Here is a 71,900-nt window from a genome sequence, read left to right on the forward strand (position 1 = left end):
AGAGGAGGCTGGCATTGCCATCCGGCGACCACTCACTAGTTCCCCACAGTTCTCCGGAGCTGGGTCCACTCTGCTTCTCTGGAGCCTGGTGCCTCCTGAGGAGCCGGATCTAAACTGCCACTATAACTGCCACGCACTCTGGTAAACCGTTAAACGGCGCAGTCGACCAAAATCATTGGCTTCCATGACAGCCAATTGCCAACCACCTCAGCGATCCCATGACAAGTCTCCACAGCCAATAGAATCTTTGGCCTCTGAGGCACTGCACATGGATTCCGATGGTCACGAGACAGCACTAACAGTTTCAACTGTCAAAAATGCCCTGGTACACAGTCCCCAATGAACTTAGCTGGCACAGAGGCCTTGCTGGTTGGCCAGTACAAGCACCTCCTTGATGACTGGCATGTACTGAAGCCTCTCCACTGATTGGCTGCCTCAGAACCACCTGATTGATTGGCTAGGGCACATGCATTAAGTGGAACACTGGTGTCAGACCGTGTTGCTGGCAGACAAGCCCATCTCACCTTGTTTGTGAACTACTACTAGCTTAATATACTACCTGAGTATTCTGTAATATCCAGATGGTACCATTAATATCTCATAAGGAGGCTGACATATCTATTCACCAAAAAGTTGTTACAGTAAGATTTTTTGAAAATGATTTATGCCTGTCCTGGGGCCTGAATAAAGGGCTTGGACAATGTGTTTATACTGTACTAAGCTTTTTTTGCTGAAGGTTAGTAGTGCTCTACCATTTGAACCACAACTTCACTTAAAATTTTTTAGTTGTTAATTGGAAGGAAATGTTTTGTGGACATTCTTGCCTGAGCTGATCTATCTTAGCTTCCTGAGTAGACAGAACTATGGACATGAGCCATTGGTGCTGGACGAGATAAAAACCATAACTCTGTGTGGTGGATGGGACAAGTATGGGGTTTTAATTTAAAGACTGGACACTGTCCCTTAAGTTTAGTTTTTTTTCTCAAAGCTAAGTGTGCTAGAGCTTTTTGCTCATATTATATCCCTGAACGTGACTTGTTCCTTTTTTTCATTCCCCCTTTTCTGCTTTTTGGCTCAGCTCTCATTAAGTACCCCCAGACATGCCTGGAACTCATAATTTAGTGCAGGATGGCCTCAAACCTAAGAGAATCTTTGTGTCACTTTATAACTTATGGTTATCACTGCTGTGATCTACCACACCTGGCTGAAGACCATTCTCAGATTTGAGCTAAGTTTCTTGCTTGCTAGACATGGAATCTACTACATAAGCCACATTTTAGCCCTTTTTTGTTATTTTTTGAGACAGTTTCTCAGTCTATGCCCAGGCTTACCTGTACATGGATTCTCTTATTTATTCTTCCCACCATAGCTTGAATTACAAGTACACACTAATGTACAGAACCACTAATTTAAATCAGTTTTGAGAACCTTATGTCTGGGCTGACCTAAAACTATGGTCCTCCTTATTTCTGCCTCCTTGGTTGTTAGGATTACATATGTGAGATATTAGTAACCTACTTGTAAAGGTCATCTTAAAGTAACAAAATTTCATTGATCCTAAATGCAATTGTCCTACTGTCTTATGTCAGAATTGTAGAGCACTAGCCTTAAGAAAACCCAAGGACAGTGCCCAGGCCCTAAGTTAAAGCCCCAGGACTGGGGGAAAATGTGAATTCCCTGGAGTGAAGTGTGTCCTTTGTTCCTAGACAGGTCCAAAAGGCCTAGAAGGTCAAATTTGGTGCGTTGGGCATTCCCATTCTTGGGGAGTGGGAAGTCTCTGAAGTATGCCAGTAAACTCAAAAACTCCCAGATCCCTGAGAAGGATCCCGGGTACAGAGAATCTTGAGGCTGTGATCCACTCCCAGCATTTTTCTTCAACCACCACAAGGTTTACAAATAATAGCCTCAATCCTCTCTGAGCTTCTCTTTCATCTGTAGGAGATAACAGTGATCTTCCCCTAGGTGGTTTGCAGAGAAATTAGCTCAGGTTTGCCACATAAAGGATGCTTCTCTTACATAAGCTATCTGACACACTTTGTAAGACTTTAGTAAGTCCTTCCCCTTCAGCAGGCCTCGTATCTCAAGTACATGAAATGTAAGAAGTACCCAGCCATCACTGTTTGGCCACATCCTTACCTGCTCATTATTCCTTCCATGAGCCTGCTTGTTCAAGGCATTTGGCTCAACCAGACATGAGAAGGACATGCAGCCCTTGCTGTGTCATTTGTAAGCCAGATTCCTAGTATTTCACATGTAGGAATATTTGGGTGAGAAACTTAGTACTGTAGGATTCCCTGCTAGGGTTCTGCTTGGATCAGGACAAGCAGAAGGGACTGGTCACTGAATGCAACCAAGAGGTGGCAGCCAGAGCACTGAGTGTTGCATTAATATTGCCTAGTGTTCCTGCATCTGTTTGGGGCCAGCTCCATGCTGGTTTATTGTACTAAGGGTTGGAATACCTAAGGGAAAGCTTTTCTTTCAATTATTGTAAAGGGTGAAGACTTTCCTTGATTCCCTTAGTAGGGTTCAATACTGGAAATTTGATTCCTTGAACTAAATATATTTAACAAATTGCAAAATTAGGCCTTTGAATAATGTGAAAACAAACTCTATTAAATTTTGTAGGTGCAAAGACAAATGTATGAAAAAATGTGGTCCTATTGCAGGGACTGAAGGTGAAGGATTTTTAGAAGAGCCTAAGAGAATAGATTGATACTGGATGGATTTCCTGAGGCAAGGCTTTTCTTAACATGTTGGACTTGGTCTTTTCATGTCTGCCTCATGAGTTAAGTTTCCTAGTACCTTGAATATTCCTCCATTTTCCTGGTCAATCAGATAAGGACAGAGGTTTGACAATTGTACCTGGAAAAAACAAAGACATTCTTGAATTTCCTGTCATGAAGAAATGATCAAGGAAGGAGACAGAACAAAGAGAAAAAGTGTTTTTCTAACTTTAACTGAAAGCATGCTGTTCCATAAAGGGAGTTACTTATTGAGCTTAAATCACAATCATGAGCATATATTGATGTTTGTTCCAAATATATGATTTATCACAAATTCATCCTGGAATATTTATCTTTTTTTTGCCAGTCCTGGGCTTGAGCTCAGGGCCTGAGCACTATCCTTGGACTTTCTCAAGGCTAGAGCTCTACCACTTGAGCCTCAGCACCACTTCTGGCTTTTTTCTATGTATATGGTACCGAGGAATCAAACCCGGGTCTTCATGCATGCTAGGCAAGCACTTCAACCACTAGGCCAAACTCCCGGCCTGGAATATTCATCTTATCTAGCAAAATAGACAGATCTTGCAATTGCTCTTAATTTCCTGTCCATGAGGAACTGATTTGACTCCTTCATCGAGTAGGCACAAAGGTCAAAATCAGTCTTTAAAGTCTGTGCTTTGGGTGATAATATGGGAACTGGATCATTCAACTTGGTTCACATTCTCTAGATTCCAAACTATTGAGCTTTTCTGAAGATACAATCTGACATTTCAGGCTATGCTTTCTAACTTTGCAGAGACATACTGAGACCTTACTTAAAACTTCATCATGTTTATTTCTAATAGTTCGAGGGAGAAAAAGTCCCCTTTACTATCATACAACTTTGGAATATCCGCTATCACTTTACTCTTTATTGCAATTTAATGAAAGGGGGATCTTCATATTAATAAAGGAGTAAAAAAAGATATAATCCCTACAATTGAAATCTTTGAGCCTCATAAACTCTAAACAAGGAATCTTATCACAGTATCATGTTACTTAGGTTGAGCATTTAGGGTCAAAGTTTCAAAAGAATGATGGAAATATAAAGGTTAACACACTCTCTTCTCCAGGACCCATTATATAAGAGAAGATGGTAAATATTTATTCAATTCTCTTTATTTAACTTTTTTTTGCCGATCCTGGGCTTGTGCTCAGGGCCTGAGCACTGTCCTTAGGTTTTCCTCAAGGCTAGAGCTCTACCACTTGAGCCACACTGGCACTTCTGATCGAGGAATTGAACCCAGATCTTTATGCATGCTAAGAAAGCATTCTACAAGTAGGCCAAACTCCCGGCCCCTATTTAATTCTTAAGTAAGCATAATATATAGTCTCTCATAAAATGTGAAATGCTTAAATAATTTACATTTCAGTTTCAAGCATACATTACTCATACTGCTTTCAACATTTTTTCTTGTAAGCCCAATTTTGACTAAATGAATATTTTCATCAAGTTCTTTGTATGCTGATACTTTAAGTCCTGAAGCTCCTAAAATAAAAGGCCATACTCAATAAGAATCCAGAAAATTTCTCATTACAAATGTGAAAAGAACATTTCAACAATATTTATATAATTTTAATATTCAAATGACCCTTGCCATTTATTCCAAACAAAAATATACCATTTACTATATTAAGATCAAAATAACATGAATAGTTGTCATCTAGAACAAACAACACTTAGTTCAAATAAATTAAGGAACTACTAAAGAAAAGGAGACCAACATGGCATAATTGTGAAATCCAAACTTAAAATTTCAAAACATGTGATATTTGATTGGTGGTATAGCTCAAGGATAGAAGTCTTGCTTGAAATGCAAAGTCACTGACTTTGGAAGTCCCTAGCACTGCAAAACAAACAAAACCTTTGAGCTACTAGTCCATTTATTATCACACAGTCAATTCAATGTGACTTCCCCAAAGGGAATAAAGTCAGCTAAAGGAAAACTAAGTCATGGAAAATGAAATGAGTTTGACATTATTGAGATTTGTTCTCTTGGCCTCACCCTTGCTTAGCAACTAATCTGCAACTGTGGTCATATGACCAAAACTTTCTGCTTTAGCATTTTTTAGAAAAGGGTTTATCATTTTTCCCAGGCAGATCTGGATAATAAGCATCCAACTTATGTTTCCTGTATAGCTTGAAATACAGGCATGAACAATGATACTGGATTTACTTATGGACATGAGGTCTGACTGACTTCTTATAGGTTGTTCCCCCAAAGTGAACTTCTCAAGTGTTCACTTGAGACACTGACTAGGGAAATTTGTGATTTAAATATCTGCTATTCACTCATCAACACAGACATAGCATATACTATGTAAAATTAATAATCTAAGTGCTTTGGAAGAACTATAAAGTGAATGTATGTTCTCTTCCAAATTTGGTGACAGGAGTGCATATATTAACAGAAATAACAAAAAAATGTATGACAATTAATGCCTTTTAGGATGGTTAGAGACCATTTTAAATAGTTGAGAAAAGAGAATGGAATGTAAGGAAAGAACATCACGAAAGCAAGGGGAGAGACATCAGAGGAAGCATCTGACCTGGAGAGATGGGAGGAAACAAAACCATGGTAAATAGAATCTTAAAAAGGGTGGCACTGCTGATGGTTGTCTGCATATGTAAAAACTTAGAAAATATCACTGGCCACATAGGAAGAGGGAAGGGTTACGATCAGGATTATAATATTGAATGACCTTTAAGTATATACTAAAAAAGGGGGTGAGAAGGACACTTTCAAGGCTAGGGATGAGGCTTAGTAGTAAAATGTTTACCCACCAAGCATGAAGCCCTAGGTTGCATTTATCAGTATCACATAAACAGAAAATAAAAACTGGAAGTTTGCTAGCACGATGACTCATGCCTGTAATCCTAGCTAGTAAGAAGGCTGAGATCTGAGGATCCAGGTTCAAAACCAGCCCAGGCACAAAAGGACCTGAGACTCTTATCTCCCAATTAACCTGTAGAAAAATTGGAAGTGGGGTTTGTCTCAAGGGTAGGTCGTAGCCTTGAGCTGAAGAGCTCAAGGACAATGCGCAGGCCCAGGGTAGGGCAGTAATCTTGAGCTGAAGAGCTCAGGGACAGGGCCTAATCCAAGTATAAGCCCCATGACTCACACAAAAGAAGAAAAAGAACAAACTGGAAGTGGGCTGTGGCACAAGTTGCAAAGCACTACTCAAGCAAAAGCAGCTGAGGGATAAAGCCCAGGTCCTGAGTTCAAGCACTAGGACCAGCAAAACCAGATATTTTCAGATAAATCTTAATAGTCAGGGAAGGAATATTGTATTCCTGAACTGGTACAGCACCAGATTACAGATGGCAGTGAAAGAACCACTGCAGTGAGGATAATCATAAAGCTTCATAAATGGATAGAAAAGATGATGAAATGCAGCACTTCAAGTAATACAAAAATGTTCTACCTTAGTAACATTTAGCACTTATATAGAAGAAAACTCATCTCCTCAGACTCACGTGTTAAGCAATGACTGGTTCTCCTGGAGGATTACAATAACACATCTACACACAAGTGGTTGATATTAGGTGTTTCAATACAGTATTTTATGTGTAAGATATTCTAGATATATAGAAAGCCCATTTTAAAGAAGCATTTTAACCATCTCAATTATTTTAGAAGAATAATGTTTTAATGTAAATGTGAACAAAATATTTTAAGCATACTAGCCATACTTTTTTCATAAATTTTATTGTAATTAATAGAAGGGTTACATTATATTTGCCAGATAGAAGGTGTATTAATTCACATACATTGATACCCTTTCTCATGTCTTGGTCCACATTTCCCTCCCCACCACCCTCACCCCACATCTTGTTTTCCCCCCTTCCCTATCCAATTTCAAATAACCAAATACAAATATATCTAATATATCAGATAACAAAGTGAGATACTATAACAATATGAGATAATCAAGGGACAACAAAAGAGATGAGAAATAACATAGTACATTAAAGACAACAATCACTCATTATATGGCTTTTGTTTCTATATCCTAGAGGTCCTTTCATTTAGCATCATACTATATGGCCTTATGTATCTAGGTTTTGCTCTATTGCAAATCTCTGCTAGGAGAGCCCAAGGTTTCTACTGATTATGACAAATGAGGGAAACCATTGAGCCTATGTTCCTTTGAGTCTGGCTTACTTCACTTAATATGAAAGACCTAGAAAAAATCATATTAAGGGGCTGGGAGTTTGGCCTAGTGGTTAAAGTGCTTGCCTAGCATGCATGAAGAACCGGGTTCGATTCCTCGGTACCACATACATGGAAAAAAGCCAGAAGTGGTGCTGAGGCTCAAGTGGTAGAGTTCTAGCCTTGAGAAAGTCCAAGGACAGTGCTCAGGCCCTGAGCTCAAGCCCAGGACTGGCAAAAAAAATCGTATTAAGTGAACTAGCCATACTTTTGAGCCATTTGGCTCAAGCATGCTGATTCTCTTAACCATTCCACTCCTCAAACTCCTCATTTTGTCCCATTGAGAAAAATATAAAGAGATTTAAAATAGAAGAGTAAGTTGGCTGCTGGTGGTTCATATCTGCAGTCCTAGCTACTCAGAAGTCTGAGATCTGAGCATCATGACTCAGAGACAGAGGAATAAAGCCCATGAGATGTTCCAATAAACTCCCAAAGAGCCAGAAGTGATCCAATAGAGACCTAGCCATGAGTAGATAGAGCTCAGGGACAGTGCTTAGGCTTCCAACACCAGACAGAAAAGAAATACCAAGAAATAAAACTCACAAGAGGAAGAGAGCTACAATAGAAGGAGCCCAAAAGAAGTTGAGAAACATGTAATTTCTAACTGAATCCCAAGTAAATGAACAACTATATTATACAGAGGGAAATATATCTTTGACCATTTTGATAAGATTCACATATAAATATTTATGATTCTATATGACAAACTGTCCTTGGCTTGTTTTTCACTCTGCTATACATTAGTAAGTAGCATAAAGCAATTTATTGGCTACTCAATAATATGAAAAATCAATGAAATATCAAATCTTCATGAAGCACAAAATGTGTAGAATTCTTGACTCTCTCTACAAATATACAAATTCATTATGACTTGTAAAACAAAGAACTGTGGATTAAGTGTATTAAAATATCAATTTCCTTCTGGATATCTCCATCTCTGTAAAATATGGCCAATGTACTAATGCTGATTGTGAATAATAGTGACCATGAAGAATGAATTCTAAAAGTGAATTCAAAATACTGTTTGTCAAACTAGAGCAGTTATACCATTAGCAAAAGAAGAATTTGAAATATGTAAGCACAATATTATAAACACAAGTTTGGAAGAACAATGAGTTTTTCCATTTATATGCATTTTATGAAAGTACTATGTTGACAAATACAACAGACTTTTAATTTCGGATTACAGATCTTTTCAAAGACTATCACATTTTCACTGTGAAAAGATTTCTTAGCTATAATGCCTAAGTTTTTGTTGTAATAAACCTTCCTATAAAAACAAAGAGAAAGAAACATAATAATCTATGAGAACAAATGCTTGCCAAAATTAATTCCATAACAAATTCAACCCTAGTAGTGTAAAATTAACAATGTAAATATTTTTCTTGTGGTAAATCTGTGACCAAATTTATATAATTCATCTTCTCCTATAACATGTAAAACTATAATAATCCTGTCTCTGATTCTTTAATAGTAAAGAGTGCTCTGTTCTTGAAATGAAAATACACACATCTTGATCCCACAGTATAGCTGGACTTTGGGTTCTTCTACCCATGACGTTGAAATATCCTGGAAACTCTGTCACCAGCCATTGAGTAGAATGTGTACAGCAAACATGTACATTTGATTATTGCTAGTAACTTCACAGGAACAATAAAATTTACATAAGCTGAGCATTTTATGAGAATCTTATTTCAAAGCTGGACACTGGGGGTGCAGGTCTGTAATCTTAGCTGCTCAGGAGTCTGAGATTTGAGGAGTTCAAAGCTAGCTCAGTAGAAAGTTCAGAAAACTTATCACCAAAAAGTCAGAAATGGAGCTGTGCTTCAAGTGGCAAAGTGCTATTTAAGAGCAAAAAAGCTCAGAGACAGCACCCAGACCCTTAGTTAAAGCCCTAGCTTGCACACTCACAAAAAGTATCTTGTTTCACTGTTCAGAAGACATTTAAATACATTTGCTTAATAGGAATGTATTTGCTACAAAAGGCAGTGCTATGAGGTATGGGCACTAAGTATGTCCTTTTTCAAAGAGAATGAAACAGAAGCATATAGAAGACTAAATTTCTCTGTGGCAGCACAATTAGCAAAATTCAACAGATGATGAAGAGTGGAGTTCAAAGTCAAGGTTCATGGCCAGTGTATTATACACTATTTCTCCATTTTACCCAGTCTTCCGTTGCTACTTGCAGACAATCATTGAGCAGTCTCCTCAGTGTACAACTCAGTAATTTTTAGGATATATGTTCTCAAGATACAGGACAATTTGAATGGAGCACTTGTCAATGCCTAACACCCTACTTCAAAATTCTGACTTTTTCAGTATTGGCATCAAATATATGATCATTAATCACCCACACATATGTTCAAATATGAATATAACAAATAGAATTGAATGCCTGCACAGCATGTACAAGTCCCCAAATTCGATAATTCAATTTGTATTCCCAGTATGTAAGAAAAAGAAACATTTACCAGAGCATATAAAGTCTAATTATTCAACTAACAACAGTGCTGAATATGCTCTATTTAAATTTCTGTGGTCACTGTATCGTAAACCTAGGTTAAACACTAACAGTGCTTGTCACGTATACTCCAGTACTCTAAATTGCAATCCCTGCACACCCAGAGGAATGAATACCTTGCCTCTTCCTGTGCTGTGAAGAAAGCACTCATTCTGTCCCTATACTTTACTACTAACCAAGAATGACCTTGCTATTTTACTAAAGACACAGAAGCAGCCCAAAGAATATGTTCAGTATCCTATTATATCATCTTCCTAAATGGTGATATTGAAGTAATCAAGATAAAATATAAGTGTGATATCAACAGCTATGTCTTCTCCTTTCTTGAATTTCTCTCTGTTGTCAACTTCTCCATAAAATTAGAGAATTTCTCAAAGGATGTATCATGTACCTTCTGACTGTAAAAGATAAACTGAACACTGTGAGTTCCCATAAAAATAAAGGAAATGTAAAGGACATTCAAGTACAATTGATTTGTACTAAGAGTATAGGAGGGGAATTAACCACTAAAATCTTGGGTGAGGAAATAGGAAAATAAAACTATGAAAAAAAAAGAACTTAGGCTTACACTAAAGAATGTTTGTTCCTACCTGGCTAGCAGAAAGATTATTTCATATGCCTAAGCTTTAGAAAACTCACATACAATATCACGTTATATTCTACAATATATCTTCACAACAAGAAGCGTTTATTATTAGTGATTTTCATGTTGTATTTAATGGATTTAATTTGGATATCATATCCATTTTTCATTGAAAATTTCCATGGAAAACTATCTTTTAGATTTTGTACAAAATAATTTTGGACCTCATTCAGTGAATATATCCTTAACCATAATATGCGATTTCTTATTGTCTACATAGACAATTTTGTATACTATATGTTGAAATATTTGGGGTATTAAACGTTGGAGCTGAAAGATCATTCACAGAAGCAGAACAAAATTCTTTGTCTTATGATCAATTCTTTGTCTTAAGTACAATTTAAAAGGACACAGATGGTCATCTTTCAGAAATTTTAGAAAACGCAGTTCAATTCAATTAAGATATGATGATACAGGAAGAAAGGCATTTTCTGTAGAAAAATTAATTAGGGACTGGGGGTTTGGGGCCACTACAATGATTCCATCTAGGTGAGTGGTAGAGATAAGAGGATGACTTTTAAAGGCAAGGCAGGGTAAAAGGAAGAAACTAAAACAAGAAATAGGTCATGGGAATGAATTTTTGAAATCCCACAAATGCAGAAGGCAGAATTGGGGGATCATATCCAAATACCCTACCTGCAAAATAAACATAAGTAAGTATGAGCCCAAATCCCATTATGGAGAAAAAGATAAAGAATGATAGAAACAAAGATCCAGCCAATACATTGTAATCAAGAATTCATGAATTATTAGCTACAATGTTACACAGGATATAGCTCCAAAGCCCTCAAAATCTCACCTGTTCTCTTGATGCTCTTTCAGCATATTGGTCAATTTTTCCCCACATAGATTGGAAAAAAATGTTGATGTCCATTTCCAAACTGTTTTTGTTTAAAAGAAATAAGTCCCTCATGCCATCTGAATTTCAAAACATTCTCATTAGCATTTATTGTAAAGGGAATAAAGGTAGTTTAACTATATTAGAAAGACTAAAACAGGAGCCAGGAGTTTGGCCTAGTGGTAGAGTGCTTGCCTAGCATGCATGAAGACCCAGGTTTTATTCCTCGGTACCACATACATAGAAAAAAACCTGGAAGTGGTGATGATGCTCAAGTGGTAGAGCTCTAGCCTTGAGAAAGTCCAAGGATAGTGCTCAGGCCCTGAGCTCAAGCCCAGGACTGCCAAAAAAAGACTAAAACAATTGACATCATGTTAAAAATCAAGATTTCTACCTTTTATTCAGCAAAAAAAATTGTACTGGATAACGATCTCAATTAAAATGTAATACCTTTACATCAGTATTTTGAAGGTAGCCAGAAAATCGCCATTATAAGATGGCGCCGATTTCCACTGTTTGTCTTGTTATTCTGAGTTTGTTGATCCGTGAAGTTAAGGAAATAGAGTGCCTAGTCACGCTCCTTCTGCGTGATCGGAAGTCTGCCTGCCGCCATATTAGGGTCTGCCCAAAGTGTGCTATATGCGTGCTGTTATATGATTGGCTTGTTTATAAGAGGAAGCAAAACTGATTGGTTAAGAGAGCCTTATAAGGCAGGGTTAAGAGGAAGTGGGAGGAGAAACGAAAGAGAGAGACGGGAGGAGAGAGAAACTGCGAGCTTGCTGAATAAAACGTTGCTTGAGAAGAAGTCCTGCTTGTTGCATCTTCCTTCGCCAGCCGAGGGGATCGCGACAGTATTTTACATTTCTACACTAGAACATAGCTAAGGGAAAAAACATTTTTATTTATGACACCTAACAAAAGACTCTCAAAAGCAGTGTTTAATGCTTTTATGGCAAATATTTAGAAAGGTTATCACTTAACAAAAGTAAACAATACCCTCCCATTTTGGGGGAAGATCTAACAAGATTATGAATGTATTGCTTTCTGTAAAATCTAACAGTATTCCACTTACAAAGTCCTCCGAAGGTACAAAAGTAACTGCATAGAAAGATTTTTGAAAATGTCTTGTAATATGACAAAAGGCTTCTAAATGAATTTCACTACCAGGAAAAGTCAAAAATAAGGAATTCCCTACAGGCACTTATAAGTACTAACTGCACATGATAGAACAAAGTTACATTGCCTCTGAGTCTTTGATAAAAGTTTGATCCTTAACACAGTGCAATTAATATCAAAAAAATACCACTGTCAAATTTAAATTTGATTCTGCTCCCATAAACTCGCATTTTACTAACATTGGCTTTAGCTTTCTATTACCTGCATTACTTATGCAATTTATAATGCAATATATATTATAAGGGGCATTTTTAGAGAATTTAGCCTGCTATGCCAACACTCTATGGAAAAGAAATGGGGCAAGAACCTAAATATCTGTAACAAAGACAAAATCATGTGATATAAAAAATAGAGATGACACTTGTCACTACATGGCCAAATCTGGACCAGACAGTATTCTATCCAGATTTTTCATCACATCTCACACTGCAGAAAAAAAAATCATCACTCTTACTTTACAGTCAAAAGGACCAAGTTCTTAATATCAGCCACTAGAATTGAGTAATTTAGAAAACTTCTGGGCTTGCTCAGAAAACATGGCAGCAATTCTTGAATCGTTTTCATTCTTCGGTACTATGGCTTTGCCTACCATACCTGAGGGATAACAAATTCTTGAACCTTGGAAGATTAAAGCACACTAAGAAAGCTTGGCACCAGGAGCTCACACCTGCAATCCTAGCTAGTCAGGAGGCTGAGATATAAGGTTCATGGTTTGAAGCCAACCTAGGCAGGAAAGTCTGTGAGATGCCTATCTCCAATGAAGCACCAGAAAACCGGAATTAACATAGGCCTTGAAAGTGGTAGAATACTAGCCTTGAGCACAAAAGTTCAGGGACAGCACTGAGGCCCTGAGTTTCAGCCCCATGATTGACTAAAACAAACGAAACCAAACAAAGACACTGAAAAAACAGGGAGAAGGGAAAATGGGTTCATTTGAAGGACATGATTTTTGCCAGGGTTGCAGAGGTTGGCATGAAGTGAGATCTGGAGTAGGAAGGGGTGAGGAGCAGGAGGCCAGTGGCTCCTCTCTTGTCAAGTCACATCTGGTGGCACACCCATGTGCATAGTTTTGCCTGTCCTGCACCTCTCAATCTCACTGTCCTAATGCAAGCAACTCCTATCTTCTTCTCCAGAAGGATTAGATTCAATTCCCCCATCACAGAGCAATGTTGGGGGGGGGGCGGGAATGAGACCCAATGGACATCCCATCCTTAGCACCAGTGATGAAACTTTCAACCACACACATTGGGCACTAAACACCTGTCACTCGCTGATATGTGACCCCCCCCAACTGCTGAGGAGCAGAAATCGAGGCTCCCATTCCCCCGTCCTTGAATTTGTCCTACCCAGAAATATCCTAGATGTAGAAATTCTCCACCTGGACCTGGAGTCTGGTTTCCCTCATGGACCTTGGACTTTCTGAATCCCAATGGACAATCTGAGTTACCACATATTGCCACAAGTTCCAGGCCAGTGTGGCTGTGGTGTTAAAAACTCACTAGTTTCCCAATTCTTTGGGAGCCAGGCAGATCCATCTTTCTTTGTAGCCTGGCATCTCGTGCCTAGAAGATTCCATGGAGATACACACACACACACACACACACACACACACACACACACGTTCAAAGTGCCTTGGTTCACTTCTGTCACGTTTTGCAAGCAATCAGGTTTTGTAAATACAATTTTGCTAACTGGGCGAACTTTTAAAGCAAATCTGTTTAATTGTACAAAATGTGTACCGCAGATAATACAGATTCAGGAAACTGGGAGAACAAATGCAATGCAGATTAACAACAGGTAAATGTGCACAGATACATAGAGGCAGGGTAGTACCTGCAGCATTAGAGTTTAGAAGCCAAATAAGGTCATCCTAAGGCTAAGAGTGCAGAATGACAAGTATAACACAATGAGATGGAGGTTATTATATGTCTACTACTATCAAGTTGCCAGGGCTATGTGAATGGCTGAAGACCAATGTATTGCCACCTGAAGTCATGCGTAAAGAGTCAATTTAGAACCACAAGGGACATCAAAGTTAGGTTCATCCTCTTCTAGGAAGTTGGAGGTGAAAGGAGCTAGGAGTAGGTGTCAGAGGCTGACTAGATATGCTTTGTGAATAAAGAGAAGCTTTGGTTGGCTGTCCTATGGTTGGTGTTCATGGTCAGCAGGTTGAGGAGGCATGTGGCCTGGGAGTATAGCCTAGTGGTAGAGTACTCACCTATCATGTACGAAGTCCTAGGTCGGATTTCTCGGTACCACATACTCAGAAAAAGACGGAAGTGGTGCTGTGACTCAAATGGCAGAGCACAAGCCTTGAGCAAAAAGCATGCAAGGACAGTGTCCAGGCCCTGAGTTGAAACTTCAGGACTGACAAAAAAAAGGCACATAATTTAGCACATGTGTTTTTTGTTGTTGTTCTTGTTGTTTTTGTTTTTTTTTCTTTTCTTTTTGTTGGTCATAGGGCTTGAGCCACAGTCCCACTTTCGGTTTTTCCTTTTTTTTCTTTCTTATTTTTTTAAACTTTTACATTGAGTCTTATTTATTTTAATCCTTATTGGGATTGCCAGAAACCATCAATATTAGCAACAACTCAGTATTTCATTGCTGACAAATTACGTACATTTATCTTATGCATACTTAATTGCATTAAGTTCTACATCAAATGCTCAAGGAAGGAACAAAAATAATCCTTTACAAGTTTGTATTGACAATGCAGTGACTTATGAAAGTAAATTTCCCTCTGACAAAAGGAAAATAGCAATGGAGGCATAATTGGCCTCAAACCCTGTCTAAATTTACCTAACAGAGAACTTGAAAATGATATAAAAGCTCTCTAAGAGAATGTTTCCTCTGAGAGGAAACTTGCTATTAACCTCAGAAATAAGTTAGACTGCAAGGTGCCATATTGAAACCAATTCAAACTTAAAATTTCATGATACTTTATAACTAAAACCATGAAAACTATAATAAAGTTCCTTCTTTATAATTTGAGACAAGCCAGCATGTGATATACCGATTATTTAAATGATCAAAGTAGGGCTATGTTTAAAATTTTAGAATATCTTTTTGAATAATTCCTGCTGTTAAATATAAATAATGGATATTTTTTAATGGATAATTGGACATGAGTCTCTCGGTCTTTAGTGGGCCAGCTGGCTTTGAACAACGATCCTCCGATCTCAGCCTCCTGAGGAGCAAGGATTACAGGCATGAGCCACTGGCCCGGTATACATGTGGTTTTTTAGCATGCTGATACGCATGCGCCTGGTATTAGCCAATCAGAGGACAGTTGGGCCAAGTGGGCAGTGTGCAGTGCCTCCGCCATTTTGGACTCCTTTGAGGTGCCTGCGAGGCTACCGCTTCCATCGACGCTGCTGAGGTGAGTGCCGCGGTGTGAGGAGCTGAGCAGAAATTGGACCGTGGCAGTTAGGAGGCTGCTCTACACGAGGTACAGACTCAGGGGAAGCAGGAATGGCATAGCTCCAGCAAATGGGGGATACGAGTGGGGTCATGGAACGGCAGCCCTCGCCCCTGAGAGGACGACTGGGGAACTCTCACCCGGCCTTGAAAGGCCACGGATCCTGAGGTGAAACCCGAGTCCCGGTCGACCTAGGAGGTGGGGGTCCAGGTTCTGGAAGATTCTGAGTGGGTTACGGGGCAGAAGGGGGACATGTAAGGGGACCCTCAGTTTCTGCCCCTTGTCAGGGCAAGTCCACAGCTCCGCGGTCCTGAGGTGTTTAGTGCCCCTGGGCTTGGCTGAGAGCTGCGTAGTTGGTGCAGGGTCGATTTTCCTGTGTCATGGCGCTGCCTTCCTGTGATGCAGAAGCACCAAGGCGCTGTGACTGAGGTGCAGGGCCAGTTCTTGTCCTCCGGGTGGGGAAGACATGAACCAGACAGCACAGAACAGTGAGGCTGAGCTGTGCTGAGCAGGCCACACCTAGAGGAGATGATGGTATACAGAAAGTGGACAGGATATGATCAGGGGTGCCACCCACCCCTGCTTCCTGCAGCTTTATGTCAGCTAGGACATCTCCGGTTCTAAAGATGGCCCGTGAATGAATGTGAGTCCCTTTCCCTTTTTATTGTATTTTTGTGATCTCATGGATCTCTAGCAGAGTCAATCCAAGCCATGGCACCCAAGCAAGAGAAGCATCGCAAGAAAGGTTCCAAGGCCACTGAGCCAACTCAGTATATGGCAAGCAATTCCTCTCAGAATCCAGGTAAATCATGTAATTTCTAGTTCTAGGTTTATGAGCTAACTTATCATACAAGGACACAGACCCAGAGCAGCGTCTGTTTAATATCCTTACTTGCCTGTGCGCATAATATGTTCTGTTCTGGTTTTGGACCTTGTCATTATATGTGATTCCAAGCTTTTCCAAATGCTGGATATATTTCTCTGGTACATGGTATTTAAGGAGCAAATTTTGATGTTACCATCCTGGGCTTGAGCAGAGATATAGGAATTCTAAGGCAGCTTTCTGCATCTATGCAGTCCTTACATCATGTCTCATAATTAGTAAAGGACACAAAAGGGTTCAAGCTCAATGCGCCTGTGTAAAGCTTGCTATACAAACTTCCCAAATCCTGGCCTAATTGTGTCTGACTTTCATGTAAATGATTCCATCCATATATGTGTGATTAGACAAATTTTGGTCTAAAATAATCCAGTATATTCCAAAATAAAGGCATTCCTTTAGGGGTATGATCACAGCAGGAAAATTACATTGAAATCCTTGTTTCTTTTTTCTTTTCATTGCAGCAAACTACCCAGCAATTCAAAGCAGTGGGGATATCGATTCATTCCTAGCACCAGAAGATGAAGTTAGGTAATTTGTTTGAAGCAGTTTTGGCTTACTGAGAAAATACTGCAGAGTAGTCAACTTTTGCCATCTAGTCTCTTCTATGGAAACCCTTACTATGAAACATTCCTCCAAATAAGCATGTTATTTCTTGCCAGTTGAATTAAAGTCCTCATGTGATTTCTCCTTAGGATTGAATTGAAGAAAATAATTCACAAGTTTCAAGGTATGTTTTAGGCTGTATGTATTTCAAGAAACTTGTTTTAAACCAAGTAATTTTTGTACTGAAAGTATTTAACTGAGGCCTGCAAGACTGTACATAAAGCCTGGTTATCATACATAAGATGTTGTTAAAGGAGGGTTTTTCAGTTTGCTTTATTTTTCCTGTCTGTGTATGTACATATGGAAGTGTGTGTGTGTGTGTGTGTGTGTGTGTGTGTGTGTGTGTGTGTGTGTGTAGAGAGAGAGAGAGAGAGAGATGGTGGAGAGAAGGGAACAAAGACTTTCTCAGGATTGTTCTTGCTTACTGTTGTATACAAGGATGCAATTAGACTCCTAAATCTTCCTATGTCAGCATTGCACATTTTTATTATTGCTGGAAATCATGGTTTAGAAAACCAGTGTGGGGTGACTTTTCTAATTACCCCTTCCAATATTTGATGTATAGAGTGTAATTCTTCCAGTGGTGTGTAATAGAGATACTTTTATTTTCTTCATGAGAAATATTAGGAAATAATTGAGTAATATACTCTTTTCTATGTTTTCACATGAAGAGTAAAAATGTCCTATCTACTTTTTATTTCTGGTGTTCATATTTTCAACAGTTATTTGGAAAATGATGTACATGTATTCTTGACCACAGAGCTGCACTGATGGTTTTTGTTCCTACTGTATTAACGGTAGATGCTAATGAAAATATATTTTAAATACAGAGAACATTAGGAAGAAGCTTTTCACCAAGAGAAGTTTGAAAATGAAAATCAATGCATTTTTTAAAAGCATCCAGAAAAAATGGGACCATGTGCTAAAAGGACAGCATGACCTGAGGTGAATTCCTGAGATTTTTAGAGCTATTATCCTTTGTAAGTTTGCAGCTAATTATGGGCACACCCATTGTATGAACTGCATTATTCTTTGAATCTCATGTTATGGCTTTTGGACTTAGAACATTGTTTACCTAGACCTAGGTTAATGCGCATGAGTAGCAACCCTCCAACTTTGTTGGCTTAGTTTATTTTTTAAGTAAGATACTACATTTTCCACTACCTATTTCAGACTATGAAACCCTTATTGTATTTGCTGTATATTTGGATTACTAGAATGCTTCTCCTTGACCACTTCTTTTATGAAATAGTCTATCCCTAATTTATAGCCCCTAGGCCTTTAAGTGGGATCCTGCAATCTGTGCCCCAAAATAGCTGCAATGACACTACTATACAGAAAATCCTTGTCATGACTTGATTTTTTGTACAAAAATAATTCTCTTCCTCCTGTATCCTCAGATCAGCCACATTTGCTAGAAATCCACAAAGTTTGTGTCCTTTTAGATTCTACATAGATATTCGTACCACAAAGAGATTTGTTCCAATTTCATGAATGGGCTTGTTGCACTAAATTAAATGAGTCACACTATTAGACATGTACCATATTATATTTCTATGATTTATAGATGAGAAATCACATATTGTGATAATGTGTAAATTCACTGAGTGAACAAATCATTCACTGCAGAAATCTGGTACAATGAAATTATGTAAAAATAAGTAAACATCAATAACGTGAACAAAATATGAAAAACGTAGCATATAAACACTGAATTCATAACCAGCAAATAATTTTAAAATTACTTAGTGCTGAAATGTTTTTCTGATCAGTCTCCTTGAGGTTTATAGAATTAACACACTGTTTTCTTAGCCACGCAACAACACATATTACTTGAGTCAGATGGGAGATTGTTTATGGCTACTATTTTTCAGAAGTATAAAAGGTCCAAGTAACATGACAGCTGGTATGTTCTAGTTAATATATAACATACAATAATATATTACTATAATAGTATATTAATATTATTATATATGAATATATTATATACATATTTTTGTAGCAAAATACTTGTGTCTGTCTATGAAGATAACATAAGGAAATTGACTAGAAGCTGTTGGGTTACAATAATAGTTCTTGGAATGTTAGTATATTTTCTATCAGATTTATTGAATTATAATTTATGTGCAATCAAATGCATCAGTTTTTAGTATGCAGTTTGATAATTATTAATAAACTGATGCATCTATATAACCACTCCTAAAAAATAAATCATCAGCTTTATTTTCTGACGAATTCAGTTTACTTTCTTCTTGTTACTTAATTTTACAATGTTTATTTTTATCTTCTACAGGATGACTCTTTATGGAAAAGATATTCAGGAGATGGTGACTTTGTTTCTACTGTCAGACATGCAACTGAATAGGTTAAAGGAAGGAGGAGAAAATCTAGCTGTTGGTATCCTGCTTAGATTTCTGCTTCAATATTGTGTTACGCCCATTTAATAATAGTTCACACTGACACTCAGGTGGGAAGATCAAGAGCATGACCCTTGATGGAGAATAGCATGAGGGAGATGATGTGATGGTAAACTGGACACCCCCTTCGGGTTGCTTTTGAGTAGTTAGTATGATGGCAGAATCACAGTTGTTTAGGAGTTAGAAAGATTTCAAAGCAGGAAACTAGGTGGAGGTACCAGAATTCCTCCCCCACCCTACCCGGTTGGCCTGCCAGGAAACTCCTTCCCCTTTCCTTTATCGTTAAAGCAGTGCACCAGAAGCCCACCTAGATGATAGGTCAGTTCAAAGAGCAAAGGTGTCAGTGGTTGCCCCAGTCATCGCTCAAGAAAAAAAAAAGATTTCAAAGCAAGTACTGCCTTTAGAGCACAAGAACAGGCAACAGGTAACGTGCAGTGGCAGCCATTGGAATGTGACCTAGTAGACTCTAAATCCTAAGCACAGACTTAATAACCTATGATTATGATAAGGGTACCATGAATTTAAATCGAAATCAGTCTGCATTTGTTGTGGTTAAGCCAATGAACATTTATATTTGTGAGGTTTTACGTCAAATGTCTATTTGTCTTGAACACTTGGGATGAACACTGAATTCTTTGAATTCAGGACCTCATGCTTGCAATGCAAGTACTTTGTAACTTGAAATATATTCACAACTCTTAAGAGCATGTGATTTAGAGAGAGGGGACAGGATATGTAGTGTAGTTAATGATCATGTATTTGACGCTAGAATTTAAACTTGAAGATGTGAGGATAAAATGATGAATACTAAAATGAGCTCTATAAGAAGTGTAGCCTACCACTATAATCATTAGGGGTGATTGAGGGAAACGAAGGAATATTATAGTAGAGAACCCACAGATCTTGACAACCATTTGTTATTTGCTGTCATTTAAACGTTGCTAGTGTTAGAATGATACAAATATTTGTTTATCACTATTTCTTATTTCCTTCTCATCTTATTTCCTTCCTCATCACATTGGCTTTCGCATCGAATGATTTTCTGTATATTAAATATGTACAAATGGATTCTGAATGTTGCATTACATACAATTCTTAAGGAGGCTTTGCTAATATTTTAGATGACAATGTGCATTTGTTGAGAATGAAAAAAATGCTTTATGACTATGTAAAAGACGGAGTGTACAGTGTCGAAGTTAACAGGATATTTAAAATAATGCATGGAAGATCAAAAATTTAGCATCCAGTGTGTGTGTGTGTGTGTGTGTGTGTGTGTGTGCGCGCGCGTGCATGCATGCATGCGTGCATGCCAGTTCTGGTATTACCCTGAGCTTTGTTGCTCAAGGCTACTGTTCTAACACATGACCGATAGCTACATAGCCACAGCTATGGTTCTTCAGTGCAGATAAAAGTTTTGTGGACTTTCCTTCCCAGCGTAGCTTTGTTCTGTGTTCATCAGATCTGAGACTCCAGAATTGCTAGAATTACAGGCATAAGCCACAGGTACCCTGCTTAGATGTGTGGGTTTTTATGCCTTCAAAAATTTGGAATCTGTGTTTTGAATTTTATTAAAGAGGATGTTTTGCTATTTAAGGAATCAGAGGTGGGATTATTACAGTTTCTCATGTTATAAGAGGAGGTATATAAATATTTCATAGAATATAAAAATCTTCACATTAATTTAAACTACTCCATTTGATATGGAATTGTAGTTGATTAACATTAATTTCCCCCAATTATTACGTATCTTTTTTTTCTTTCAGACATTGTATCTCAAACAAGAAAAGTTTTTACAACAATCTCTAAATGTTTACAGCCAGGAAATGGAAGCTTTGGTATATTTATATGACCAGAACTTAAAGGTCTGCTATTATATGTGTAAACTTAGCATTTTTAACAAATCTTTCCATAGATAAACTACAGAATTAAGTCTGTTTTATGAGAGTGCATTTACACGTTGTACTGACACATCAGAATTTTCTCAACAATTTATCCCACGTAATACTGATTCTGTTTAAGTAATGATAAATATATTTTCATTTTCGAATGTTTTCCCTATGGTTGGTATTATACAAAGTAAAAATTGGCAATTACCCATACTTCCTAGAGATATTGATATCCTGAATCCAATGGAAACTTCTGTAAACAAATTAGGCATAGTTCTTTCTTTTTTTTTGCTATTCCTGGGGCTTACAGTTAGGGCCTGGGTACTCACCTTGAGCTTTCTCAGGATTAGCACTTCTATCCTTGAGCCACAGCACTACCTGACATTTTTTGTGTATGTAGTGCCAAGGAATTGAACCCAGGGCTTCATGCATGCTAGGCAAGCACTCTACCACTAGGCCACACTTTGGGTCCTAGGCATAATTCTTTATTTCACTATCCATACTATGTGTATTAATAGAGGAAACCAATAATTAGACACATTGTATAATTCCTGAATCCTTTTTTTGACATATGGCTGAATATCCTACAAAGTGGTTTCTATGGACACTTACTATTAGGAGACATGTCAGAGTATAAAAGCTATTTAAGGATTAGCAGTTTGTGCGTTGAAAATTATCTATTGTATGTGAATCATAGAAAATGATCAGAGATCTCAACATGGCGATTGTTTATAGTTATCTTTCAATAAAATGTTTCAGTACAAGATAGTTTAACAAGTGCCGTTCTGTACTTCTTTAATATTTGAAACACACTAAATATTACTACTCACTTTAAACACTTCTGCATACCAGTGTATGGAAGCCATCTTCCATGAGAACTATTCATTAATTAAGCAGGTTTGACAGAGACTTTCTTCTCAATGTCAGTGCTCAATGATACTAAGTAAGCTAGATCTTCACTATTATGTATAATTCTGCATTTCATTATCTTTCCCATTCAGTTATCAGGAGACTGTAATTCTCACCATTGCAATGGTTCTTTAATTGTTGTCCTTATTATATTACTGGTGCTTTATCAGTTATCGACCAACTTGTGCCTTGCTTGAGCTATTAAGAGTTATCTGAAGTTTACTCTTCTGTAGTCTTTCCATTCAAGTACATTTAGAATGGGGCCTTTCCGCATCCTACTTATCACTTAGAGAGATGTCACATCCAAGTTTTTACATGTGCACATACTCAACTTTACTCAATCTTTTGAAAGCTCTTTTTGGTACACAATTTTCTCCCCTGAAGATTAAAAGCTTTCTCTAAGGTCATTCCACTGTCCCCTATGCTTTAGTAATGCTCTTTCCAAGGACATATTTAGCTTCTTTTTTTTTACTTATTTAATTTTTTTTCTTTGCAAGACCAGTAGGCTTTCTTCTCCATAAATTTTGTATTACATATATTGATATATTGAATTTGGTTACTATAATTTGGAAGAGATCACACAGTAATTTTCTCTTTTCTCTATAGTATTTACATCCTAAATTTTACAATGTTTATAGTATATCTCTGTTGAACCTTAGTCATGAGACTAGTGGTTCATACCAAAGAATCTAACTATGGGAAAGCACAGATGCTAAGGGTCACATTTAGAGAAAATCAAGTGAAATTTACTCATATCCCATTTTAACTGAATGAACTGGGTATGGCTTTTCTTATTTGTAGAACCATATGAAAAGCTTAAGTAGGATAATCATGTGCAGGCTTCCCTGGAATATTTATGGTGGCTCTTCTGGCAAAATACCTAAAACAAAGAGGCTTGGGCCACTGTTGCGGAGTGTTTTCTTAGTAATGATAAGGCCCAGAGATGAAAGTTCAGTTCTGCCCCCAAATGAGTTCACATGTTCAATGACTTGGACTACCCTTCCATGACTTTATTTCCTCTGAGGAAGATACGTTGCATTGAATAAGAATTGGTCAAATAGCTCATGTGTTTTGTTTATTCATTTTTCAATGTTGGAGATTGAAGCCAGACTACTTCTATTCTAGGCAAGCCCTCTAGCTCTGAGCCAGCCTACCAACCAAATAATTTATGTTTTGAAAGGTTAAAATTGTACTTCCTGGGGCCTGGAGTGCTTGCCTAGCATGCATGAAAACCTGGGTTCAATTCCTCAGTACCACATACATAGAAAAAAGTCGGAAGCAGTGCTGAGGCTCAAATGATTGAGTGCTAGCCTTGAGAAAATCTGAGGACATTACTCGGGCCCTAAGCTCAAGCCCAGGACTGGCAAAAAATGTACTTCCTAATTATGTCATTTTATCATTTTTGTTCTACTTGACATTAAAAATTCATTAATTTAACTTAGCCGATTCCAGCCAATTTCTTTGTTTCCTGTGATTACAGAATTTTGCCCAGTTTCACAAAGTTTTTCTTCTTTTTTCTTTGCCATTTTGGACTTTGAGCTCATGGCCTGGATAGTGTCTCTAAGCTTTTGTTCTCAGGACCGCTGCTCTAATATGTGAGACACAGCTTCTATTTCAGCTTTTGGTGGACAGTCAGAGATAGGTGTCTCAAAGATTTTCCAACCTGGGCACCAGTATTTTCAGACCTCAGGCTCCTGAGTAGCAAGGCCAACAGTTATGAGCCATGTGCATCTGCAGTTTGTTGCTTTAAGGAGTAATTTGATCTTCATTTAGTGTACAGGATATTTTGCTTTTGAATTAATGAATTGCGTCACTAAGCTGTAATGTATACATCTTTTGAAATGTAAACTTTTCCTATTTGTAAAATGATATGAAACCTGATAGTTTCTAACAAAGTATTCTAGAACTAGAAAAAGCTAGAGGATTATCAAGACAATGAATTTGTGCCCAATAAATATAAAAAGAAAAAATGATTCTTTCCAGGGAAACAATGTAATGAATAGTGTAATTTTCTTATGCTATAAAGAGAAAATTAAAGATTAAGTAATTCCATTCTTTTTATTTCCAGGCCTGGGGCTTGAACTCAGAACCTGAGCACTGTCCTTGGGCTTTCTCAAGGCTAGAGTTCTACCACTTGAGCCATAGCAACACTTCCGGTCTTTTCTATTTATTTGGTACCAAGGAATCAAACCTGGGTCTTTGTGCATACTAGTCAAGCACTTTACAACTAGGCCAAATCTCTGGCCCCGGGAATTCCATTGCTTATTAAATGAAAATGCTTCATAACTAAGAAATACACACATTCATCACCTCTTTCCTTGCAGTGGTGACTGGTGAAAAGCATGCTGTGTAACTGTTATGAAACCTGATAAATGTTCAGTACCATGGAGAGATGTGCTAGAAATGAGCCCTGGTGTTTATTCTGCAGTCATAACCACCAGCAGCTACCACTGTGTGAATGCTGAATGTTAATCCTTTGCCCATTCTTGACATTAGGTTGCTGCTCAGCTCAGCAAAGGAAGTGGCCTAGTGAAAATAGAGCAAGACAAGCAAGTCAGTTTTATGTATCATTACCCAAAAAGAACAGGAAAAATCAGTACTTGATTTTTTTCAGTGTACCTACAGAATGTAAGGTCCACTAATTTGTCAGTCAGAAAAAGAAGCAATAAATATATTTGTGAGATACTATACATTGGGAACAATTTACATTATTGTTGTATGCTTATAAATGTGGTTACAGTCCTGTAAATAACTCAGCATCCTGAGCAACATGCTTCCAGAAAATCAGGTTTAAAGAAGTCATTTGTTCCTTTTTTCCTCTAAGTCATTTTTCTCCTCAACCATTTTTCTGTGTGGGGGAACTCAAGAACCTCTTTTATTTTCCAGGCGGGTCCTCTCTCTGTCTTACTGACTACAGAAATGTAGGAGAACTCAAGAAAGGAGCATGTACAATCTGAAGACCAATGCCAACACATGAAATATGCAAGACCACCATCTGGACACATGCCCTGCCTCCTCATGTTCATCCAGAAACTCATTTTCCTGGATTTCTCCTCATCTTGGAGCATGGCTATACTTAGTCCATGATGTAACAATGTACACTGCTCTCTTTTCATGACAGATTTAATAAAGTTTCATTTTCTCATAAAGTATATTTCATCTGTTGTGTAGTGCCACTGAATTTAGTGAACCAGATTTCTATTGTCAAATCTGAGAACCATGGTTGGGATGAGTCCTTTTCCACAAGCATGTACAATAAGGAAAGAGCTTTTTGTATGTTGCCACTTTTAGATTGAATTCTGGAACATCCTAGGAGAGATGCAGGCATGCAAAAAGAGGCACAATACGAGATGTTGGTGGGCCAGATGCAGTCCCAAGACACTATCAATATTTCCCCACTTACCAGCAACTGTGTCCTATAGACACAGGTTTCTTTTGGTGAATACCTTCTGAGGAGAACAGAAAGGATTTAAAAGAAACCGTGTTACAGTGCCCACCCTTGGCTGAGTACTCTGGCACATACAATTTGAATCCAAGGTTCTACCTATTGTAGGAGATCCCCTTGTACAACTCCTGGACCCACAGGCATCTTTTGTGATACCATCTGAAGTTGAAGTGAAAGATTAAATAAGACAAATAAAGCTAGGTTATCTTCCCCATCTATTTTTTCTTTTTTTCTTTTTTATTGTAATTAATAAAAGGGTTACATGATATTTGCCAGATAGAAGGTGCATTAATTCACATACATTGATACCCTTTCACATGTCTTGGTACCCATTACCCTCCCCCCCACCCCACCCCTGTCTTGGTTTTCCCCCCTTCCCTATCAAATTTCAAATAACCAAATACAAATAAATTCAATATATCAGATAACAAAGTGAGATACTGTAACAATATGAGATACCCAAGGGACAGCAAAGGACATGAGAGATAACATGGTACATTAAGGACAACAGTCATTCGTTATATGGCTTTTGTTTCAATATCCTGGAGGTCCTTTCAATTAGCTTCATACTATATGGCCTTATGTATCAAGATTTTGCTCTATTGCAGATTTCTGCTAGTAGAGCCCAAGGTTTCTACTGAGTATAACAAATGAGGGAAACCATTGAACCTAAGTTCCTTTGAGTCTGGCTTACTTCACTTAATAGGATTTTTTCTAAGTCTTTCCATTTCCTAACAAATGGGTCGATGTCATTTTTTCTGACAGCAGCATAGAATTCCATTGTGTACAAATACCACAACTTGTTGATCCTTCCTGGCCACATCCCCTCCAGCATCTGTTATTATTCGTTTTCCTGATCCTGGCCATTTTAACTGGAGTGAGGTGGAATCTTAGAGTTGTTTTGATTTGCATTTCTTTTATGACCAGATGTCTCATGATGTTCCCTTTATCTGAAGTTGGAGTCCATATGGCATCTTTGATACACCCATGTGTAGCATCCTAACAATTCTCAAAAACATGGGCAAAGAGGGTGATCAAGTAGGGGCTTCAGTTCCTGTACTTGTGTTACTGAAACAAATAGCTTGGAAATGAAGGCTTAATTGTAGCACTGTAGGCAGAGGAATCGTGACCTAGCAATTTTTCTAAGTCAGCATGTTTCCTAAATTGCAAGGGATTCTACCTGCTAACACAGGCAGAGATATTTGAATGGGCAGTAGACCCCTAACAACTCCAGTCTTGCACTTCTACCTAGTTTAGTACTTTGTTCCTCATCCAAAAGGTGTGATAGTAATCACATGTAAGACAAGCTACCCAGACAAAGTCCAGACAAAGGCAGCACATGAACCAATCATTTATATTGTGTCTCCAAATATGTCATGTCTGTCTTGCCTTTATAATCGCCAGTATAAGCATATATCATTTCTGAGATACCTGTAGAATGACATTTTAAAATTCTGAGTTCTACTCATAACATTTGTGCCTAGAATTGTAATTCTTTTGTAGCGCCATAATATAAAGCACCTGATTCTTGTCCATGAGACAGGGTGAAATGGCCTCATTCACGGTCTTGTATCATACTTTGTGATACTGGAGTCTAAAATCTAAATAGTTACTCAGCTGTTATCCACATGTACATATTTAAAGTCTATGCTTGAGTTCCCTCATTTGTAAAATAATATGATACATTTATCAGTCCCTAAAAAGTGTTGCAAGGCATGATATATCAGAAATTATAGGGTATAAGGGGTATGGCCACTCAGAAGGGCCCATAATTTTCAGGCTGCCAAAGCAAAATCATTAAAAATAAAAAGAAAAGGGGGATTCTGGAAAGATTGTGGAGGTTCAGATTGAGAGTATCTAACATCTCATCAGGATATCAGTTTTAGCATTCTAGCATAAACTTCGTGCTAAACAATCATATCAAGTGACTCCTAATAGTAAAGCGATCTTGGCCAGAGAGGAAAAAGCCAGGCAGCCTACTTAAGAAGACAGCTTTGAGCCCACACTAGCAGTTGCCACTATCCAAAGCAGCTGCATCAAGACAAAGGGATCAACATCTGAGTGCTAAGCACTTCACTTACCTGAAGCAAAGACTGGGTGACTACAAGTGGAAATCTCCATCCTGCATGCTACAGATGGATGCAGATCACAAATGGCTCTGAAAATCAAAGGGAAGCATGAGTACCCCACAAAAGGCATTCTCACACTTTCTCACAGAACAGCACTGGCGAGGTAGCTCCTCCCCACCAACAAATAACAGTGCTAACTTGGCTACTGGCAAAGAAACTGCCAGCCCACTCAAACAAACTGATTGAAAAAAACCAACTAATCCAAAGGAAAACTGATCGTCACAATGATATCAGACGCTCTGACCAGAGACTGGATTATGGACACAGGGGAGACACAAATTTCTCAAAATAAATAGAAAAATATAATTGTAGTTTTCAGCATTTTACTATTTTTTATTGTTTTCATTTTTATTTTTTCAATTTTTTCTTCATTGTGGTTCTGTTCACTCTTAGAAAGATAGTGACAATAATTAATAGGCTTTCTCCTTCAATGTATACTTACTTGATTCAGAGTATATTTTGATTACTCAGTCCCCTATTTTTCAATGTTAGTGTTTTTAATTTTAGTATTACTTCTTTAAATTCACATAGTTTAAAGGTGATTTTGAATTATTGATGTTTTTATGTTCTTTCATTTCCTTTTAAATTTTTTTATTTATTTTTTTACTTTAATTGTTCTTAATTTTTAACATTTTATTCATTCTTTTTCTTTACTTTCACTTTAGGTCTGTTATCTTCACTCTATTCCTTTCCTGACCTACATTATTCTCTTATTTTCTCTTATCTTTCATTATACCTCTATTTCTGGTCCTTTGCTTCCACTTCAGTTTCCATAGTTCCTGTATATACAGTGTGTTGTTGACCCAGACTGTATCTGTATTTGTCAAATTATAATGTAGGTCCAGATTGATTTAAATGTCATAGAGATCAGGTTGGTTTTGCCTGAAAATGGTGTTCAGTGGTGATATTGGATCTGTTTTTAAATGCACAAAAGGAAGAGGAGAGTGAAAATACTTGTCTAAGATTGTGAAACTCTATAATTTGTGTAGCTATAGAGTGCTGGATTGGTTATCTTAAAATTGTAATCGTGTGTGGTATTAGACTTACTCTAATTTCCAAATGGGCAGAACAAAAAACTCAAGGAAAATGGCAATCAAGGAATCTCATTTCCCACTCAAACATGAAACAGGACAATCAATGAAAAACCTAGAGGACAGTCCTCAAAATAATCTACAAATGATACTGGTAAATATGATGAATGAAAATTTGAAAGCATGAATATCAATGTAAGTGAACATGATTAAGCTAATCACAGATTAATACAGGAGTTCATGGAATACACAAACAGGAGGCTGAATGAATTTCAACAAAAGTCCAATGAAAGAATAGCCATTGAGCTAAAGGAGCACTGAAAACCAAATTAAGGAGGCAAAGAAGTTGATGGAAGATCTAAAACAAGAGGTGAAAGGCATCAAAAATGACCAACTAGAAGGAAAGGAGATTTAAAAAAAAGTAGAAAATATTGATAGTAGGTTAGATGACGCAGAAGAGAGAATTTCCAGAATTGAAGATAGTCTAGATTTTTTTTGTGTGGATCATGGTGCTTGAACTAGGCCTGGGCACTGTCCTTGTACTCTTCAGCTCAAGGCTACAGCCCTACCCTTGAGTCAAGCCCCACTCCCCATTTTTCAAGCTGTTACTTGGAGATAAGAGTCTCAGGTCCTTTTGTGCCCTAGCAGGCTTTGAAAACTGGTCCTCAGATCTCCGCATCCTAACTAGATAGGATTATAGGCATGATCCACCACGCCTGGCTAAGCCTAGATATTTTTTTGTCGTTCATGGAAATTGAACTTTGGGCATAGGCTCTGTCTATGAGCACTTCAGCTCAAGGCTAGCACTCTACCACTTGAGCCACAGTGCCAATTCAGGTTTTTGGTGATTAATTAGAGGTAATCTTCTCAGGGACTTTGGTGTCCAGGCTGGCTTTGAACTGCGATTTTTGGATCTCAGCCTCCTGAGTAGCCAGGATTACACTTGTGAGCCACTGGCACCCGATAAGCCTAGATGTTATAGACCAGAAAATTATTCAAAACATGTCCAAGAATATAACAGTTCTTTCAGGAGCTTCAAAATGCAACCAGGAAGCCAAATTTAAAGCTAATTGATATTGAGGAGGGCCTGGAGAAGGAAGTTATGGAATTGGAAATATATTTAAGGGAATCATTGCTGAGAACTTCCCAAATGTACAAAAGAAAAGGCACATCCAGATACAAGAAGCTTTAAGAACACAAATAGACCAAACCGGAATAAGACATCCCACCACCACATTATAATATGTACAGGATATGGACCAAGGAAAGGATCCTGAGAGCTGCCAGTAAGAAGAGAAAAATCACCTATAAAAGAAAACCAATCAGAATAACAGATTTCTCAGCAGAGACCACAAGCAAGAGGAACTTGAAATGTTGTATGCCATGCCCTAAAGACAAATAACTACTAACAATGAATACTGTACCGAGCTCAGCTCTCATTCATAGCTGAGGGAACAATAAAAACATTCCACAGTAAGGAAAAATAAAAACCTTCCAAAGCAAGGAAAAATTGAAACAGCAACTATCAACCAAACCAGCATTACAGAAAATTCTCAAAGATATTCTACACATTGAAATCCAACATCAATATGATCTTGACAGAGAAATGGCACCTAAACACCCTTTTATGCTAAAAGCTCTGGAGAAACTAGGACTCCATGGAACACTCTTCAGTACAGTAAAGGCTGTGTATAACAAAACTAGAGCTAGCATTATACTTCATGGAAAAGGGTTAAAGCCATTTCCTCAAAAATCAGGAACAAGACATGGGTGTTCACTCCTCTTCAATATAATATTAGAATTGCTAGCCAGAGCAATAAGGCAAGAAAGAAACAGAAGGAGGATCCAAGTAGCGAAAGGTGAAACAAAACTTTCCCTCTTTACAGATGATATGTTTCTGTATTTAAAGAATCCTATAGACACCACTCTCAAGTTACTCTATCTGATTGGAACTTTTGGAAAAGTATCAGGGTATAAAATTAATCTTCCAAAATCAATGGCTTTCCGGTAGGCCAACAATGAGAAGAGCGAGGTAGGAATCAGAAAATTAACTTCATTTGCAATAGTCTCAAAAATAAATATGTAGGAATTAACTAACCAAAGGAGTAGGGGACATTTATGATGAAAAATTTAAGAGCCTAAAATAGTAAATTAAAGCAGAACTAAGGAAATGGAATGCCTCCCATGCTCCTGGATTTTGAGGATTAACATCATGAAAATGGCAATCTTGCAAGGGCTATCTAAAAATTTAATGAAATACTCATCAATGTTCCAATGTCATTCATTAATGAAATAGAGGAAGCAATCCAAAAATTCATATGGAATAATAAAAGACCCTGTGTAGCAGAAATAATCTTTAGCAGAATGACCAGCACTGGAGAAATAGCAATGACAAATTTCAGACTCTATTACATAGAAAAACTGAAGACCTAGAAATTTACACACAGTCCTATGGCCACCTGATCTTCAATAAGGGGGCCAGAAAAATAGGATAGAAGAAAGACAGGCCCTTCTACAAATGGAATGGGCAGAATTTGTTAAGCACCTGTAAAAAACTGAAGTTGGATCCTTCTATATCACCCTGAACCAGAATTATTTCCAAATGGATCAAAGACCTTCAGGTAAAATTATACACCCTGAAAACTTTACAGGAAGGAATCGTAGATAAACTAAGGCTTCTTGGTGCATGGCAAAGGACATAGGAAGAAAGTTATTACAAATTCCAAAGTGTGGAAGATCTTCACTAGCCATACAACAGACAAGGGCCTCATATACAAAATATACCTATATCTTAAAAAAATGGATCTCTAAAAAACAAATACTTAAACAACCATCTCATTAAAAGTTGGGCTAAAGACTTAGAGACTTCTGTGAAGAGGAAATAAGAATGGCCAATAGGCACATGAAGAAATGCTTGACATCTTTGGTCCTAAAAGAAATGCAAATAAAAACAACTTTGAGATTCCATTTAGACTCCAGTTAGAATGGCCATTACCAAGAAATGTAATAACAACAGATGGTGACTGGGGATATGGCCAGAAGGAAACACTATCATACTATTGGCTAGAGTGTAAACTTCTTCAACTACTCTGGAAATTAGTATGGTGATTCCTCAAAAGCCTAGACATAGAGCTCCCCTATGACCCAGAAATCCCACTCCAGGAGACTTACACAAATGTCCAGAAAGAAGGACCTACTATAGCTACTAGCACACTATGTTCGTTGCAGCATTATTTACCATAGCTAACATATGGAACCAACCCAAATACACTTAAGTGGATGAGTGGATCAAGAAGATGTGATATTTATACACAAATGAATTCTGTGCTGCCATCAGAAAGAATGACATTGCCCTATTTTATAAGGAAATGGAAAGACTTGGAAAAAAACCGTATTAAGTGAAGTAAGCCAGATGCAAAGGAACATATGCTCCATGGTTTCTCTCATTTGTATTAATTAGTACACTTTTAGAATTCTTCTAGCAGAGGATCACAATAGCTCAAAAGCTATGCACGCATAGCCATATAGGATGAGGATAAGCAAAATGAACTACAGGATATGGAAACAAGATATTTATCCTTGTGACTGTTGTTCTTAATGTACTATGCCAAGTTATTTTTTCTCTTTTTTCCCCCTTATAGTTTATCTCATGTTGTTACTGTATCTGACTTTAATGCCTGGTATATTGTATATATGTTTATTTTAAATAGGGAAGGAAGGAAAATATGATGATTGGGAGGTGGTGGGGTGAGGGAAAGTGGGAGAAAAACATGAGAATGGATATCAATATTTAAATAGTAATGTACCCACTACCTGAGAAATGTAACTGTAACCCCTCTATATATTATCCCAACAATAAAAAATGAAAAGGAAAGGGCTCATCTTAGAGAAAGTATCTTCCTTCTCAAACTACTGAGTCCCAGTTATAACTCTAGAACACACACTGGAAAATTTCAGCTCTGCTATTATTTACCTCCATCATAGGTGTCCACCACAGGTTTTGCAGGTGAGGACTGAGACTCTGAACAACCAGCAGAAGTAGGCCCATTTGAGAAGGGCCAAGATACATTTTGAAATGATGAGACTGGAGGCTCCGAATGGCAAATTCTTCAGTTCTCATGACGGGACTTTGCAATGTATGAAAATAAATTGTAAAATCCAATAAAAAGATTGAACAATAATTGAAGAGAATTGTCAGAAACAGCTGAGACATTCACAAAACAAATGTCATAATAGATACCACAGAGTCAGAGACTTACTATTGTACTTATCTCAGTTTACAGATCCCAAAAGCAGAGAACAGAGATAGCACAAACATGACTCCACTTGGAAGAGAAAAGCAGAGCAGCTTACTATTGATAGAGCTCTGGGATGACTGCAAGTGTTCTGTCTGTGAATGCACCTATGTTCTTCATGCCTTCATTCTTTTCCTCTCTTTTACCATATACTCATGTCTCCACAAAAGAGGCTTTATAGACAATGTATGTATGTTGAGATAGGATTGGTTTGAATTGTCTACTGTGTTTTCATAGAAGATGGCGGATCTTATATATGAAGTTGTTTCCCTTGAGCTCTACCTGAAATCATTTAGTAATAAGGAATCATATTTGCTGAGTGTGAGGGAACTCAACTGCATGTGTTGAGTTAAATTGGTGACTTTTAGACCCACAGGAAATTGGAACTGATGTGTTCCATGGGACAATGGAAGCTTCTCAATTTAGAGGGCCACTTACATTATTACTTTAGTGCTGTGATACTAGCTGTGGATCTGGCAGAGAAAGTTTTAATTGGTCCCTATGATGGTACTGCAACTCCTTATCCCTGGTCTGGATTAAGTCTTGTTCAGGCTCCATCAACATCTTCACCTTATTGATAAAAATAGGTACATTGAAGTCTATGGCCATTCTGGCCTGCGCGCAAGTTCTGAGATTCAAGGAAAGGGTATTCTTGGTGAATCACTGGACAGAATTCTTCCTTGTAATCCTGGACTACATTCTTACCTTCCAACAGGCAAAAAAGTTTCTTCTGACGGCGGATTACAATGTTGCCTAATATTTCCAGGCTCTACCTTCACAACCATCATGGTACACTTTATTGTACTCTCTATTTCCTTATGATGAGAACTTTTATAGTCAAAATTTTCGAGCTGGAGGGAGGAAAAGGGCAATGTTCTTAAGCTCAGAGTGACTTGATTCACTTCTGTCACATTTTCCATACCATCAGGTTTTACAGTTCTGAACCTAACTGGGAAGAAATTGTTAAACACATTTTTAAAAATTGTACAAAATGTTCCCCTCAGTGCATAGAGGGGCCAGAAACACAGAGGACTGCTCCGCAGATACACTACAATTTAAACTGCAGAGGTACATAGCAGAAGTATGGTGACTGGAGGAAAGAAGTCTACTGGCCAAACTAGACTAAATAAGTCAGAGAGGTAGAATGTTAGGTTCAACATGACCAGATGTATATTAATATAAATCTACTAGTAGCATGATATCAGGAATTTGTGAATGGCTGCGACAGATGTGTTTTGTTGTTAAAGCTAATTTGACACAATGCCTTAGAAACCAAAAACAGGAAAGACTTAGCTTGCTTCCTGTGAGGGGCTGTCTAGACGTGTTTTGTGAAAAAGGTGCAGTTTTGATAGTCTGTCTTATGATTGGGGTTTGTAGTCAGCTATTGGTAAGTTGAAGAGCTACAAAAATTGGGCCTGTGTCTTTAACATCCTGATCTATAATGCGCATGCGCCTGGCATCAGCCAATCAAAAATTGAGGACAGTTTGGTCAGTTGGGCCACGTGCAGTGCAACTGCCATTTAGGAGCCGTGTGCGGTGCCGCCTCAAAGACGCTGCTGAGGTCAGTGACGCGGTGTGAGGAGCTGGGCAGAAATTGGACCGTGGCAGTTAGGAGGCTGCTCTACACGAGGTACAGACTCAGGGGAAGCAGGAATGGCATAGCTCCAGCAAATGGGGGATACGGGTGGGGTCGCGGAACGGCAGCCCACGCCCCTGAGAGGAAGACTGGGGAACTCTCACCCGGCCTCGAAAGGCCACGGATCCTGAGGTGAAACCCGAGTCCCGGTCGACCTAGGAGGTGGGGGTCCAGGTTCTGGAAGATTCTGAATGGGTTATGGGGCAGAAGGGGACATGTAAGGGGACCCTCAGTTTCTGCCCCTCGTCAGTGCAAGTCCACAGCTCCGCGGTCCTGAGGTGTTCAATGCCTCTGGGCTTGGCTGAGAGCTGCGTAGTTGGTGCAGTATCGATTTTTCTGTGTCATGGCGCTGCCTTCCTGTGATGCAGCAGCACCAGGGCGCTGTGACTGAGGTGCAGGGCCAGTTCTTGTCCTCCGGGTGAGGATGACATGAACCAGACAGCACAGCACAGTGAGGCTGAGCTGTGCTGAGCAGGCCACACCTAGAGGAGATGATGGTATACAGAAAGTGGACAGGATATGATCAGGGGTGCCACCCACCCCTGCTTCCTGCAGCTTTATGTCAGCTGGGAGAACTCTCTGGTTCAAAAGATCGTCTGTAAATCAAAGTAGCTTCCCTCTCACTGTTTCTTTAGTCTATCTTTGTTCTCCCAAAGTTCAGAATTCTGTTGTGCCTAACAGGAAGTCAAATCATGGCATCCAGAGGAAGGAAGCATCACTATAAACATTCCAGGGCCCCTGAGCCAGCTCGGCATATTGCAAGCTCTTCTTCTCAGTGTACAGGTAAATCATGTGATGTCTAGATATGGGGATTATGAGTCATTCTATTGTACAAGGCAAAACTCTCCCCAGAACAGGGCCTGTGTAATATCCTGACTTGTGGAACACACATACACCTCTGCTCCAAGTCCTGCGTCTGCTTGAAATTCTTTCTCTGTAGCTTGGTTATAACAATATTTAGAGAGTAAATTTCCCTGTTACCATCCTGAGACTGGACAGAACAATAGAAATTCTAGGTCCACTTTTTATATCTGTGCAATCCTCACAACAATAGGATAGGACATGGATCAGGCTGACTCTGCTAGCCTAGTCAAACTGTTCCCAGGCTCTGCCCAAATTCTGTCTGACCTGCATGTGTTTGAATCCATACATACATGTCTGTTTTGACAATTTTTGGTAGAAAATAGTTTAAAAAAAGAAAGAAAACACTCCTAAATGCAGCTATTCCTCCAGGAGAACTAACTATTCATACAAGGACACTTATTTTATAATCATTGATGTTCCCTTTTCTTTTCACTGCAGCAAACTATCCAGCAAGTCGAAGCAGTCGGGTCATTGGTTCACTATTAACACAAGAACATGAAATGAGGTAATTTGTTTGAAATGATTTTTGTTTGCTCATGGAGTATAGTAAACTTCTGTTATCCTAATATGTATTCTGTATAACACACCTACCAACTAAGCATGGTGTTTCCTTCATATTTAATTTAAAACCTCATGTGATTTCTCTACAGGATTGAATTGCATAACATGTTTCAGAAGTTTCAAGGTATGTTGTATGACACTGTATTTTGAAAACTTGTTTTAAAGCAAAGAATTTTGTAATGAAAATGTTCTGTGGCTTATAAAAACATACTTAAAGACAATTTCTTATACACAAGGTGTTACAAAATGGTTTGTATCTCAGTTTGTATTATAATTTTCCCTGATTCTATTTTTACTTTCTGAGGAAAGTTCTTGCTTGCTGTTGTAGCCCAGGCTATCTTTAGATTCCTAAGCCTTCCTACTTCAACCTAGGACTAGGAATCTTTGTATGGGCAACAACTCAGTTCTGAGTTCTAATTGTGCATTCTATGAATTGAAGGGAAGAACTTGATTCTTAACATGTTGAGGTAAGTATTCTATACTGTGAAATATTAGGAAAATGAAATAGAATAGTGTCTACTTCTGTTTTGGTCATATAGGAAGCAATAATGATACACACAGTTTTTCTAGTGTGCACAAATTTTCAGCACAGTTATTTTGTACTCGTCTCATTTCTTTTCCATTTGTAAGGGAAGGGCAAAGGAAAGTGAATACGGTTAAATAGGTCCTGGATATCTACATGGAATTTAACATATATGTATTTATATACATATATGCAAAAGATAACCAAAATCTATATTAGTTGAATGTGATTCTTGAAGTATCAGAATCAAACTAAAATTTGAAATAGAAATTACTGATATATGTTTCACTGTGTTAAATGTCATATTCTAACAAAGATGTGGATTGCTAGTTAGCTTTTTGTCAGATGTGTGGTAACCAATTACAAATGGCTTATGAGCTGTGCACTGTTAGCTTATATCTGTATTCCAATGTAAGCAGAAGGCTGAGATTTGAGAATGACAACTTAAATACAGCCTGTTCAGAAAAGTCCTTGACATTATCCTTTCCAATAAATTACAAAAGAAGCTAGAAGTGGATCTATGTTAAACTGTTAGAATACTAGTCTTAAGCAAAAGGCAATTGAGTGTTCCCAGGTCCTGAGTTCAAAATATAGGACTGGCACAAAATTTTAAGAAACCCATAATCAAATATATTGTGAGTTAACTTGTTTCTTGAAATAATTTCTATTTGACTCCAAATGTCTTTTTTTACTTACAGTGAAATTTATTCACAAAACTCAATGACTACATTAAAATAATAATTTGATATAAATTTATCTTAAAATAATATAAATGGATTCAATTTAATAAATCCAATTATGAGCACAGTGCATCTTGATCAGTGTCACACCTTCTGTCATTCTTCCCTTGTATCTCCAAAACCTGTCTATACCCTAAATTGACATGGTTCAATTTTTACCTCTCACAATTAATTACCTGTTTGTGTTATTGGAGAACTTTCTGAATTGAATACTTTTGGGTTTTAAAGCAGTCCATCAATATTCTGTCTATATGTGCCAAAAGTTGGACTATGTTTTGTATAACTTATATCTAATTAAACAAAAAACAGCCAGAATTTGAAGTATAGTTCAAGTTGTACAGCTATATTCTTGAGTAGAAAACCTAGGAGATAGTACCTGAGTTCAAGCTCCAAACAAATCTTAGATTTGTAAAGTTTTTCACATAAAAGTTAGAGTGTTTGTAATTCATTTTTTAAGTTTTGATAAACACAAATATGTTTTTTTTCAGTCATGGAGCTTGAGTCGGGGTCTAGGCACTATCCTTGAGCTTTTCAGCTCAAGGCTTTGGGCCTACCATGTTGAGCCATAGCTTCTGGTTTTCTGGTGGTTAATTGGAGATATGAGTCTCACAGACTTTCATGCTGTAGCTGGCTCTGAACTGCTATCGTCAGATCTCAGTTTCCTGATTAGCTAAGATTACAAGCATGAGCCATGGGCACACGGCCATATATATTCTTTTTAGTTGCATTATACACCTAAATTATTAAAAAATGAAATCAGTTATTAACACTTCAAACTAAAGTTTTCAACCATGGTAGAATTTTGCTGAAAGAGAGGAAGGAAATAATCTCATTTTAGAAAATGATGCCCATGTGTTCTTGATAATAGAGCTAGGCTGATGTTCCTTATCCCTACTGTGTTGATTGTAGATGCTAACGAGAATATATTTTCAATGTAGAGGACATTAGAAAGAAGCTTCTTACCAAGAGAACTTTGAAAGTGAAAATCAGAGCATCTTTCAAAAACATCCAGAAGAAATGGGACCGAGTGCTTAAAGAACAGCATAAGCGCCGGTGAGTTTGTGAGAGTTTTGATGCATCTTTTGTAAAATGCAGCCAATGATGGGATCACACTACTTTATGACAATATATAAGCTGAAATATTCTTTGAATTCTCTTTTATAATTTTTTGGTTGGTCATGGGGCTTGAACTCTGGGCCTGGGCTCTATTCTTGAGCTCTTCAGCTCAAGGCTACCCCCTATCCCTTTGAGCCACAGAGGCATTTCCAGTTTTCTAGTGATTAGCTGGAGATGAGTCTCATGGATTTTAGTGCCTGGGATAACTTTGAATTGTGGTCCTCAAATCTCAGCCTTCTGAGTAGCTAGGATTGCAGGTGTGACCAACCGTGCCTGGCTCCTTTATAATTTTTGTAGGTTTGGACTCATGACATTGTTTAGGTAGGCCTAGGCTAATATATGGAGTAGCCATACACAAGTTTGATTTCTTTATTTTACTTTGTATATAATTGTTTACATTTTTCCATAGCCTGCCACAGACTGAATCCCTGATTGTATCTCTTGCATATTTGTAGTGCTGCATGCATCACCATGATCGCCCTCTTTTATGAATTAACCTATGTCTAATCTCTAGTACCCCCAGAATCTTTAAATATGAACCTTCATTCAGTGCCCCCACATAGATGCAATGACAGTAGTTAACAGACTATTCTGGTCCTGACTTTATTTTTGTACAAAAAATAATTATTTTCCTCTTGTATCCTCAAATAAACCACATTTTCTAGAAGTCTACAAAGTTTCTGTGTCTTACTTAAATTTGCTTACCAGATGGAAATTTGTTCTCATTATATGTACTGAACAAAATGGGTCAAATCTTTAGACTCAAAAGAGAAACCACATATTTTGATAATGTATAAAATTCAATGAATGGAGTTCATCATCATTAATATTGTAAAAAAATTTTCAGTAACACAAATTAGGGAGCAAAGAAATCTATCTTTTTACACAATAAAAATAAGTAAAATTAATAAATATATTAATATACATGAAAAACATAAACATGATAGGATATGCACATTGAATCCATAAACTAGAAAAATAATTTAAAATGTACTTATTGCTAAAATACATTTGTGACATTTCCTTTTTAGTTTTCTAGAACTAACACATGTGAAAAATTTTCTCTCAGCCAGGTCACAAAACACATTACTTGAGTCAGACCCTCATCAGTTTTATTTTCATATTTCCCTTCCTGTATTGGCATTGCAAATCTTGCAAATCAACTGACCTTTCAATGTACTTCTCCTTTTTATTTTGGAACTTCACATTGATTATTTTTATCTTCTACAGGTTGAATCTTTATGAAGAAGATATTCAGGATTTTTCTACTTTGTTTCGAAGTTCACAAAGGCAGATGAATAACTTAAAGGAAGAAGCACAACATCTGGCTGTTAGTATCCTGCTTAGATTTCTACCTCACTACTGTATTAGTCCCTTTTAACAATAATCCACACTGACATTCAGGTGGGAAGTTTGAGAACATGTGTCTAGATGGAGAAATTCACAAGGGATATAAGGTGATAGGATACTGGATATTCTCTTCTGGTTGCTTGTGTGTAGTTAGCATGATGGTAGACTCAGAGTTGTTTAGTAGTTAGATCTCAGAGCAAGTGTTATCTTTAGCACAGAAGAACAGGCAGCAGATTGTTTGCAGTGGCAGCTATTGCAATATGACCTAGTGGAGTATAAATCCTAAACACAGTCTAAGTTATTATTATGATATAGAGACCATGAATTCACATTGAGAATTCACTCTATCTAGGAATACTACATCCTGAGACATTAGCGAGCTATAGCCTTACGAGCTATAGCCTAGAACTAAAAAGCATTATGGTGAGGGAAATGGAGGGAAAATTATAGCACATGGGCAAGAGTCCTACACATGACACCATTATTTGTTGTCATTTCAAAGTGTCTAGAGGTAGAATGACATAAATATTTGGCACAATGATTTGTGCCTCCATTTTTCAATGAAAGGTATCAAGATTACTGCCTTATTGTTTTTGCATCAAATGAGTTCATGTATAACAAATACATGCAAATGGCTTCTGTGTGTTGTATCACATATTTATCTTTATCTTAAGGAGGCTTTGTTAATAGTATTTTAGTTGTCAATGTGAAGCTGTTAGGAATGAAAAATATACTTTGTAGCTATGTAAAGGACTGAGTAAGTAGTGACCAGATGGCCAGGATTTTTCAAATTCATGCAATAGAGCATCAGAAAATTCAGCATCAAATGTGTCTGTGTGTATTGGGCTTTGAACCCAAGGCTTAGGCAATATTTTTGAGCTTTGTTGCTCAAGTTTATTATTTTCCACTTGAGCCACATCTCCACTTCAGGCCTCATTGGAGAGAAGAATCTCAGAGAGTTCTCTGCCCAGGCTGGCTTAGAACTATGATAATCATGTATCAGCCCTTGAGTAGCTAGAATTACAGGCATAAGCTACAAGCACCTGGCACCATGTGTAGACTTAAATATCCTAAACATGATCTATATTGTGAATTTTGTTAAGAATGCTTTACTAATAAAGGAATGAGAAGCAAGATTATTACAAAGTTTTCTATCTTGTGGGCGAAGACAAATTATGTAAAATTTTCACAGAATTTCATAATAGTAAAATAGTCATAGTTTAAACTACCATGTTTGAATTTGATACAGAATTATATTTGGTCAACATAGATTTTTTCCTACACTTTATATCTCCTTTATTTCAGACTCTGTATCAAAAGCAAGAAGCAACTTTGAAACAATCTCTGAGTGTTTACAGCCAGAAAATAGATGACTGGAAAAAGTTTTGTGGCCAACACTTAAAGGTTTGTAATTATATATGGCAGCAAAGTATTTTCTTACAAAATATTGAAAAAATACTGTTGGATTTCTTTTGCCAGTCCCGGTCCTTGAGCTCAGGGCCTGAGCACTGTCCTTGGGCTTTCTCAAGGCTAGAGCCCTACCACTTGAGCCATAGCACTACTTCTGGCTTTTTTCTATGTATGTGGTACCAAGGAATCAAACCTGGGCCTTTGTGCATGCTAGGCAAGCACTCTACCACTGGGCCAAACTCTTGGCCCTACTTTTGGATATTTAAAATGATTTCTGCAAACTGTATTTGAGTATCTAAAATTCTTCAGCAACTTGCTCATAGCAGTACTGTTTCTGTTTAAAATGTTGATTAAATGCATTTTCCTTAGTAGATTGCAATATCTGCTGACTGTATTATTTAAAATAATAATTATTAGTCATATTTTCTGAACAATGCAGATTTCCTGAAGGAAATAAAATTTTATACAAAGATTTGGCATTGTTATTTGTTTCTCAATCCATATTCTATATGTAAATTAGTAAAGGAAAGCAGAAGTTGGGCACATTGCGCATTTCTTGATAATCTGCATGTTGTTATTTGTCACATGTCTGAGGCACCCAGAAAATTCTTTCTATGGACATTTCCCATTTGTAAAGTGTAATGAAAATTGGTGATTTCTGTCAGCAAATTCTGGAACTTTCAAGAGCTAGAGAATCACCATATCAATGAATTTGTTCTTAATAACAATTTATGTACAAAAATAATGATTCCTTCCAATAAAATTTCTAATGGACATGGCATATTATTTGTCCTTAAAATTGAAAACAATTATTAAGAAGGCTATCATATATATGACATATATATGATAATTATAAGATAAAATACATTTATCACCTCTGCTCTGGTAATGGTGACTTGAGGTAAGAAAGCTGTTATAGTTTTAAAATCTTATAAACATTTTGGTATATTCAGCTGAAATGAACCCTGTTGTTAATCTTCCCTCAAGGCCACCAAACAGCTACCCTGAATGCTGAGTGGTAGTTGGTTACCATTTTTGTCTGGAATACAGCTAAGCCCAATCCAACCAGAGGTCCAGAGAACCTAGAGCAAGTGAAGACAATTAGTTATGCATGTAATTGCACAAAGAACAAGCAGATTAGTTTTGATTTGGACCTGGATTCCCATTGAAGGGAGAAATCCAACCACTTCCTCCTGGGGAGGAATGATAAATGACTAGCAAGAACCATCTACCTGGCCATGTAGAATAAATAAAGAATATAAATTGTCAAGTTATATATTGGGACTATATCACAAATATATTCACAATGTGGTTTCAAGCCAATAAATAACACAATGTATTGAGCAGCATGCATTCAGTTTAGTCAGTTTGACAAAGATACTTGTCATTTTTGTTTTCTATCTCATTTTTCTCCCCAACCATTTCCTTTTGTGAGAAAATTCAAGAAAGTCTTTATGTTTCCAGTCACATCTACCGAATTTCTCAGACCACGGGAGTGAAAGAACAAGCAGGACAGCAACAAACCAAACCTTGGAAGTCAATGCCAACACATCACATAACAAAGAATCTGAAGACCAAAATCTGGATCGAAGCCCTGCCTCCAATTGTTCATCCGGAGATTCATTAGCCTGGGCCCTTATGTAAAATCTCTGCTCAACTAGGAGCATGACTGTAACATTTTTTTACTTCTACTTTTGCCTGACTCAATAAAGTTTCATTGTCTCTCAAAGTATACTTCATCTTTTATGTAGTGTTATTAAGTTCAGTGAATCACATTTCTAGAGTCAACTCTGAGAACCACTATTGGAATCCAGATCCTCATCCTACATCTAAAAATAATAGAGAAAGAGATTATTCTAGTTAGCCACCCTTGAATTCTGGGATAGGCCATAGGACAGATGTTGGTATGCAGGAAGAAGAAGAGGGTTATATTAGGTCATGATCACAAGAGTTGATGGGACAACTATAGGTCCAGGATATCACCTATTTCTCCCCACTTGCCACCACTACCTCCTGCAGAAACAGGGTGCCTTTTGGATAACAGACTCTGAGAAACAGAAAAATTTTAAAATAAACACAGTTGCTGTGGCCAAATAGCTTAGTACTATGGCCTGCACATTATGAATCCAGGATTCATTGTATGAGATTCACATGTTTATCTCCTGGCATAACAGGAGGCATCTTTTGTGGCATCATTTGAATTATGAGAGTTATAGTGTAATAAAACTAGGGTATTCGTCTCCAAATATTGCTTTTCATTTTGTGCAAGGTTCTCATTTTTTGGCCTTGGTATTACAGAATTCTGTTTTGATGGCATTTATTTTGATTGTTTAAATGTTTTTGTGGGTGGCTTTGTGACTTTTCTGTCAAATCCTTCAGAGATAATCTGGCAAGTGCTGTGATCACTATCACAAACTCATGACACAGAAAATGATTAGATTTTACTACAACACAATTTTCTTGCACATATTTTAAGAAATGAAAATTTGAGTTATGTGTACTCTGTCATGCTGAAGTGGACCTGGTGAGACCTGAATTTCTCAGGTCACATGTGAGAGTAGAAGAGGAAGACCTGCATGACAGTGTTGGGAAAGGTAATCTCAGTCTCCATTATACAGTACACATTCTGATAGTGTGAGCATTAGGGTGCTATCTACCCACAGTTGCTTGATAGTTTGGCAACTTAAAAGCTACAGGAAAACTTTTCCTATGGTGTTCCAACATCTAGGAAAGCACCAAGCCCAGAGCTGCTTCCAAACAGTGGTGAAAATCTAAGCATTAGAAATACAGCCACGCAGACTCTGAACACCACCTGAGTTCACTCTTGGTCTGGTGCATTCTTCTCAGAATAGCCCCTATACTATCATATCCCAAAGCCCTCCTGGTACTTATTGTTCTAGCTCATGTTGTTCCCTGACAATTTTTCAGGAACATGATATACAAGAGTTACTTAATAGATCCTGCAGTTCCTGTCCTTGTGTGGCTGAAACAAACTACAAAGGAGCAAGCCTGAATGAAATGCTATACTTAAGAAGGATTGTGGTCAGGCAGTACCACCCAGATCAGCCTCAGTATCCTCAAATGCAAATGAGGCAACTTAGTTGTCTTTCTGGTTCCTTTGAATAAGGAAATAGAAATAGTAGGGAAAATGGTGATTTGACAAGTGGGAATTTTGACAGTTCATGTGACTCCTAGAGTTCCAACTTGGTTCCTCCTCTGAGAGTACTGCTTGTATTCACATGTAACCAAAACTATCGAGGATACAAAAATAAAAGGATGAAGAGTTCTAGATCAGTTCAGGCAGATGCAGAACAGGAACCATTTCTAAAGTATTTACAAACCAATGGATTGGGATTGTGACTCAAAAGGTATCACGCCTGTTTAACATAAATAAGCCTCAGTGTCCCCATAGGCAGTACATGAAGAGAAAAGGAATTTATATAGGGATTTTCAGATCACTATTGAGTGAACTTTAAAATTCTGACTTCTATGCACAATATGGATGACATGCATTGTCATTGTGTTTCATGACTCCAAAGTAAAGCACCTGATTATTGTCCATAAGACAGCATGGAGTGGCCTCCATTGTGGGCCCTTTGTTATAGTCCATGTGAAAGGAATATCACCTAAATGGTTTTTCAGTTGTGTGTTCACATGCAATTATTTAAATGTATGCTTGAGTTTCCTCATTTCTAAAATTGTAGGATACAGTTAGCAGCCTAAAGAGAGTGCTGTGAGGCATGAATGAGCATAAAATCTAGAATCTAAGAGGTTACAGCCTCTGAGAAGAACACAGACTTTCTAGGGCTGCCAAAGCTGACTCATCAAACAAGAAAAGGGAAAGGGTTTGTTTGGGCAAAGTTCTTTCAGCTGCAAACTATTGAGTCCAGTTCATAATTTTTGGTATCACAATGGAAGTGTAGCTCTGCCATCAAGTACCTTCACCCTCAACCCCTACCACTGATGTTGTGTATTGAAGATTGAGATTCTATGAACAACCAGGTGAGGTAGGCACTGTCAGATTACCCAGGAATCATTTTGAAATGATGGAGTTGAAGATCCAGAATGGGAAACTCCTCACATCTTGTGCCTGAACATCCTCACATACGCAGAGGAAAGGAGGGTATAACTCCATCCTGAGACTGAGCAATGATTGAAGACAAACACAAGTAGATTTCAAAAGGCAATTTGGAAACCACCTTGCAATCTAATATCAGACATTCAAAGGGTAGTTGACATGTAGTTACGTTGTCAGAAACTTACTTTGGTACTCATCTTAATTTGTAGATGCCAAAAGCAAGGAACAAGGAAAGCATGAAAATGACCCACTTGGAAGAAAAGAAACAGAGCACCTTACAACTGATGTATCCACTGGCTCTGGGATGACAGAAAGGATTCTCCCTATGAATGAATCTTTGTTCTAAATGCCCCTTTTCCTTTACTCTCTTTCACCACATACTCATAGCTTCAACAATAGGCTTTTTAGACTATGTATGGATTTTGATACAGGATTGGTTTGAATTTTCTGCTGTGTCTTCATAGAAGATGGCAGATCTTATGTTTAGTTTGTTTTAGCTCTACATGAAATCACATAGTAACAAGCCATCATATTTGTTGAGGGTGAGGGAGCTGTAGAGCATGTTGATTTATCTTGGAGACTCTTAGACCCACAGGGAATTGCCATGGGGCACTGGAGGCTCTTCTGGCCAGAGGGCCACTTATTCCAGTACTTAAGTGCTGTAGATTTGCCAGGGAAAGATTTTATTAGTTCATGATTCAGACATGCAATTTCTCACCTCTGGGTCTGGCCTAATCAAAGTCTTAGTCAGACCTCTACCCAGTTCCTCACCTTATTGATTACATCTGTACATTGAAGGCTATGGTCATTCTGCCATTCCTATGAGTTCTGAGGTTCGAGGAAAGGCATCCTTAATGAATCACAAGACAGAGAACTCTCTTTCCAGACCCTGGACTAGCCATCTTGCCTTCCAAGTATCTTCTGACTGCCTCATCAATGGCTGCTGACGTCTCTACATAATCATCATGTTCAAGGTTATTGTACACTCTCAGTTTCCATATCCTCAGCACTTTTACTATTAAAATTTTCCAGCTGGAGGGAAGATATTGATCATGTTCATAAGCTTAGAGTAAGTTGGTTCACAGCAATCATGTTTTCAGTTCTGATCCTCCTAACTGGGCAGAATTTATGAAACACATTTGTTTATTTAATTGTACAAAATATTCCTCTCAAAGAATACAGGAACCATATATGTGGAGGAGTGCTCATCATTTACACGACAGTTTAGCCTGCACAGTTACATATAAGCCAAAGTCTGGCCACACTAGGCCTAATAAGTTAGACAGAATGTTAGGTTGAGCATGACCAGATACACACTAATATAAATGTACTTGTAACAGAACACAAGGAATGTGTGAATGGTTGGAACAGGTGTCTTTTGTTGTGAAAGATGATGTTTGGAGGTGCCTTGCAAGCCAAAGCAAAATAAGAGATAGCTAGTGTACTCCTGTGAAATGGGGGATGGAAGAAAACAAAAAAATATAAGGGGTTGTCTAGATGTGCTTTGTGAATAAGATGAGGTTTTGATGGTCTATACCAGGATTGGGATTCATGGTCAGGTATTAGTGGGTTAAAGAGCTACAAAACTTAGGCCTGTTTAACATCCTTATCTGTAATGCGCATGTGCCTGGCACCAGCCAATCAGCAAGAATACGGTTTGGCCAGTTGGGCCATATGCAGTGTGCAGTGCAACTGTCCTTTTAGAGCTACATGCAGTGCTCGAGAGATCACTGGTTCCATCGACGCTGCTGAGGTGAGTGACGCGGTGTGAGGAGCTGGGCAGAAATTGGACCGTGGCAGTTAGGAGGCTGCTCTACACGAGGTACAGACTCAGGGGAAGCAGGAATGGCATAGCTCCAGCAAATGGGGGATACGGGTGGGGTCGTGGAACGGCAGCCCTCGCCCCTGAGAGGACAACTGGGAAGCTCTCACCCGGCCTTGAAAGGCCACGGATCCTGAGGTGAAACCCGAGTCCCGGTCGACCTAGGGGGTGGGGGTCCAGGTTATGGAAGATTCTGAGTGGGTTATGGGGCAGAAGGGAGACATGTAAGGGGACCCTCAGTTTCTGCCCCTTGTCAGAGCAAGTCCACAGCTCCGCGGTCCTGAGGTGTTTAGTGCCCCTGGGCTTGGCTGAGAGCTGCTTAGTTGGTGCAGGGTCGATTTTCCTGTGTCATGGCGCTGCCTTCCTGTGATGCAGCAGCACCAGGGCGCTGTGACTGAGGTGCAGGGCCAGTTCTTGTCCTCCGGGTACGGAAGACATGAACCAGAAAGCACAGAACAGTGAGGCTGAGCTGTGCTGAGCAGGCCACACCTAGAGGAGATGATGGTATACAGAAAGTGGACAGGATATGATCAGGGGTGCCACCCACTCCTGCTTCCTGCAGCTTTATGTCAGCTAGGACATCTCCCGTTCTAAACACGGGCTGTAAATGAATCTGAGTCCCTATCCCTGTTTGTTTATTGTATCTTTGTGTTCTCATGCTTCAAGTTCTGTAGCACAGGGAGCCCAAACCATGGCACCAAAGCAAAAGAAGCATCACAAGAAAGATTCCAAAGCCTCTGAGCCAACTCAGTATATGGCAAGTTGTTCCTCTCAGATTCCAGGTAAATCAAGTCATGTCAGTTCTGGGTTTATGAGCCGTCCTATCATGCAAGACCCTACCTTCCCCAGAGCACGGTCTGTCTAATACCCTTACCTGCCTGTTCAATACATGTTCAATTTTCGTCTCAGGCTTGACCATTTTATGTGATTCTCAGCCATTCCAAGTGCTGCATATTGTTTCTCTGGAACATGGAATTTGTCATATTTAGGAGTAAATTTCGATGTTGCCATCAGGGATCTAGACAGGAATTTTAAGGCAGCATTCTGCATTTGTGTAGTCCTCCCTTATGACATGTCTCATATGTATGGTAGGACACACAGGGCTCAATCTCAATTCTCTTGTGTAAAGCTGGTTAAAAAAAAACTCTTCCTAGGTCCTGGTTCAATTATGTCCTACATGCATGTAAATAATTCCATCTATACATGTCTCTTTGACATTTTTTCTCTACAAAATGCTCCATAATATTGATATTCCTCCAGGAGACTGATCAGAACATGACTCTCAAATTGAAATTTCTTAACTTCTTATTTTCTTCTTTCACTGCAGCAAGTAATCCAGCAATTCAAAGCACTGGGAACTTTAGTTTTTTCTTAACACCAGAAGAAGAAATGAGGTAATTTTTTTGAAATGAGTTTTGCTTACTAATAAAATACTGCAAACTAGTCAACTTCTGTTCCTATGGTATCCTCTATGGGAACCACTCTCATAAATATTCATGAAAATAAAAAATGGTGTTTCCAAGCCAGGCGGTGGTGGCTCATGCATCTAATCCTAGTTATGCACTAGGCTGAGATCTCAGGGTCATGGTTCAAAGCCAGCTTGGGCACAAAAGTCCATAAGACTCTTATCTCCAATTAACCACCAGGAAACCAGAAGTGGTGCTGTGGCTCAAGTGGTAGAGTCCTAGCCTTAGCTGAATAGCTCAGGGGCTGCCCCCAGACCCAGAGTTCAAGCCCCATGACTGACAAAAAATGGTGTTTCTAGTGAATTAAAAAATAAGAAAACAACTCATGTGATTTCTCCACAGGACTGAATTGCAGAACATGTTTCAGAAGTTTTCAGGTATGCATGCTTTATATCAACAAAGTTGGTTTTTTTTTTTTTGCAAGCCCGGGGCCTGACCACTGTCCTTGCACTTTCTCAAGGCGAGAGCTCTACCACTTGAGCCTCAGCACCACTTCTGGCTTTTTTCTATGTATGTGGCACTGAGGAATCCAACCCGGAGCTTTGTGCATACTAGGAAAGCACTCTACCACTAGGCCAAGCTCTCAGCCCTCAACAAAGTTTTTAAACTAAATAATATGTGTACTAAACCAGGTACATGAGCCAGGGTCATGGTCTGTAATGCTAGCTATTCAGGAGGCTGAAATGTGTGATCATGATGTGAGTCCAGCTAGGGTAGGAATGTGTGAGACCCTTAAGTCCTATCTATAAACTACACAGAAAAAGCAGGAAACAATGCTGTGGTTCAAGTGGAATAGCACCAGGCTGGCAAAAAATAATTTGTATATCAAAAGCATTTATCTGTGGCCTGTGGGATTGCACATAAACCCTGGTTATTATACATAAGATAATATAGAAGTGTTTTTCACTCAGGTATATTGTAATATTCCCTTTATATATCTATATCTATATCTTTTATCGGTGTAGATATGTTTCTCTATCTATCATTTCTGTCCGTCCATCAGCATGTTCTTGCCTGTTGTTTTATCTTAAGCTGTCTTTAGAATCTTAAATCATCCTACCTCAATCTTGAAATTTTTACAAGACGTGGACATCTTGGTGTGGGCAACTACTCAGTGGAGATATTCTAATGTCCACTTACAATATTTGATGTATAGAACTTGGTACTTCCAATGGTGAGGTAAAAGTGATACTTTTATATTCTACCATAAGAAATATTAGGAAAAATTGTTAAAATACTGTCTATTCTAATTTTGTTCACATAGCAAGCAGCAATGACCTATCTGGTTCTTCTCCCTAGTGTGTATCTTTTCGACACACTTATGTATTTGTGTCTTTCTTTTCCATTTGTGAGGAAATAGTAATGCAATTTGAATATTCTAAAACAGTTCATTTATATTTATAGCTCATTTATAATTTATATGAGAGAACCGAAATCAAACCTCAGTCTTATAGGTGCAGAATCAAACCAATTTTTTTCTTTTTTTAAATATTTTTATTGCAATTAATAGAAGGTTTACATTATATTCACCAGATAGAAGGTACATTACTTCACAAACATTGATACCCTTTCTCATATTTGATTGTCTTTGAGTAAGAAGGCTTCTTAGATTCCTTTAGGTTTTTGAAGTGTTAACAAGGAAGTGGAACATTTTATTATAAAGAAACTGCGATTTTGTTTCTCTAAATTTGAAGGTGACCTAGTATTCAAGATTCTTTCTGGTAGTTCAAGTCTGATGTACAAAGACTCATCCAGGGAGCTTCTCAGGTTATAGACAACTCTTGGAGTTTTTATCTTGGATCCAGTGCGTCAGATTCTACTGCGGTACATGCAAACATTTGTATTTTTAAGAAGCCTCTTGTGTGGCTTGTGTGGAATGACTGTGTCATGTGCCCTTGACTGTCCTTCAGGACAGCTGGAGTTATGGGCCCAGGCAAGGAGAGGGGCTGCCTGATCAGCTGGCAGGGGTGCCAGTCCTCTAATGATAGTAAATAACCAGCTATCAGAAGGGCCTGGCTGCCAAGCCCGTCAAACTGAAATTTAAACTTGCAATCATACATAGAAATTTCAAGAGTTGTTTTAAATGTTAATTTATCAACAGAGACTTTGAGGGCAATTAGATTATGATTTATGTATGTTAATCAATTTCATATGGCTTGTGAACAAACTTGCTTCTTTTAGTTATCCTTGACTTTGTCCTGAAATATCTTTTAACTTATATTGAAGCTACATTAATCACAGACTACATTAAAATATTGTTTTAAAGTTAATTTTTAATTTTGTTTTCTTAAAGTAATTGTAAGATGCAATTTTAACTCAATAAATCAGATTGTGAGTATGGTGTACCTTGATCAATATCAGCCTTCAGTCATTCTGCCCCAACTGTTGAACCCCATCCATACCCTAAATGTATGTGGTTCTAGTTTTACCTCATGAACTTACCTCTGTGCCTTTGGAGAATTTTATAAATTAGTTTAGGGTTTTACATAATGAAATCAGTAGTCTGTCTGTATGTGCGTATTTGTAAAAAAAAAACTGGCTTTGTGCTATGTAACAGTATAGCTCATGCTTTAATACTAGCTACTCAGGACACTAAGATCTGAAGACCAGTTTTTGATGCCATCTTAGATAAGAAATCCCAGGAGGTGATCATCTTTACTTAATGAGCAAAATGTCAGAATTGGAGCTGTAGTTCAAATGGTAGAGCACAGCCTACTATCTTGGGTGAGCTTGGGACAGCACCCAATTCCTGAGTTTAATCTTCAAATATAATAATAACCTTTGTAAATGTTTTTCATAGAGAAATTAAAGATTGACCTTATAATCTACTTTACAAGTTTTGATAAATACAAATATGTTTTTCCTTAGCTATGTTGTACATTTAAAATATTAAAAATAACACTTCAAAATCACGTTTCCAACTATATTAGATATTCAATAAATGAGGGGAAGGAAATTATTTTGGAAAATGATGCCTATGTGTGCTTCACAATAGAGCTGGAAAGATGTTCCTTGCTCCTACTGCCTTGGTAGTAGATGCTATGTGAATATATTTTCAATGCAGAGGATATTAGGAAGAAGCGTCTCACAAAGAGAAGTTTGAAAATGAAAGTCAATGCATCTTTCAAAAGCATCCAGAAAAAATGGGACCATGTGCTGAAAGGACAGCATGAGCTGAGGTGAGTTTTTAAGGGTTTGGAACCATATACTTTGTAACATTGTAGTTAATTATGGGTGCAAAAACTTTATTACAATATATTAGACCACTCTTTGAATTGTCTTTGTTTAGACTTAGAACTTGGTTTAGCTAGACAGTTTAATGCGCTTGAGCAGCAACCCCATAATTTTGATTGCTTGGTTTGTAGGTAAGCTATTACATTTTCCACTACCTCCTTCTGACTATGAACATTGTATCTGCTGCATATATGGATCACTAGCATGCTTCCCAATGACCTTCATCTTTTATGAAATAGCCTATGCCTAATCCATAGCTTCCCAGGCCTTTAAGTGTGGTTCTGCAATCTCTGCCCCCACATAACTGAAATGACAGTCATGACTCGATTTTAGTACAAAAAATTGTTCTTTTCTTCCTGTATCTTCAAATCAGCTACATTTGATAGAGAAGTCTGCAAAGTTTCTTTGATCTTTCAGTTAATACTTAAATTTGTGTATCACAAGGAAATTTGTTCTCACTCTATGAATGACCTTACTCTACTGAAGTTGTCAAACCATTATACTTGTCGCATATTGTATTTCCATGATTTAAAAAAGAAGTCACATATAGTGACAATGTATAAATTCATTAAGTAGGCTTTACCATCATTTATACTGTACAAAATTCTGTTGGACACGTTGGGGAACAAAAAAATCATTCTCTGCAGACATCTTGTATAGTAAAAAATGCAAAAATAATTAAACATGTTAATAATACAAATGAACAAAATATAAAAAATTCGTTATGGACAAAATATATAATAAAATTTATTGCTACAATATTTTATTACCATTCTTATTGAGTTTTCTTGAACTAAAACACGTGAGATAATTTGAACTAAAACACATGAGATAACTTTTCAATCAGTCCTTTAAGGACATACATTATTTGAGTAAGATTGTTCAATTTTTTTCCTTCCTCCAATAAGATCACAAATATTGCAAATCAACTGACCCTTGAATGTGCTTTACTTTGTCTTTGTTGCTATGAAACCTCATGGTGTTTATCTTCTACAGGATGAATCTTTATGGAAAAGATATTCAGGAGATGGTGACTTTTTTACTACTGTCAGACATGCAGTTGAATAAGTTAAAGGAAGAAGGAAAAATTCTGGCTGTTGATATCCTGCTTAGATTTCGACTTTACTAGTCCATTAGCACCATTTAACAAGGCTTCACACTGACATTCAGGTGGGAAGTTTGAGAACATGATTTAGATGGAGAAATTCATAAGGTTAATAAGGTGATGGAATATTCTGGTTGCTTCTGTGTAGTTAGCATGATGTCAGAGTCTCACCTAAGAGTAATACAGAGCTCAGACCAAGTGCTGCCTTTATAGCAGAAAAAGAGGCAGTAAATTGAAATGCCAGCCATTAGACTATAACCTAGTGGAGTATAAATCCCAAGAACAGTCTAACATATGATTATGATGTACAGACTATGAATTTAAATTGAGAGCAGCGTTAATGGTTGTTACTGTGCAGATGAAAATGTAGACTTGGGAGGCTTTAGTTCAAACATCTATTTGTCTTGCACCTTTGGGATACACACTGAAATATTTGAATTCAGGGCGTCTCCAGTACTTTGCAGTGTGAAATCCGGTCACACCCATTTAGATCATATTGTTTAGAAAGAGGGGATGGGGACAGGATATATAATGTGATTAATGACTACGTGTTTAATGAAAGAACAGTGAGGATTTCTGAAAAGAGCTTCATTAATGAATACTCCATCCTGAGACATTACTGAGATGTAGCACTAAGAAGTGTAGTCTAGGAATATATGTTCATGTTGAAGAAAATGAAGGAATAGTATAATGTGGTGGTCAAGTCCTTAATACCTGGCCCTACTATATGCTATCATTTCAAAGTTGTTTATGGTAGAATGACAGAAAAATTTGGTTATCACTGTGCCTCTATTTCCTTCCCAATTAAATGTGATATGACAAGATTACCTTCCTTATCACATTGGTCCCTGGTTGAAATGGCAAATATATGCAAAATGATTTTGAATGTTGCATTACATATGATTCTGAAGGAGGCTTTGCTAGTACTGTATTAGTTGCACTGTGTAATTGTTAGGAATGAAAGGGGTTCTTGGTGTCTATATAAGAGATTGAGTGACTACTGAACAAGTGGCCAGGGTAGTTCAGAATCATGACGGACAATCAGAAAAATAAATCTAGCATCTCGTGTGTGTGTGTGTGTGTGTGTGTGCGTGTGTGTGTGTGTGTGTATGTGTGTGTGTGTACATACCAGGCCTGGTGCTAGATCTCGGGATCTGCATGCTAATTCAGGGTCTGAATGATGAAAAGTACTGTTCTACCCTTGAAACCATAGCTCCACTTCTGGCTTTGTAGTTGTTCCTTGGAGATAAAAGTCTTGTGGACTTTCATTCCCAGTCTACCTTTGCACTGTGATTATCATATTTCAAGCTCATAAGTTGTTAGGCTTACATCCACAAGCCACAGACATCCTGCCTTAGATTTGTGGATTTTTCTATCCTCAAAGACTATTATCTGTGTTATGAATGCTGTTAAAGAGGCAGGATCATTACAGACCTTTCCATATTATGGGAGAAGGAAAATCATTTAAATAAGTATTTTTGTCACAGAATTTAATAAAATATTCACATTAATTTATACTACTCTTTGATAAGGAATTGTAGTTGGTTACCATTAATTTTTCCCTAGTGATTACATCACCCTCTTTTCGTACTTACAGATTCAGTATCAGAAGAAAGAAGAGTCCTTTCAACAATGTCTGAGTGTTCACAGCCAGAAAATAGAAGCCTTGGAAATGCTATATGACTTCAAGGTCTGTTAAATTTTGGTAGCACAAGCAATTTCTTAAAAAGCTTTATGCAGATATAGCACAGAAAGTACTGTGTGTTTTACAAAATTGCGTTCAAACTTTGTACTAACATATCTGAAATTCTTAAACAATTTACTCAAGGCAGCACTAATTCTGTTTAAAATAATGATAATGAATTTTCATTTTAGAATGCATTCCTTAGGTTGGTATTGTTCAAAGCAGAAAATGCTAATTAATCATATTTCCAATAGATATCGATATCCTGAACTCAACAGATACTTTGTAAACAGTAAGGGATAGCAATTTCACAATCAGTGCATAATTAATATTAATAGTAGAAAGCAGGAATTGGGCACAGTGTGTATTTCCTGACAAATTTGTTTGTCCCATGTCTGAACTTCCCACAAAGTGCTTTTTTTGAACATTTACTAGTCAAAGATATGTGAGAGTAAAAACATTATTCAAGGATTCGCAGTTTGTAAATTGAGAATTATCTACTTATATATGTGAATCATATAATACATTCAGAGACACAGAGACCGCACCATGGTGCTGGTTTGCAGTTACTTAGCTTAAAACGTAAAGTTACATGGCAAGGTAGTTTAGTAATAGCATTATGTACTTCTTTAATATTTGGTGTGCACTAAAAAATGCCATGGAAAACACTCACTTGAAGCACTTCTGCATAGCCAGATGTGTTGCTGTGATCCACCATGAGACCTCTTCATTACTTAAAGATTTGACAGAAAGTTTCTTCCCAATGTCCCTGCTATATGATGCTGAGTTAAAAAAAAAACTTCACTATTTTCATTATCCTTCCTCTCCAGTTATCAAGAGATTCTGATTCTTACCACTTCAGTAGTTCTTTCACTGCAGTCCTAATTCTAACATTGGTGCTGTAGCTGTTAAGGAACAACTTCTTCCTTGCTCTAGCTACTAAGATTTATCTGAGCTTACTCTTCTGTACTCTCTCCTTTTATGTACATTCAGTGTGATATCCTTATACAGGCAAGGTTTTTTCTTTTAAAGTCCTCAGCCACTTCCTGCCCAAGTTTTTTGCATTCACGCACACTTAACCATAGACACCCTTTTGAAAGCTCTCTTCCGTACATGTATTCCTCCCTTGCAGATTAAAAGCTATCTCTATGGTCATTCTCCTGCCTTCTCTGCTTTACTATTGCTATTTTCAAGAATACTTTCAGCTTATTTTCCTTGTGTATTGAAATATTTGTCTTTGCACAACTAGTAGACTTTAACCTCCACAAATTATGTGTTAGATATATTGATATATACACTTTGGTCATAAGAATTTGGAAGAGATCACACAGTTATTTTCTCTTCTCTCTATAGTACTTAGCTGGTAAATTTTAGAAAGTCTGTTATACAGTTCTCTGTTGAACCTTAGACATGAGGTCAGTAGTTCATGACAATAATTCTGACTAGGGAAGGCACAGATCATCAGTTTTATATTTAGAGAAAACCAAGTGAACATTTACTCAGATCAAATCTCGATGAAAAAACTTGTCATGGATGTTGTTTTACTGACTAGAGCAATGTGGGAAGCTTAAGTAGGATAATGAAATATAGCATCCTTGGCAAATTTAGGGCCAGGGGTGGGGGCGCTCTTCTGAAAAACATTTAAAGTAAAAAGGTTTGGAAATGTGGCCATTCTAGAGTGCAAGTAATTTCATAGTATTCATAAGACCCTAAGATAAAAGCCCAATGCTACCAATAGGAGTACAACTTGCATGTTGAATGACTTGGACTTGCTTCAGATGATTTTATTCCTCTGGAGAAGATATGTGGCATTGATGTTATGATAAACACAAGTCTAAAAACTCGTGTGTTTTGTTTGATAGTTGTATTGCTGTTGATGTAAGCCAGAACTTGCCATCTAGAGAAAGCCTTTAGCTCTGAGCCAGATCACCAATCAAATATCGCATTTTGCAAACTTTATGATGCTATTTCCTAATAGTGTTATTTTCTTTTCCTTTGTTCCAATTGACAGTAAAATTAATTATTCTGATCAGTACTAATCAAACCAAGTTTTATGTTTCCAGTGAGGAGAGAATTTCACGCAGCCACACAAGTAATTTCAGCATTGTTGTGCCATTTTGTTGTTTGAAATCCGGGCCTTGACATGGAACTTAACTTTTGTTCTGAAGGTCTGTCTACTAATAAGTGAGTCACAGCTCCAATTCCAGTTTTTGTTGGAAAGGAAAAGACATGTGTGTGTCATGGACATTCATACTTGCGCACCAGTAACCTCAGATCTCAGGGCTCCTTAGTAGCTAGGATTACAGGTGAAATCCTCCTGCATCTTCAATTGCTTTCTTGCTTTAAGGAGTATTTTGATCTTCATTTAGTATAGAGAATATTTAGGTTTGGCACTATTGAATTTCATTACTAAATTTTAATGGGAATACTGTTTGAAATGAAGATTGTTCCTATTTGTAAATGAAATGAAACGAAAACTGATACTTTCTAAAAAAATTCTAGAACTTGAAAAAGCTACAGGATTATCATGATGATGAATTTGTGCCCAATAAATACTTATAACGAAAAAAAATTATGCCCAGAGGCAAACAAACATTGTAACAGATACTGTAAATTACTTATGTTGTAAAGTGAAAACTAAAGATTCAGTAATTCCATTCTTTTTTATTAATAATTTTTATTTCAATGTATAAAGGCGTTACAGTTCGCCAGATAGAAGGTGCATTATTTCTCACACAATGATGTCCCTTCTTATGTTTTTGTCCCCGTTTCCTCATCCCGCCCATCCCCTCATTTTACCCTCCTATTTTAAATAAACAAACACATATATAATAAAAGAGATAACAAAGGGAGATAATATAACAATATGAGATTGCTGGGTGTGGTGGCTCATGCCTATAATTGTAGCTACTCAGGAGGCTGAGATCTGAGGATCGAGGTTCAAAGCCATCCCAGGCACAAAAGGACCTAAGATTCTTATCTCCAGTTAGCCTCTAGAAAATGGGAAGTGGGCTTTGCTCAAGGATAGGGCGGTAGCCTTGAGCTGAAGAGCTTAGGGACACCATCCAGGCCAAGGGGTAGGGCAGTTGCCTTTAGCTGAAGAGCTCAGGGATAGCTCCCAGGCTGAGTTCAAGCACCATGACCCACAAAATAAGTAATACCATTTTTTTATTGAATGGCATATGAATTGTAAGACCTAACTAACTTGTCAGATAGAAAAAAATGTTAAATATACTGTGAGAAACCATATATTGGAAACAATTTGCAATACTGTTGTATGCTTATAACTGTGGTTACAGCCCTGTAAATAACTCAACATCCTGAGCAACATGCTTCCAAATACGCAGGTTTAAAGAAGATATTTGTTCCTTTTTTCTCTATGTCCTCTTTTCCCCATCCATTTTCCTATGTGAATGGGAATCAAGAAGGTTTTTATTTTTACAGGGAAGTTCTCTCCTTCTTTTACTGAGTACAGGAGTTTAGGAAATCAGCAAGAGCAACTCTGGAAGCAATGCCAACACAGAAAATATGAAGAGTCCGAAGGCCATCATCTGGACACACTCTCTGCCTCCATATGTTTGTCCATAAACCATTTTCCTGAGGTTCTCCTCATCTTGGAGTGTAACTATAACTATTCCATGATGTAACAATGTCCAATGCTCATTTTTTCCTGATAGAATTAATAAACTTTCATTTTCTCTTAAAATGTATTTCATCTTTTGTTTATGACATTGAGTTCAGTGAGCCAAATTTCTAGTGTCAAACCTGAGAATCACTGTGCAAGTATTAGTCCACATCACACAGCATTTTACAGTAAGGAAAGAGTCTTTTATATGTAGCCACGCTTGAGTTGAATTCTGGAACATCCTAGGAGAGAAGCAGGCATGCAGTAAGTGGGGCACAAAGAGCAATATTGGAGAACGTGATAGGGCCAGGTATAGCTCCAGGGCACTACCAGTTTTTCCTTCCATGCTCCCAAGAATGTTCTAAAGGAATAGGGTTTCTTTTGGCCAGTAAACTCTGGGGAAAGCGAAAGTGTTTAAAAGGAACTGTGCTACCTTGCACCGCCCCCCCTTGGCTGCGTACTCTGGTACACACCTTGTGAACTCAAGATTCCACCTATTGTAGGAGATTCACTTGTATATCTCCTTGCCTCATAGGAGAGGCAGAATTTGAAGTGGAAGTAAGAGATTAAGTAAGACAAATAAGACTAGGGTATTCTTCTCCATCGATTACTTTTTCATTTGGTGTAAGGTTCTCATTTCTTGGCCTTGGTTTTATAGGATTCTGTTTTGATGATTTCATTTTTATTGTTTAATGTTTATTAAGGGTGGTACTGTGACTGTGCCATCTGAAATCCCTCAGGGATGACATTGTAAGTAGTCTGATCAATATCACATAGCCATGACATGAAAAAAAATATGTTACTACAACAGCAATTTGCTTGCACATATTTTTTTTTGCCAGTCCTGGGCTTGAGTTCAGGGCCTGAGCACTGTCCTTGGACTTTCTCAAGGGTTTTTTCTATGTATGTGGTACCAAGGAATTGAACACAGGTCTTCCTGCTGGCTAGGCAAGCACTTTAACCACTAGGCCAAACTCCCGGCCCCTGCTTGCACATATTTTGAGAAATGAAGGGACATTGCCTTAGAATGAAATTTTAAATGATTTCTCTTTTTTTGCCAGTTCTGGCCTTGGGCTCAGGGCCTGAGCACTGTCCTTGGACTTTCTCAAGGCTAGCACTCTACCACTTGAGCCTCAGCACCACTTCCGGCTTTTTGCTGTGTATGTGGTACCGAGGAATCGAACCCGGGTCTTCGTGCATGCTAGGCAAGAACTCTACCACTATGTCAAACTCCCGGCCATTTTAAATGATTTCTATACTCATGCTAAAGTGGAAAATGTAAGACCTTGAAGTTTCATATAGTAAGAACATATAGTAAGAGTAAAAGAAGAGACCCGAGTGATAGTGTCCAGGCAGGAGTTTGAAGTTTCTGTAAAACAATACACATTGTGATTATGTGAGCCTTATACCCTTATCTACCCAACTTTGCTTGATAGTTTGGCTATCCAACAGCTACAAGATAAAATTTCCTTCTGGTGTTCCAACAGCTAGGAAATAATCTCTCCATCAGCTGCTCCTAACCAGTGGTAGAAACCCAAGCATTAGCAATACAGCTACCTAGACTCTGGACACCAGCTTAGTGTACATGAGTACTGCTGCCTTATTATTATGTTCCCATAAAATTGACAATTGTGATTCACCCATATGTTGCTCCCTCACAATTGTCAAGAACAAAGGGTGATCCAGTGGGATCTGCAGCTCCAGTATTTGTGTGACTGAAACAAATTGCTTGAAGAAAAAGGCTTAAGTGTAGAGCTGTAAGTAGGAGGGATTGTGGCCTAGCAATTTGTCCAGTCAGCATAAATTTCCTAAATTGCAAGCGATTCTACTTAATTTCTTTCTGGTTATTTGGGATAAGGTGAAATAGGCAAAAGTGATGGTATGAGAAATGGGGCTTTGATACTGAGAGCTTTGAGTGGGTGAGAGACTCCTAAAAACTCTAGCCTTGCACTTCTACCTAGTGTGGTACCCTATCCCTCCTCTTACAGGTGTGGTAGTAGGCACATGTAACCCAAACTACCCAGGGGACAAAGGCAAAATGATTACGAGTTTTAGCTCAGCCCAGGCAAAGGCAGTACATGAACCGTCATCTATGTATCTATGTATCTATCTGTCTATATCAATAGTTTAGATTGTGTATCAAAACTTATTATGCCTATCTAGCCTACATAAGGCCCAGTGTTCCCATAGCCAGTAAATCAAGAAGACGAATAGGAATGTATATAGCATTTCTCAGATACCTATAGAATGAAATTTAAAAATTCTGAATTGCTCCCATAAAACATGTGCCTAGGATTGTAATTCTTTTGTAGGACTATAATATGAAGCATCTGACATCTGATGCATGGTAGGCAAGCACTCAACTACTAGGCCAAACTCATGGCCCTATATGTGAATCTCATGAAGTGCTGAAACACACAAATACTTCAACATGGTACTGGTATGCAGTTACTTATCTTACAATGTAAAGTTTCAATGCAAGGTTGTTTAATAATAGACATTATGTACATCATTAATACTTAGTGTATACTAAAAATGCCATGGAAAACACTCATTTGAAGCACTTCTGCATAGCATATGTGTTGTTGCCATCCTCCATGAGTTTGACAAAGTTTCTTCCTAATGTCCCTGTTTTATGATTTTAAGGTAAAAACTTCACTGATGTATACAGTTGTACATTTCATTATCCTTCCCATCCAGTTATCAGGAGACTTTGATTCTCACTACTATAGTGGTTCCTTCATTGATGTCCTTATTCTCACATTGGTGTTGTGTGAGTAAAAGACAAACTTCATCATAGCCTAAGCTATTACTATTTATCTTAGGATTCTCTTCTGTATTTCTTCTTTTATGTGCATTCAGTATGATATACTTTCACATAGGAATTCCCTCTTAAAAGATCCCTAGTTACTTCCTACCTAAGTTTTTAACTTTGTAAACACCCAACCATAGTCACTCCTTAGCTCTGTTTGGTACATGGATTACACCCTGCCAGATTAAAGGCTTTCTCGGACATTGTTCCCTGACCTTATGCTTTCCTGATGCTCTTTCCCACAATTCTTTCAGCTTATTTTCTTATTGTAATCATTTTTTGAAAACTAGTAGGCTTTAATCTCTATAAATTTTGTCTTATAAGTTTGATATATTTATTCACTTTTGTAATCAGAATTTGAGAGAGGGCACATATTCATTTTCTTTTTTTTCTATAGTACTTAGTTCCTAAACTTTACAATCTGTAGTATCTCTCTCTTTTGTTTCTTAGACTTTAAGACCAGTGCTTTCTAATGAAGCATTCTAGAACTTTCAAGAGATAGAGAATTATCATGCCAATGAATTTGTACTGACCATCTATTTACAAAGAGAAAAATGATTCCAACCAAAAATAGTCTAAGTTACATATGTTTAAACTTACAACCTAAAGATTGGTTTTCATTCTATTTTTTAAAATTCATTTTTATTGTCAGGGTAATGTATAGAGGGGTTACAGTTACATTCACCAGGTAGTAGGTGCATTACTTCTCACACATTGATACCCCTTCTCATGATTTTGTTCCTATTTCCTTCCCCCACCTCTCCCAATCATATTGTTTTCCACCGTTCCTTTTCCTATTTCAAATAAACATATATACAATATTCCAGGTCACAAAGTCAGATATAGTAATAATATGAGATTAACCAAAGGGCAACAAAAGAGAAATAACATAGTATATTAAGAATAACAATCACACAAGATTAAGCTCTTATTAAAATCCTTTATAATTAAGAGTTAAAACATATCAGTTCTTCACTTGTTATGGCAACTGATGGTAAGGATGTTGTTACTGTTCAAACAAACCTCATAAATATTGTGGGATGTTCAATCCCAAGAAAATACATGTGAGAAATAATCCCAGGTCTTTATTCTGCCATCATATCCAACAACAGCCACTCACAAAATGCCATGTGGCAGTTTGTTGCCATTTTACTCGGGCAATATTACTTTCATTTTAAACACAGCCTAGAAAATATAGACCAGCTTAAGGCATTCAGTTACACATGCCATTGCCCAGAGAACAGGAAATTCAGTACTGATTTTTTTCTGTGTACCCACAGAATGAAAAGTCCACCCAATTCCTCACAGAGAGGAATGACATCCCAAATGCAAGACCTATCTATTTTGTCAGATAGAAAAAGAATTGAGAAATACGTTTGTGTCAAAACATACTGAGTGTACTATGCTTCGTGTATGCTTACAAAAAAACCCAAACCAAAACAAAAAAACACGTACAAATGGAAGTTGAGACAGGCATGGTTTTAATCATTAGTTGTATCTTCCTAGAAGGAAGGTCCTACATATACAGTAAGTTCCTTTGGGGTAGTCCTGATATCCTAGAATAATAAAGGATTATACTGGATGAGTGTGAAGGAACTGGACTGCATATTGAATTACCTTAGAGACTCCCAGACCAGAAGGACTGGGCACAATAAGGTCCATAGGGCACAGTAAGGACCGTAGGTCACTGGGGTCTCCTCTGGCTGGAGGGCCAGTTACTGCAGTATATTAGTCTTGAAATATCAGTTTTGGTTCTGGCAGAGTAAGGTTTGACTCATCTCTCCTTTGGGATTTTTGTGCTTTCATGCAACTTGGTCTTGAGTCAGCTACATCTCCATCCAAACCTCCCCATTTCTTCACCTTCGAGATAACATCTGTACATTGAAGGCTATGGCTGTTCTCCTCTCCCTTCGAGTTCTGAGGTTCAAGCAAAAAGCATCCTTGGAGAATCACAGAATCACAGAAGAGAGCACTCCTTAATCATTCTTGTCAAATAGTTTTGAATTACACCAGAGTTGGAAGTTTCCTCTGACTGAACAGTGAATGTCTGCTAATTTTCTAGCTCTGCATTCACTATTTTCATGGCATAGTTTCCTGTATATCCACAGTTTCTCTATATTGAGTAATTTTGTAATTGACTTTTTCCAGTTGGAAAGAGGATCATGGCTGTGTATATAAGTTCAGCATATCTTGTTTCACTTCGGGTATATTTTTGTTCTTGTTTCTTCTTCCTTTTTTTAAGTTTAATTTTATTGCCAGAGGGGTAATAGTTACATATATAAGGCAGTGAGTACATTTCTGTGGGAGAGTGTTACCCCTCCCCAATGCCACATTTTTCATATAATCGTATATTCACCTCTAATCCTGATGAGCAAAATTTTAAAAAAAGATTTCTTTTTAATTGTACAAAATATACAGCTCAGGATATACATGGACTAGAAACATGGAAATGGAGTATTCTGCAATGTACAATAAATTGATATGTACAGGTATATTGAAGCCATCGGATATCTACAGCATAGGACCCTGTGGCCCGCTAGGGCAAATAAATGGGAGAGGGTAGACTCTTAACTCAAACATGAACAGATAGATATTAACAAAAATTTAGCAGCAGGACACCAGGAATCTGCGAATGGCTGATGACCTGAAGGGATATGGAAAGAGATGCACTAGAAGACAAAGTAGGAAAAGGGGATGGGCTTTCTTCTCCTGTGAAGTCAGAGATCGAAGAATCCAAGATAAGGTATCAGGGTCCCTGTAGATGTGTTTAAAGAATAAGGTAAGGTTTTGATGATCTGTTTCATGATTAGTGTTCATGGTCAGGAGCAGATGTGACAAGGTATTGCCAACACCACACGTGGCATTAACTTTCCGATGATGCGCATGCGCATGGCATGAGCCAATCAGCAAGAGGACAGAGGGGCCGTGTGCAGTGCAGCCTCCATTTTGGAAGCTAGGCTACCGCTTCCATCGACGCTGCTGAGGTGAGTGCCGCGGTGTGAGGAGCTGGGCAGAAATTGGTCCGTGACAGTTAGGAGGCTGCTCTACACGAGGTACAGACTCAGGGGAAGCAGGAATGGCATAGCTCCAGCAAATGGGGGATACGAGTGGGGTCGCGGAACGGCAGCCCTCGCCTCTGAGAGGACGACTGGGGAACTCTCGCCCGGCCTTGAAAGGCCGCGGATCCTGAGGTGAAACCCGAGTCCCGGTCGACCTAGGAGGTGGGGATCCAGGTTCTGGAAGATTCTGAGTGGGTTACGGGGCAGAAGGGGGACATGTAAGGGGACCCTCAGTTTCTGCCCCTCGTCAGGGCAAGTCCACAGCTCCGCGGTCCTGAGGTGTTTAGTGCCCCTGGGGCTTGGCTGAGAGCTGTGTAGTTGGTGCAGGGTCCATTTTCCTGTGTCATGGCGCTGCCTTCCTGTGATGCAGCAGCACCAGGGCGCTGTGACTGAGGTGCAGGGCCTGTGCTTGTCCTGCGGGTGGGGAAGACATGAACCAGAAAGCACAGCACAGTGAGGCTGAGCTGTGCTGAGCAGGCCACACCTAGAGGAGATGGTATACAGAAAGTGGACAGGATATGATCAGGGGTGCCACCCACCCCTGCTTCTTGCAGCTTTATGTCAGCTAGGAGAACTCTCTAGTTCAAAAGATCGTCTGTGAATGAATGTGAGTCCTTCTATTTATTTGTCTACTGTATGTTTGTGTTTCCAAGGTTTAGGAGTCAATTGTGCCTCACACAAGAAGTGTGAGGCATGGCACCCAAGGCAAGGAGGCATCATCATGAACATTCCAAATCCTCTTTCTCAGGTCGGCAAAAGGCAAGCTGTTCCTCTCAGAATCCAGGTAAATCATGTGATATCTGAGTTTGTCGATTATGAGCCACCATATTATAAAAGGCTAAACCATCCTCAGAGCATGGTGTGTTCAATATTTTGATGTTTGGAACACATATAAGACTGGTCTAATTCCTGGATCATTACATGAGATAAATCATGTAATAAGTCTTTTCAAATGCTGGATGTTTATTTCTCTTTGGGTTATGTTGAAACTTAGGCAGGAAATTTTGATATTGCTATCCTGGGGCTGGCCAGAGTAACAGGAATTCTAGGACAGCTTTGTAGATCTCTGCAGTCCTTATAACATAATTAGAGTATGAATCAGGCTGACAGTTGCGCTGTGAAGCTGGTCAGACAAATACTCTACAAATTCTTCCCAGATCAGGACCAAATTCTGTCTGATATGCATGTATCCATCTATACATACCTGTTTTGGCAAAATACTTCCAAAGGAAGATGTATCCTTTGGAAATGAACAGTGAAAGATATTTACATTGAGATCATTCATCTTCTTTTCTCTTTTCCTTGCAGCAAACTATTCAGCAATTCAAAGCATTGGGAACTTTGGTTCATTCTTAACACCAGAAGACAAAGTGATGTAATTTCTTTGATTTGACTTTGGCTTGCTCATAACACACCATAATGTAGTCAACTTCTGTTTACCTCATGTGTATTTTATAATATAAACCTACCAAATAAGAATGTTGTTTTCTTTACAATGAATTAAAAACCTATATGATTTCTCCACAGGATTGAATTACATAGTATGTTTCAGAAGTTTCAAGGTATGTTGTATGATGCATTATATTTCAAAAACTTCTTTTTTGAAAGGAAGAATTTTGTACTAAACAGTTGTACTTCTGGCCTACAGAAATGTACTTGATGACAATTTCTTATATACAAGATGTTAAGTATATATGTTTTTACTTTCTGTGGTTCCTCACAAGAGCAGCAAGCATTTGTGTGAGCAATGACTCAGGGTTGATACTTTCTTATTTCACATTCTAATGCTTGATGTGAACAACTTGGTTCTTTTAATGCTGAGGTAAGGGTGACATTTTTATATTCTATGCTGTGAAATATTTCATTGTTTTAAATGTCATATTCGTACAAGTACTAAGTGACTAGTTAACTTTATTGACTGATATGTAGTATACATTTACAAATGTCTTGTGAGATGGGTATTGTTGGTGCATATCTGTAACTGTCTACTCAAGAGGCTGAGATCTGAGAATTGCCATGAAGCCAATCTTGGCAAAAAAAAAATCATGAGATTCTGATGTCCAGTCAATTGCAAGAAGAGCTAGAAGTGGAGCTGCCACTTAAGTTTAAAAGAGTACAAACCTTGGGTAAAAGAAAGTCAGGGACATTTCATGGGCACTTAGTTCAAGCCACAGGATTGGGACAAAATTTAAACAATACACAAACAAAAGGATTATGAGCAAATTTATCTCTTTTTTTACCAGATAACAAGGTAAGATACTGTAACAATATGAGAATAACCAAGGGACAACAAAAGAAATGAGAAATAACATAATACATTAAAAAGAACAATCACATATTATATAGGTTTTGTTTCCATATCCTGGAGGTCCTTTCATTTAGCCTCATCCTGTTTGGTCTTATGTATCTAGGTTTTGACTTGTTGTAATCAGCTGCAAGGAGAGTTCAGGGTTTGTACTAATTTTTACAAATGAGGGAAACCATTGAGCCTATATGTTCCTTTGGGTCTGGAGAGCAAACTTACCTTTAAATATACTTTGATTTGACTTGAGGTATTTTTTCACTTATAGTAAAATTCATTCACAAAATTAAGTGACTACAGTAAAATGGTCATTTTTATTTTTGTCAATTTATTGTCTTAAAATATGTTACATAAATTGATTTCAATTCCATGGACTACATTAGGAGCACAGTGCACCTTGAGCATTGTTACTTTTTCCATAATCCTGCCCTATCTCTCCAAACCCTATCCCTACCCTAAAGACACATGGTTTGATTTTACTTTTTTTTTACTAGTTTCAGTCCTGGAACTCAGTGCCTGAACTGTCCTCAGGCTTTCTCAAGGCCACATCTCTGCCACTTGAACCACAGCACCACTTCTGGCTTTTTCTATATATGTAGTACCAAGGAATTGAGCCTGGGCCTTCTACCACTCTAGCATTCTACCACTAGGCCAAACTTCAGACCCCTGGTTTGATTTTTAACATAAGCAATTACATATGTGCCACTGGAGAACTTTGTAAATTGATAACTCAGGGTTTTATGGAAAGCAATCAATCAATATTCTGTCTCTTTGTGACAAGAAGTTGGAAAAAGTTTTGTATGTTTACTAAAAGTTAGGCAATGCACATGCACTGTTACTGGCTGCCTTTAATTCTAGGCACTGAGGGGAGTTCTGATCTGATGACCATAGCTTGTTGCTATCTTGTCTAGGGAAGGCCAAGAGAAACTTATCTCCAAATAATTGGCAAAAAGTCAGTATTAGTGGTATGGTTCAAGTTGTATAGCCACAGTCTTGAGCAAAAAGCTAGAAGACAGTAACCAAACTGTGAGTTTTAGATCCAAATAAAAATTTATCGTTGTAGAGGCTTTTCATATAAAAAATAAAGACTGCATTTGCACCCTATTTTGTAAGTTCTGGTAAAAAGAAATATAATCCTGAGTAGCTATATTTTATATCTAAAATATAAAAATGAGATTTTCAGCCATGATATACTTTACTGAAAGCCAGGAAGAAAATAATCCTATTTTAGAACACCATGCCTATATGTTGGTAACAATAGAGCTGGGCCAATGTTTCTTACACATCCTGTCTTGACAGTAGATGCTAATGAGAATATATTTACAATGCAGAGGACATTAGGAAGAAGCTTTTCACCGAGAGAATTTTAAAAGTTAAAATCAGTACATCTTTCAAAAAAATTCAGAAAAAATGGGACCGAATGCTGAAAGAACAGCATAAACGCAGGTAAGTTTGTATGGATTTTGAGCCATATCCTTGGCAGTATTGTAGTTATTTATGGAAACAAAGTTCTTTATTACAATATGTTAGCTGGGTTATTCTTTAAATCCTCTTTTATAGTGTGTGTGTATGTGTGTGTGTGTGTGTGTGTGTGTGTGTGTGTGTCTGTCTGTCTGTCTGTCTGTCAGTTGTAGGGCTTGAATTAAGATACTGGGCACTGTTGCTGAGACTGCATCTGTTCAAGGATTGAATTCCACCACTTGGGCTACAAAACTGCTTTTGGTTTTTGAGTGGTTAATTAGAGATGAGTCTAAAGGGGAATTTCCTGCCAGGGTTGGCTGGAAGGATGACCCTCCAATCTCAGCCTCCTCAGTAGGTAGGATTGCAGGTATGAGCCACTAGCACCTGGCTCTTTTATGTGTTTCTCTGTGTAGTGGGTTTTGTACTCAGGACATTGTTTAGCAAGGCATAATCTAATACACTGAGCTGAAGGCCACATCTTTGCCTTATTTTACTTTGTAGATAGTTGTTTCATGTTTTTACATTGCCTGCCATAGACAGTGAATTCCTGATTGTATCTAGTGCATATTTGTACTGCTGGAGTGCTTAATGATGATCATTTTTATTAAATTATCTATACCTATTCTCCACACCCCAAGGAACTTGAAATGTGATCCTGCATTTGCTGCTCCCACAAAGTTCCAGTGTCAGTTGTGAACTAATTGCTGCTGACTGTATTTTCTACAAAAAAATGATTTGTATTCCTTTTTGTATCCTTCAATCAGCCATATTTTTGAAGTTCACAAAGTTTATGTGTCCTATCATATTATAATGAAATGTATATACCACAAAGAAAATTTGTTGTTTTTCTGTGCACTGAAGTTAAATGGATGAAACAATTATACCAGTAGCATATTATATTTCCATGACTTAAAAGAGAGTAACCACATATTGTGATAATGCATAAATTCAATCATTGGGGCATATCATCATTTGTACTATATAAAATCCTCAAGAAAAGTTGAATAACAAAGAAATCTATGTCTACCAAAATCTTGTACAGTAAATACATATAAATAAATAACAATATACAAAATTATAGGATATACACATCGAATTCATAAACTAGAAAATTAAATAATGGAAAGTATTCATTGACAAAATATACTGGGACATTTCGTTTTTATTGTATTTAATTTTTTGCCAGTCTTGGGGCTTTATCAAGGCTAGTACTTTACCACTTGAATGAGAGGAATACTTTTGGCTTTCTCTGTTTATGTTGGACCACAGATTCAAACCCAGGTCTTTGTGTTTGCTAGGCAAGCATTCTACCACTAGGCCACACTCCTGGCCTGGTGACCTTTATTTTTCAGTTTTCTAGAACTAACACAGGTAAGATAAATTTTCTCTCAGGCAGGTAAGAAAACACATTACATGAGTAAGTCTAGGTCATCAATTTTTATTTCCCTTCCACAATTGAGATTGCAAAACTTTCACATATAGTGACATTTGAATGTGCTTTCTTTCTTCTTGTTATGGAACTTCACAGTGTTTATTTTTATCTTATACAGGCTGAATCTTTATGAAGAAGATACTCAGGAGTTTGCAAGATTGTTTCAAAGTTCAAAAAGGCAGATGAATAAGTTGAAGAAAGAAGGAGAAAGGCTGGCTGTGGGTATCCTGCTTAGATTTCTACTTCACTGCCCCATTAGCTCCATTTAACAATAGTTCACACTAACACTCAGATGGGAAATTTTAGAACATGAGTCTTTCAGAAGAGAAAATAGGTGAAGGGATACTGGATATCCTTTTTTGGTTGCTTCTGTGTTTAATGTGATGGCAGAGTCATACTTGGTTAGGAGAAAGACAGAACTCAGAGCAAGTGCTGCCTTTAGAGCAGATGAGCAGCCAGCAGATTGTCTTCAGAGGCTGACATTGGAATGTGAACTAGTAGAGTATAAATCTCAAGCGCAGTCTAGCCTATGATTTTGATATAGGGATCATGAATTCAAATTGGGAGCCCTCTGAATAGTTGTGTCTAAACAGATGAAAATTTAGGTTTGTGAAGCCTGAGGTCAAATGTCTATTTGTCTTGGGATGTGGGAGGTACACAGAATTCTTTGAAATCAGGGCCTCATGCTGTGCAAGTATTTTGTTTTTAGGATTTGTAAAATTTTATTGCAAAGCTGACATGCAAAGGGATTACAGTTATCTCCAATCCGGTAGTGAGCACATTTCCTTTTGAATTGTGTTACCTCCTCCCTCATTCTCCTTGATGTTTTCCACTCCTTACTTCCCTCCCCCCAAGTTGTATAGTTTTATTTCCAACATAGTGTCTAGTGGGTTTCTCTGATGAGTTGACTCACCCTTTGTCTCACCATTTCTATGCTTCTCCTTAGTTCTCAAATCATATAAACATATATAAGAGGAAGGGTACAGAAATCAAAAGCAGCAACAGAAGGAAATAAACCAAACAAAATTGAAAAAGGGAAGAATGCCTATAATCCTGGCAGCTCAAGAGGCTGAGATCTGAGGATTGAGGTTCAAAGCCAGACTGGGCACTAAAAGTCCGTGAGACTCTTATCTCCAATTAATCACCAGAAAACTGGAAGTGGCACTGTTGCTCAAGGGGTAGGGCAGTAGCCTTGAGCTGAAGAGCTCAGGGACAATGCCTAGGCTCAGAGTTCTAATCCCATAAGGAAGTGGAGGAGGAGGAGGAGTTGGAGGAAGAGGAGGAGGAGGAGAAAGAGTTAGAGGAGGAGGAGAGGGAGAAGGAAGGAGGAAGGAGGAGCAGGAGGAGGAGGAGGAGGAGGAGGAGGAGGAGGAGGGGAGGAGGAGGAGGAGAAGGAAAGAAAGAAAGAAGCACAAACAATACAATAAACAAACCCCTCTTATTTCCATTTCTTTAAATTAATTTCAATAAGCATCATTTTATATGATCACATGCACATAAATTATTGAGCCTATGTGATCCTCCTATGAATATTCTGTTACATTGTCACTGCATGAATATTTAGACTGCTGTTTAATTAATCATGTCTAGTTGTAGTTATTTGATTTTTACTCTCCATTGGTTTTCTTGTAGGTTTATGGCACATTCTAATTATTACAAATGGAGGAAACCTTGCTGCCTATGTTTCTTTGTAAAAATATTTTGTACCTTGCCATACACTTACAACTTTTTAGAACATAGAGGAAAAGAATACAGCAAACATAATGTGATTAATGATCATGTTTTTGAAAGTGGTATTTAAAACTGAGTATGTGAGTATAGAATGATAAGCTGTGAAGAGAGCTCTGTCTATGAATACTGCATCCTGAGTCATTACCAAGCTTAGGACCTAAGAATTTTAGCCTGGGAATATAAGCATTAGTGGCGCATAGTCTAGTGGGCTTCACTGCTGAATTGACTCACCCTTTGTCTAACCATTTCTATGATTCCCCTCAATTCCTAAATCAGATAAACTTTTGCCCATGAGCAAGAGTCCTTGATACTAACCTCATTATCTGCTGCCATTTCAAAGTGGCTAGAAGTAGAATGACATAAGTTTTTGGCACAATAATTTGGGCCTCCATTTGTTCAAGAAAGGTGTCAAGGTTACCTGTCTTCATTGGATTTTGCATCAAATGAGTTCATATATAACAAATACATGCAAAGACTATCTATACATGGTACCACATATTTATCTTAAGGAGGTTTGCTAATAGTATTTTAGTTGACTATGTGCAGATGTTAGGAATGAGAAATACACTTGGTAGTCATGGAAGAGACTGAGTGATTAGTGAACAGCTGACCAGAACATTTCAAATTCAAATTCATGCATGAATGCTCGGAAAATCTAGCATACTGTGTGTGTGTGTGTGTGTGTGTGTGTGTGTGTGTGTGTGTGTGTGTGTGTGTGT

General features: G+C 37.9%; 5 protein-coding genes across 7 annotated transcripts in view; 4 read left to right on the plus strand and 1 right to left on the minus strand.

The window, feature by feature from the left end:
* The window catches only part of LOC150041171 (uncharacterized), a 6,487-nt gene extending 6,301 nt beyond the window's left edge, over positions 1-186 (minus strand). Inside the window, exons 1-2 of the mRNA XM_090327141.1 lie at positions 138-186; positions 1-95 (exon numbers count right to left, since the gene is read on the minus strand). The exon at positions 1-95 is cut by the window's left edge and continues 287 nt beyond it. Of these exons, the coding sequence (XP_090183267.1) occupies positions 1-95; positions 138-186 (144 nt within the window). The remainder of the gene's footprint in view (positions 96-137) is intronic.
* A 15,305-nt stretch (positions 187-15,491) lies between these two features.
* On the plus strand, positions 15,492-25,364 carry LOC150041172 (synaptonemal complex protein 3-like). Its single transcript, XM_090326221.1, has 8 exons — positions 15,492-15,602; positions 16,267-16,374; positions 16,917-16,983; positions 17,148-17,182; positions 17,889-18,003; positions 19,352-19,451; positions 21,239-21,337; positions 25,157-25,364. Exons 2-8 carry the CDS (start codon positions 16,284-16,286, stop codon positions 25,193-25,195), a joined length of 546 nt encoding a protein of 181 aa, XP_090182347.1. The 5' UTR covers positions 15,492-15,602; positions 16,267-16,283; the 3' UTR covers positions 25,196-25,364.
* LOC150041173 (uncharacterized) lies at positions 15,515-43,067 on the plus strand. 2 transcript variants are annotated; one of them, XM_090326220.1, is made up of 8 exons: positions 15,515-15,533; positions 35,488-35,589; positions 36,109-36,175; positions 36,321-36,355; positions 38,433-38,547; positions 39,841-39,940; positions 41,266-41,364; positions 42,835-43,067. In XM_090326220.1, the coding sequence occupies exons 2-8, from the start codon at positions 35,499-35,501 to the stop codon at positions 43,012-43,014; spliced, it is 687 nt and encodes a 228-aa protein (XP_090182346.1). In that variant the 5' UTR covers positions 15,515-15,533; positions 35,488-35,498; the 3' UTR covers positions 43,015-43,067. The 2 variants fall into 2 exon arrangements, with proteins under 2 accessions (XP_090182346.1, XP_090182345.1); XM_090326219.1 differs by lacking the exon at positions 15,515-15,533 and adding an exon at positions 34,726-34,800.
* A 4,894-nt stretch (positions 43,068-47,961) lies between these two features.
* On the plus strand, positions 47,962-54,774 carry LOC150041174 (synaptonemal complex protein 3-like). The gene is made up of 6 exons (XM_090327143.1): positions 47,962-48,052; positions 48,598-48,664; positions 49,079-49,113; positions 51,801-51,915; positions 52,967-53,066; positions 54,673-54,774. The coding sequence occupies exons 1-6, from the start codon at positions 47,962-47,964 to the stop codon at positions 54,772-54,774; spliced, it is 510 nt and encodes a 169-aa protein (XP_090183269.1).
* Positions 54,775-64,128: 9,354 nt separating this feature from the next.
* LOC150041175 (synaptonemal complex protein 3-like) overlaps positions 64,129-71,900 on the plus strand; it is a 13,272-nt gene continuing 5,500 nt past the window's right edge. The window contains exons 1-6 of one of the 2 annotated variants that reach the window (XM_090326545.1): positions 64,129-64,180; positions 64,909-65,039; positions 65,564-65,630; positions 65,783-65,817; positions 67,889-68,003; positions 69,569-69,668. In XM_090326545.1, the coding sequence (XP_090182671.1) occupies positions 64,949-65,039; positions 65,564-65,630; positions 65,783-65,817; positions 67,889-68,003; positions 69,569-69,668 (408 nt within the window). In that variant the 5' untranslated portion in view covers positions 64,129-64,180; positions 64,909-64,948. Of the gene's footprint in view, positions 64,250-64,908; positions 65,040-65,563; positions 65,631-65,782; positions 65,818-67,888; positions 68,004-69,568; positions 69,669-71,900 lie in introns of both variants that reach the window. The other variant, XM_090326546.1, reaches the window with a different exon arrangement.

This window comes from Megascapheus bottae, chromosome X (assembly GCF_031878675.1).
Source record: "Megascapheus bottae isolate mThoBot1 chromosome X, mThoBot2.hap1, whole genome shotgun sequence".
NCBI classification, from domain to species: Eukaryota; Metazoa; Chordata; class Mammalia; order Rodentia; family Geomyidae; genus Megascapheus; species Megascapheus bottae.

Bases quoted from the DNA above. Each gene is read 5' to 3' on its own strand.
- LOC150041172 (XM_090326221.1), top strand. From the start codon at position 16,284: ATGGCACCCAAGCAAGAGAAGCATCGCAAGAAAGGTTCCAAGGCCACT. The intron at 16,984-17,147 runs GTAATTTGTTTG...ATTTCTCCTTAG, and splicing joins GCACCAGAAGATGAAGTTAG to GATTGAATTGAAGAAAATAA. The intron at 17,183-17,888 runs GTATGTTTTAGG...TTTTAAATACAG, and splicing joins AATAATTCACAAGTTTCAAG to AGAACATTAGGAAGAAGCTT.
- LOC150041173 (XM_090326220.1), top strand. From the start codon at position 35,499: ATGGCATCCAGAGGAAGGAAGCATCACTATAAACATTCCAGGGCCCCT. The intron at 36,176-36,320 runs GTAATTTGTTTG...ATTTCTCTACAG, and splicing joins ACACAAGAACATGAAATGAG to GATTGAATTGCATAACATGT. The intron at 39,941-41,265 runs GTTAGTATCCTG...CCTTTATTTCAG, and splicing joins AAGAAGCACAACATCTGGCT to ACTCTGTATCAAAAGCAAGA.
- LOC150041174 (XM_090327143.1), top strand. From the start codon at position 47,962: ATGGCACCAAAGCAAAAGAAGCATCACAAGAAAGATTCCAAAGCCTCT. The intron at 49,114-51,800 runs GTATGCATGCTT...TTTTCAATGCAG, and splicing joins CATGTTTCAGAAGTTTTCAG to AGGATATTAGGAAGAAGCGT. The intron at 53,067-54,672 runs GTTGATATCCTG...TCGTACTTACAG, and splicing joins AAGAAGGAAAAATTCTGGCT to ATTCAGTATCAGAAGAAAGA.